General features: G+C 49.4%; 6 protein-coding genes across 12 annotated transcripts; 3 read left to right on the top strand and 3 right to left on the bottom strand.

Annotated features, from left to right (window-relative positions):
* Window positions 1–202: 202 nt before the first annotated feature.
* On the bottom strand, window positions 203–4,360 carry LOC120653847 (probable fucosyltransferase 7). Its single transcript, XM_039931532.1, has 2 exons — window positions 3,858–4,360; window positions 203–1,924 (listed from the first exon to the last, which is right to left on the bottom strand). The coding sequence occupies exons 1-2, from the start codon at window positions 4,108–4,110 to the stop codon at window positions 438–440; spliced, it is 1,740 nt and encodes a 579-aa protein (XP_039787466.1). The 5' UTR covers window positions 4,111–4,360; the 3' UTR covers window positions 203–437.
* A 16,850-nt stretch (window positions 4,361–21,210) lies between these two features.
* On the bottom strand, window positions 21,211–22,619 carry LOC120653846 (cell number regulator 1-like). The gene is made up of 4 exons (XM_039931530.1): window positions 22,384–22,619; window positions 22,173–22,244; window positions 21,833–22,045; window positions 21,211–21,621 (listed from the first exon to the last, which is right to left on the bottom strand). The coding sequence occupies exons 1-4, from the start codon at window positions 22,562–22,564 to the stop codon at window positions 21,530–21,532; spliced, it is 558 nt and encodes a 185-aa protein (XP_039787464.1). The 5' UTR covers window positions 22,565–22,619; the 3' UTR covers window positions 21,211–21,529.
* A 10,787-nt stretch (window positions 22,620–33,406) lies between these two features.
* Window positions 33,407–33,970, top strand: LOC120653845 (probable calcium-binding protein CML17). Its single transcript, XM_039931529.1, has one exon. It carries the CDS (start codon window positions 33,499–33,501, stop codon window positions 33,787–33,789), a length of 291 nt encoding a protein of 96 aa, XP_039787463.1. The 5' UTR covers window positions 33,407–33,498; the 3' UTR covers window positions 33,790–33,970.
* Window positions 33,971–35,495: 1,525 nt separating this feature from the next.
* On the top strand, window positions 35,496–52,257 carry LOC120653843 (DNA repair and recombination protein RAD54-like). Of its 6 annotated transcripts, none has more exons than XM_039931525.1 (24): window positions 35,496–35,984; window positions 37,016–37,393; window positions 37,607–37,693; window positions 37,830–38,070; window positions 38,194–38,319; window positions 38,424–38,480; window positions 38,596–38,682; window positions 38,891–38,986; window positions 39,159–39,209; window positions 39,392–39,466; window positions 39,570–39,656; window positions 40,063–40,154; window positions 40,226–40,358; window positions 47,169–47,288; window positions 47,363–47,476; window positions 47,565–47,648; window positions 47,768–47,842; window positions 47,926–47,984; window positions 48,628–48,820; window positions 48,927–49,025; window positions 49,339–49,844; window positions 49,953–50,009; window positions 50,694–50,871; window positions 51,023–52,257. In XM_039931525.1, exons 1-21 carry the CDS (start codon window positions 35,665–35,667, stop codon window positions 49,678–49,680), a joined length of 2,916 nt encoding a protein of 971 aa, XP_039787459.1. In that variant the 5' UTR covers window positions 35,496–35,664; the 3' UTR covers window positions 49,681–49,844; window positions 49,953–50,009; window positions 50,694–50,871; window positions 51,023–52,257. The 6 variants fall into 6 exon arrangements, with proteins under 6 accessions (XP_039787459.1, XP_039787458.1, XP_039787462.1 ...); XM_039931524.1 differs by having other exon boundaries at window positions 50,941–52,257; XM_039931528.1 differs by lacking the exon at window positions 50,694–50,871 and having other exon boundaries at window positions 49,339–49,776; window positions 50,941–52,257.
* A 2,293-nt stretch (window positions 52,258–54,550) lies between these two features.
* On the top strand, window positions 54,551–56,098 carry LOC120653842. Of its 2 annotated transcripts, none has more exons than XM_039931521.1 (2): window positions 54,551–55,332; window positions 55,417–56,098. In XM_039931521.1, exons 1-2 carry the CDS (start codon window positions 54,835–54,837, stop codon window positions 55,426–55,428), a joined length of 510 nt encoding a protein of 169 aa, XP_039787455.1. In that variant the 5' UTR covers window positions 54,551–54,834; the 3' UTR covers window positions 55,429–56,098. The 2 variants fall into 2 exon arrangements, with proteins under 2 accessions (XP_039787455.1, XP_039787456.1); XM_039931522.1 differs by having other exon boundaries at window positions 54,580–55,332; window positions 55,420–55,825.
* A 10,331-nt stretch (window positions 56,099–66,429) lies between these two features.
* Window positions 66,430–68,040, bottom strand: LOC120653841 (cyclin-dependent kinase inhibitor 1-like). Its single transcript, XM_039931520.1, has 4 exons — window positions 67,487–68,040; window positions 67,311–67,378; window positions 67,021–67,215; window positions 66,430–66,845 (listed from the first exon to the last, which is right to left on the bottom strand). Exons 1-4 carry the CDS (start codon window positions 67,910–67,912, stop codon window positions 66,770–66,772), a joined length of 765 nt encoding a protein of 254 aa, XP_039787454.1. The 5' UTR covers window positions 67,913–68,040; the 3' UTR covers window positions 66,430–66,769.
* Between the last annotated feature and the right edge of the window lie 492 nt (window positions 68,041–68,532).

The following is a 68,532-nucleotide window of genomic DNA, read 5'->3' as shown; positions in this document are numbered from 1 at the left end:
CCATGCCGTGGCCGCAGAGGAAATCAGGAAACGGCCTGCCCGGCGACTCACTGATGGAACGCACGAACCAACCTCTACGGCACGGGATTCACCGGATTAAAAAAACACACCGGTACAGGTTATTGTTGTCGTGAACAATTTTCTTTTTTATATTCCTGAGATAAGGAACAATTTTAAATTCCAGATGGTAAACGCACGATAATGAAAGCTAAAATCTCTACCAGGCTCTGTGTGTACATATTAATTTGCAAATTGTTTTATGATGACGAACGAATTTGAATACAGGTCGGTACGGCACCGGAAACGAATACAACGAATTCTCCAAAAGGCCTGCCTAATTACGCGTACTCCACAGACCACAGGGGGGCGGGCGCAGTTCTGATTCTGAAAGAGGAATCGGATTCGGAACAAGCGAAGCGACTGCTCGGCACTCAGAGTTAAGTGTCGAACAGCTTGATGCCGAACCGGACGTCCTCGCAGTGCCGGACGTAGGGCTTGACGGCGGCCACGTCGACGTCCCTCCTGGCCCGGCATCCGAGCTGGGGCGGCGAGTGCAGGCACGGCTCCACGGACGCGGACCGGACGCACGCCACCGCGGAGACCTCCTTGTCCCAGTCCGGCCGGAGCAGGATCCACGGCCTCACGCCGGCGAAGCTGTAGGCGACGTACCCGAAGGTGGACCAGGCGCTCATGGCGATCTTGTCGCAGTAGCTCAGCAGGTAGATCTCCGCCAGCGCCTTCTGGTTGTGCTCGTTCGACGTGTACTGCTGCTGCTCCTCGTGGCTGGGCTGGAACACCGCCACCACCTCCCCGTTCCTGGTGGGGCTCTCGTAGTACATGCCCCGGATCTTCTCGTAGTACCCCGAGTAGAGGGACGCGATCAGGACGGCCTTCACCTTCCCCGCGCCCGCCGTGTGGTTCGCCGGCTCGGCGGCGCCGGCGAGCTCCGGCAGCAGCCGCTGCTCCCTGATGCACCTCATCAGCTGGTCGTACATGTTCTCGAACTTGATCGGCTTCTCCGGGAAGATCCGGATCTGGAACCCGATCTTCTCGTCCACCCTGGCCAGGTACGCCTCGTAGTATCTTGAAATGATGCCCCAGACCCTGTTGGTCGGGTGGAAGAGGTACCGTCCCAGGTGGTGGAACACGGCCTCCTTCTGCGGGAACATCCTCGCGAGCTCCTTCTCGAACATGGGCGTCAGGAACAGCGCCGGCGCGAAGTAGCTGTCGGACTTGAGTAGCATCCAGTTGAACTTGCCGAGCACCACCTGGTCCTCGTCGCAGAAGACGTTGTCGGAGAGCTTCAGCTGGAACTGCTCGACGTGGAGGTACACGTAGGGCGGCAGCGACGCCGCCGCCACGCTACCGGGGTCGTCGTTGCGGACGCCGCCGCCCTTGAGCATGTTGGCGTAGCTCTCCGCCGCGCCGATGTGGAGCTTGTGCGGGTTGTTCTCCGGGAAGTCCCCCGGGAGCACCCACGAGCTGCCCGGGAACGGCTCGCAGAAGAGGCCCTGCTGCTCCGGCGCGACGTGCATGAGGAGCACCCGGTCGGTGAGCAGCGCGTACAGGAAGGTGGAGGCGATGGTGAGCATGCGGTTGCCGAGGCCGTTGCAGGGGAACCACACCACGTACTTGCAGTCGGAGTGGTCGGCGTTGCGCCCGGCCTTGAGCTGCTTGACGGCACGCCGGTAGCGCTTGGTCCCCGGCCCGCACTTCTTGTGGTAGGCCTCGTACTTGCGCAGCTTCTGCGCGAGGTAGGGGGAGAGCCGGAACGGGGATGGCTTCCGGTAGAGGTTCGATCTGTAGCGGCTCTGGCACGAGGATTCGTCGAATGCTGCGGAGAGCAATCCTCCCAGAAGCTTGTCCGGGGACGGAGATGATGTGGTTGGTGCAGAGACGTTCTTCGGAGTTACAGCTTCTGGTTCTGCAGAGAAGATTCTTCACTGGATGAGTTGAAAAAAAAAACAGGACGGGAAACATTTTACCTCATCCTCATCATCGTAATAAGTTCAAAAAATGTCATTCGATGAGATACTTGCAGGTGGGCCCTATGACCCTAACCCTAACATCGACACTCGATGAAGGTTTTTCTTTTTTCCCTTTAAAACTTGGATAGTAGCCAGTATATGGAATCAGCATGCAGTACAAAATGTTAAGCATACAAAGCACCGTGATTCTGAAATTTCACTGATGTTTCGGTGTCTGAATGTATGATTTTTTTCTTAAGCGCAATCATCTACATATATTCTTCACAACCACATACTAAGAATGGCTAACGTCTTTCTTTTTTCTGAAAGCAATTGGCTAGATGCTTCTTACTCTGGCCAGAAACAGGGCCATCGAGCTAGTCAGCAAGAAATTAGACAAGAGAACAAAGCCAAAACCCAAAAATTCTTTTCAAAATATACAAATGGATTATTGCAAGCTTGTTTCAACTCTCGTACTCTCAAACACCATATAAAAGAGGAAATTGTGAAATTGTGACCATTTTCATTAATGGCGTGTCATGTTCCAACCCTGAACTGGATATATCATAGCAAAAATAAGGGCAGATCGCAGATCCTCACTTTAATGGCGTGTCAGCATTATTGCTGGGGATGTGATCACGGGAACTGTACGCTGTGGACAACGTCACTTTTGTAGTTTTGTTTGGACTGGGAGACTATTCTTTTCTAAGGGGCCGTTTAGTTTCCAAAAATTTTCACCCAAAAATTTTTACCTCCCTTTTAAACACATATATGAAGCATTAAATATAATTAAATAACAAAACTAATTACACAGTTTGGATGTACACGACGAGACGAATCTTTTAAGCCTAATTAGTGCATAATTAGCCATAAGTGCTACAGTAACCCACATGTGCTAATGATGCGGTCAAATGCCTCAAAAGATTCGTCTCGTGGTTTCCAAGTGAGTTCTGAAATTAATTTTTTAATTAGTGTCTGAAAAACCTCCCGACATCTAGTCAAACTATTGACGTGACATCCAAAATTTTTTCCGTTTGCAACTAAACGGCCCCTAAGAAAAACCTCCATTTCCCTCAAGGCCCCCCGGCTAGAGGCTACTTTAAGAAGTACAATAAGAACAATAGTATGTCTCCTATAGCCTGGACCACTCGAGCAATGCCTGGGCCAGTGGGCCATCTAGAAGACATTTCGCAGAAGGCAGAAGATACCCCTTTCAAAGAAACAGTGGTGAGGTAGGACAAGATCCGGGCAATGATGCACCGGCGTGGTGCGGTGGTGCCATCAGGACGCCGCCCACACGCTGACACAACAAACAGGGCACCTCTGTCTCCCTCCAGAAGCCCACTGTTCAAGCACGCAGCAAGTCGGATCTGAGTTGTGAGTTCCCGATCCCGGGCCAAAAAAGGATTTGTTCGTGCATGAAGTAGATACCGGTGATCACAGCACAGATTTGGACTCCCAACTTCCCAAGACAAGCCTGATCCGCAGTTCGCACGCAGAATTAAATTCAAGCGATCTGATTTGGACGCGGTGTGCTCCGCCATGGCCAATTTGGCCGTAATGCCAGCGTACACAGAAGCACGACCGGATCAACGGTGACGTCGTCAAGAATCGGAGCCTGAGCTGAGCAGAGCTACCTCCTAAAGAAACGGCAATCTGCTCTGCCCCTCCGCCATGAGGAAGGAAAAAGGAGCAGAATTGCTTACGACACCAGCTGCTTGTTCGCACGCCAACGGCCAACCCCGTCCGAGAAATGGGGCGCGAAACGCGAGAATTTCCCACGCGCACGCCGCCGGTCAACGAGCTTCTTCTCCGGCGTGGGAGGGACGCGACCTCCCGAATTCACAAGCCGAACACAACGGGGTAGTAGCAGAGGACAGGAAAGCTTACTTTTGCTTGGCGGCGTGGCGCCGCGGCCGCCGGCGGCGACGTTGCGGGCGACGACGGGCGTAGACGGGGAGGACGAGGGGAAGGAGCCGCTGCCCCAGCGGCCGCCGAAGACGAGGAAGAGAAGGGGCAGCGTGAGGAGGAAGCCGACCAGCACCATCTCCGGGCGGACGCCGCCGCCGCGCCACCCGGCGCGCTTCTTGTCGTCCTCGCCGTCGGCCGGAGCCCGGGGGCTCCGCGACCGCTTCACGTCCATCCCCTCTTCTCCACACGCCCACACGGCTCCGCTCGATCCCCTCGGCTGCCTCTTCTAAGCTCTCGTTTGATCCGTGTCTTGTCACGGCTTGCTTGTGCCGGCTTCTCTCCTTGTCCTTGGAGGCTCGGAGCCTCGGAGCTGGTCAACCTGGTGGAAGCTGCGGGGGGCTTGAAATGGAAGGAGACGGAGTGACGCCGACGTGTGCCCGATCATACATTGGCTGCACTGTTGGTTTCTTCTTTTTTTTTTCGGGCTTCAGTGTTGGTTTCTGCGACGCGAACTTTATTCTATTCGCATTTGCGAGTACTTAACTGGTGCGTATATTCGCGCGGCAGTTGTTAGCTTTGATGATCGTTGGATTAGTTATTTTGTGGGTCATCGTGATGGCCTGATGGGAACAACGAGCAATTTTCTACTATATGTAGCGTTTTTTTCTATGGAAAGCTCCTGCCCTTTCCGTTGTTCAAGAAAAAGTATTTGCCCTTTCTAGCCAAACTGTAGCTTTTTAGTGTTCTTATTCTCGTCCTCCTAAGTTCATCCTTCTAGCTAGGGATCACCACTGTATTAGGATCGAGCTTAATTCAATGGTGGTAGGTGGGTAGGGTGGCGTACTAGAATATGGCCATATGGGCGTCCGAAGCATTCAACGCCAACAAACTCTGAAAATGACAGCAGGATCGACGTGCGTGTATATACTTGTTGACGAATACTTTAGCATCGTAGAGCACTAGAGCTCATCCGTCGCCACCGGGGAAAACCCCAAGCTCAGGCATCACCGCATCAGGCTACTCACAGTCACAGACTTCTTCCTTGTACGTGGAGGAGGCGGCTGTGCTCCGGCTTTGTTATGTCATTCTTTTTTTTAGAAGTGTTATGCTTATGTCATTTTCAGTCTCTATGTTGAGGTGTCCATCGCACAACCACAAAAGCGCAGCAAGTGGAAACTGTCTCCAGAAGCTCTGTGATTTTTCGCAGGGACAGGCTCGGTTGGTTGATCCATATAGATGTCCGTACTACTAGTGTATGCGTCTTCCAAGGAGGGAACTGCCATGTGTCCACGTGCATGTTGAATTCAGTAATTCAAAACCATGTCCCGTGTTCTTAATTCTCCCTCGCTGTCCCCCTCCGATGCCACAGTTTCCTACACCAACTTGATAGGACATTGATAGGAAACGGAACCCGTCAGTAACCCAGCGCCGCTACACAAACCTACCAGCGAGGCCATCAAGTGAGCCTGTCGCCGGGAAACGAAACATCGCCGAGAAACGAAGCTCGACGCAATCACGCATCAGGCCGTGGTCTCATTCATCATCGCGTCTCGTCGGTGAGCCGGCATAATTGCGAGCGAGCAGGCCGGCATTTGCAGCTCCGCCTGGAGCTATCCTCGCATGCATGCCTCAATACGTGGCCGCGCCGCTCGCGGGCGGAGCCACCAGGTATGGACACCCGCAGCACCGCGTTTACTGTCCGGCTAGGCGGCTACACAGGCAGCACGACGCGGCCGCATCATGTCGCTGCCGCCGGTGGCGAGTGGTGACTGCCTGACCACATGGCTTTGCCGCTTGGCGCCTGTGGTGGCGGATTCACTGTGCCGGGGGCAGGTAGACCAGGCGAGGAAAGGGATGGGTCGCCGTGCGCGTCGGTGCCAATCTTAGTGGGTGACATTAAATTTATTGATGTGGCAGAAGAAATAGAAGAGGGGGTATTATGAGATATGAGAGGAGTGTCACATTATCACCATAACACTCCTACGACTTAGTTACCTAGTTTATAGTCTAGATAACTGTGCGATAATACTCTCCACTGAACCTGATCTTACTGGTTCGAAGAAACTTGGCCAGGACCAGGCGTGCATGGATGGGCGAAGGCGGAGGCCTTGCCGCGCGGCGAGGGAGCCGTGACAGCGCTCGTGGCGGAAACAGCTAGCGCGCGCCGGATGAGGGACGCCAGCGGCTCATGCTTCCGAGCCCGAGCCCAGCTAGAAAGCCTAATACAAACAAGAGATGATGATGAGCTTTTTTTATTTTTTTATTTTTAAAAACGTTTTTTATAGAAATATATTTTTTGTTTCACAATTTACAGTTTTATACCCTACCGCCCGGCAGGGAGCGGCAGGGGGCCGGCCGCCCCCTGCCGGGCGGTAGGGACCTATATGTAATTAAAATTTGAGTGCTATCGTATGGAAGCCCCTATCGAGGGGCGGCAGTCAGGCCGACCGCCCAGCAGAGGGCGGCAGGCTCCCCCCAATATAAAAGCTGAGGTCCCCCCACACCTGCATTTGCAGCAAACAACACCCATAGAGGGAAAAAAGAGAGACGTGGGGTGAGAGAGGGAGTTGCAACAGCGAAGCCCTGTCGGATTCCGCACTTGTGATCTGCAGGTAAGTTACGTATGAATCCATTAATATTGTAAAGCAATTTAATTTAATTAATATTTCACTGTAACTTAAATTGTCCTGCCGGATTCCGCACTTGTGATCTGCACCACCTCAAGCACCAACTTGTGTTAACTGGGATAGCCATTAAATTAAATTGCTTTACAATATTAATGGATTCATACGTAACTTACCTGCAGATCACAAGTGCGGAATCCGGCAGGGTTTCGCTGTTGCAACTCTCTCTCTCACCCCACGTTTCTCCTTTTTTCCATCTATGGATGTTGTTTGCTTCAAATACAGGTGTGGGGGTGACCTCTGCTTTTATATTGGGGGAGCCTGCCACCCCCTGCCGGGCGGTCGGCCTGCCTGCCGCCCCTCCACCGGGCGGTAGGGGCCGCCATGCGATAGCACTCAAATTTTAATTACATATAGGTCCCTACCGCCCGGCAGGGGGCGGCAGGGGGCCGGCTGCCCCGCAGACGGGCGGTAGGCCCCCTGCCGCCCTCCTGCCGGGCGGTAGGGGTATAAAATTGTAAATTATGAAACCAAAAATATATTTTTTTAAAAAATGTTTTTAAAAAAATAGAAAAATAGAAAAAACGCATGATGATGAGAGGGGTTGGTGGGCTGGTGGCCCGTTGCGGTATTGGGCCCCTGTTTCCTAGACTTTTGCATTTTAGACCCAAATTTTTCCCATTTATGCTGGGAAATCTTTAGATGCTGAATCCGAGTCTGCGGTATTTGAATGCTGTTCATGCAGAATTGGTCAGCACACAAGCACTAGAGCGTGCGGATCACAACGATTATAGTACCAGCAAAAACACTAGGCGACCGGTAAGACCGGTCTGCCAACCGATCAAACCGGTCGGACGCAGAGAGCTCCGCGAGACCTAAAACTCTAAGCTCGAAAGGGACCATCGGAGCTTGGAGATCTAGGGTTGTCTTGGAGTCGGCAAGCCACCCAAAACGTCCTTAAACACCGAATAGGCGAGCAAAGAACTACACGAAATTGGAAAAATTAGGTCTTGAGAAAAATAGTAGATTGAATGATTCGACTGGATAGAAGGTCTTCAATCGCCCGTGTATTTATAGGCCGGGGGATGTACCTTTTCAAATCGAGTTAAAAAAATTCTAAATTTCAAATCTACACTGACTCGAATTATACAGACCCAGACCGGTTTTTGCTAATTTTGACCGCCAACAATCGCCCGTTGTCGTCCTCAGCATCTGAGCCATTTAATTGAAGCAAAAATCATGTAAGTTGTAGCACGTGAGTTAGCTGCTCGCCTGCTCTGGCTTTGGGTGTCGGTACAGTGCTTCTCTTTCTGCATGTACCTTGACTTGGTTGTGATTTAGCAGTCGGCTCAGTTTAACGGAAGTTGCTACTCTATTAAAAAAAAAGTCCTCACCGGTACGGTGCGTGTTTGCCATACCATCTTTCTCGGGCTAAAAATAAGAAATGAAGCTCGACCATACGACCTGTGAACCATACGAAGAGTGTACGGGCATGCGTGCGTGCAGCAGCACCGCCCATAACCCGCAAACCTATCATGGCCTTACAGCTTGTGCACACACTCCTCCCTATATATAAGCATCCGCGTCCATGGACACTCAACATTCGAGGTCGCTCATCACCACTGCACAAGCAAATCCACCACCACCTAGATCAACAAGTTTGTAGCTAGCTACGTGCGTGAAAGAAACAATGGCTCAGAGGAGGATCGTCCTGGCGGCTCTGTTCCTTTTTGCTCTTATGGCAGCGGCGCAGGTGGCGACGGCAGCCGAGAAGCCGGAGAAGAAGGCCGAGGAGGCGGAGAAGAAGGCCAAGAAGGAGGTCGAGCAGCTCGAGAAGGACGACAAGAAGGCCGAGAAGGACGAGAAGGCCGACGACAAGTTCGTCAAAGAGTTCAAGAAGAACTGCAAGGGGGTGTGCGCAAAGGTCTGCTCCAAGGAGAAGGACGCCCCCGCCTGCAGCGCAAGTGCTTGAAGGAATGCAAGCAGATGAATGACAAGGAAATCGACACCCTCTTCACCGAGATTCAAAAGCTCGTAAGCGAAGCCGCCGCCGCCGCTGCCAAGGAACAACCAGCTGCCGCCGCTGCCAAAGAACAACCAGCTGCCGCTGCTGGGAAGGTGTAGAAGAAACAACAAGCTACCACCACGCGCACTCCTTAAGCTAGCACACGCCTGCCCATGACACCGTCCTATCAGTTTTTGTCCAAAATAACCTGCGCAGATTGCACAAAGTTTATTATTATTATCCCTGTTTTTATTTCTTGCTTGAGTTGTACCGATTTTTCTATTCCTAGTAGTAGTAAAACAATCCGTGTGTTTGTACAAGTTAGCAGTCTTAAAAGACTTGCTGGTTGCATGTTAAATTGTTAATTGGTATATGGAAATATAAATTTTATTTCTATGTGTAGCCAGACTTTTGCAAATGGATCTTGTTTTGTTAGAGCATCTCCAGCAGTCCCACATTTCCCAATAATCTTTTTGTCGCTGCGGGAAATGGGCGACTACTAAACTACTCGATTGCTCGTTTGTTGTGCGCTTGATCGGATCTGGTCTAGCACGCAAAGACTCGAGGATTTAGACTGGTTCAGGCCGAATGTGCCCTACATCCAGTATGGGGGGTGGTATTCTTGCTCTATTGCTCTCGAGCCCGGGTGCTCAAAGTTCAGAGGAGAGCTTACAAGCTGGTCAAGCTGTCGAACATCTAGGAGTCCAACCCTTTCCTACGTGGGGGGCTTTCCCTTTTATAGTTCAAGGTAGGGCCCCCCATTTACATATATCTAGCGTTGTGTCTTGACACCGTCGGGGTGTCCTTCGTCCTCGTCAGTCGTCGGGGTCCACTCGGTCAATCGGGAGTGGGGCGGCTTGATCCTGGTTGATTTTCTTGGGCAACGGATTGTCCAGGCGTTGTCCCATCTTTGGCCAGTTGGGACGGCCTGGCCACTCGGACGGGCGCTCGGGGATCATCTCCAGTCTTTTCCACCTGTACGTCCCTCATCTGCTGGGCTACCTTGTGTCTCCCTTACGTAGCCCCTGCCCGTAGGACAGCACACCCGGAGAGGGGTGCCTTACTGAGGCCGGACAGGGGGTGTCCGGTCACACCCGCTGGCGTAATGGAGTGGTGCGCAGGGGCAACCATCATTATGGCGCGGGAGGGGACGTTCGTTGACGCCCTCTCCCGTAGTGTCGCGGGGCCCGCGCGGGCGGCATTGTCCCTCCGTCAGGGAGCCCTGTAGCCTATGTCTACGCCGCAAGATAAGGAGAGCTGGCGTCGTGGAGCCTGCACGGGGGCCTGTCTTGGCCGGCACGCCTGTCAGGGAGAGCGGTATTCTTGATGCGCACGTCCCGGGTCGTCCGGCATGGCTCTGACTCGGGGCGCTAGGTCGGGGAGCCGCCACGTGTCCTGGGGGGGTCGGGCTCCCGGCTATGTTGGCTTAGGAACGAAGACAACTGCCCAGGCAGGCTAGCAGGCCGCGTCACGCCCGGTCCAGGGAGCTTGTTGGGCTTATCTTCATGCGAGTCAGGCCCGTCAGGGGCCCCGGGTTTACACCCCCGTCACTTCTACTATTGGAAGAAAGATGTGCTATAGCAGTTCCTCAATACATCTTTCTTTCTCCAATAACTATTAGGATGTCCCAATATTTCACCCCATCTCCCCTCAAATAAAGGGGGGAGTTCATGGTCTCTCAATATGTTGTTGTATTGAGATAAGAGTATTGGGAGACTGCAAAAGCCCCCCAATAATCGTCAAACTAGTATTGGGACATCTCCAATATCAATTATTGGGAAAGGATTATTGAGAAATTGCTGGAGATGCTCACCTTTCTATTAACAATAATTGTGTATAACAATATATAGATGGTATAATCGCACCCATTCTATCAATATTTTTCCTAATTTTTCATTATAGGGGTGAAATCTAATTCCCACATCCCATCCGGTCCTAATCTGAACTTTGAGGGTATGAGGAAGGAATCCAGATATGCTTTAAATGAGGTAGAGGGAATATAGGTCAGTAGTAAAGGTTGCTGTATTTTTTTTCGAAAGATAACAGAGGTTATTCTTCATGCCTGTAGAGTCTGCTGACCTTCATATCCGGTATCTGAACCTCCGCTTGATCTCTTGTCAAATTCATACCACTTAGGAGGTGCGTTCAAAAGGGAGAGTATGCTTGCGTTATAAGTATCTTAATTGTGAATATCTGAACTATACCGTGTAATCTAAAAAAACCATACCACCTAGTGTTAGGCAACTAGGTAATTTTTGGTATATTTTAATTCCAAATATTACTAGCAATTTTATGGCATAAAAGAGTGATAATGTGTGAACAAAGAATATGTTTATGTTCATGTTATTCTCACTAATAAGCATGAACAAAATATTAAACTAGAATAGGTTTAGAGTGTACCCTAAGGCGGGACCAGTGCCGGAGGCACCGGTTGCGCCGTTACCAGCTGGAATAGACATTCTATTCGACTGGCCTTGCCTGAAATAGCCGAACGACGTCGATGCAGAAAGAGGTCCGCAGTGCAGTCCCACGAACGATCACCAGGAAGTAGATGAAGTAGTCGTTCGTTCACGCCGGGATGTAGACGAAGTAGTCATTCGTTCACGCCGGGATGTAGACGAAGTAGTCGTTCGTTCACGCCGGGATGTAAACGAAGTAGTCGTTCAGGGAGCGAGCAGTCGCGTCAAGACGCTCCCTAAAAACCTGATTGCTCGCGTTCCGTGCAGGACCTTCAGCGAGCAGAGGCTCCGGAGGTCTGCTCTCGCTAGAGCTGTGCGCGCAGCGCTAGCGATGGAAATGCAGAAAGCAGCAGAGGGAGAAGGGAGAGAGCAGGGGCGGAGCCAGGAATTTATTTTTTTTTCATTATTAGGGGGGGCAAACCATGCTAATTTATATAAAAATTTAATCAAAATTCAAATTTTCAATGTAAATTTGGGAGCCATAGGGGGGCCAGGCCCCTGCCCGCCCCCTTGTCTATGCCCTGGGAGAGAGGGAGAGGTCTCCTAAGCAGGAGTACCTGTGTTGTGAGTATGAGTGGATGAGGGCCTGGTTTATATAGGTATGGAGGTGCCTTCGATTCAACGAACCTGGATGTCATAATGGGCTTTGATGAGCAGCAATTACTGGTGCAATTGAGTCACAGGAATCTCATTAACCGCAAAGATTTTATTCTGTGTCATCATTCATCTGTTAATGCCAATGTTTTATTGTCTCTATTTTAATGCTTTCAACAGCAAAATGTTCTCTCATCTCAGCACATCACGTCGCACCGCACCTGCACGTCACGTCCAGCCGCGCTATGCCCTCGGCCCCGGCCCTGCCCTGCGAGGCAAGCGAGCGCGCGCGCGTGTGGTTGACCGACCTCCTCTTACCGGTTTCACAAGTGTTGTATACGAGGTCCACCCTTTAAGTCGGTTGAGATCCTCCTCAAATCCCGGTACGGAATTAAGCAATTGATTCCCTAGCATTTAATAGTGGGGTTTAAATTCTTTTATTGCATTAATTAGAATAAATGGACCAGGCCCATAATTCCAACAATCCCCACTAAGAAATTCAAGCCACACTAGAAATGCTCGCATTCCCTCATTGATATACTAGTATTTGACAAAGACTGTTAAGTTGAACTTCCATCTAGGATAAAGGATACACTTATTCACAACTGTACAATGGACTATGCCTTGAATTGCTAGTCTTGTGCAAACAAGTTTGAACAGAGCCCTACACTGGTACTAGGCTGCATAAGCATCCCCGTGGTTTGAAGCTTATAAGTCATACTCCAGACTCTTCATGAGTTTCTAGAGAATACCCTGTCCTCATAGACCATGAGCAGTAGTCAGACTCATATATGTATGTTCCTTTCAGATATTCTGTAGGACAACATCGTTGTTTCAAGAAAACAACTCATTTGTTTTAAAGAAACCACCTGGAACACATTAAGGTATAGACCAACCTGCGATACAGATTAGAAGAGAAATTCACCTTATACACGGAATGGGCCCTTTTCATAAAGATTCTCTTCTCTCAGTCAGACTTTAGTTTGTTTCACCATCCTACTTCACGAGATCTCTGATCACATAGCCCAATTTCATAGATGCATTGTCTATCATATTCCGTGAAAGACCCTTTGTAAACTGATCTGCCCGATTTTTAGCCGTCCGAACATAGTCCAAGGCTATAAATCCGGAGTTTCTCATTTTCTGACAGATTTCAACTGCCTTTTAACATGTCTTGATGACTTCATGTTATCCTTTGAACTGTTCACCTTGACAATCACCGTTTGATTGTCACAATTCATTAGAATTGTCGGTATCGATTTTTTAACTATCGGCAAGTCCATAAGGAGCTCACGAAGCCACTCAGCCTCAACAGTGGCGGTATCTAATGCGGTGAGTTCTGCTTACATAGTTGACCTCGTTAAGATGGTTTGCTTGCAAGACTTCCAGGAAACAGCTCCACCACCAAGTGTAAACACATATCCACTTGTGGCCTTTATCTCATCAGCATCAGAAATCCAGTTTGAGTCACTATACCCTTCTAGTAACCTAGGGTACCCGGTGTAGTGAATTTCATAGTTCATTGTGCCCTTTAGATAGCGCATTACTCTTTCAAGACCCTTTCAATGATCATCTCCCGGATTTGAAACAAACCGGCTCAGTTTGCTTACAGCAAACGAGATGTCAGGTCTTGTTGCACTAGCTAAATACATCAATGACCCAATGATCTAAGAATATCTCAGCTGATCTCGCATTATCCTTTTGTTTTTCCTTAGAATTAAATTGGCATCAGATGGTGTTGAGATAGGTTTATAGTCGCTATAACCAAAATGACTTAACACATTCTCCACATAGTGAGACTGTGTAAGAATCACCCCACCATTGCTCTCTTTTACCAGCTTTATATTAAGTATAACATCAGCTTCTCCCAGATCCTTCATCTCAAAACTTTGAGATAAAAAGTCTTTGACTTCCTTAATCACATTAAGGCTAGTGACAAAGATCAGTATGTCATCCACATACAAGCACAAAATCACTCCTTCAGCCTCACCATAACGATAGTACACACGTTTGTCAGCTTCGTTCACAACAAAGCCAGCAGACGTCAAAGTTCTGTCGAACTTTTCATGCCACTGCTTAGGCGCTTACTTGAGACCATATAAAGATTTCAACAACTTACGAATCATTCCTTCTTGACCCTAAGATACAAATCCATCTAGCTGATCCATATAGATCTCCTCTTCGAACTCTCCATTGAGGAAAGCCGTCTTAACGTCCATCTGATGAACGAAAAGACCATAAGAGGCTGCCAGGAAAAGTAACACTCGAATTGTGGTCAATCGGGCAACTGGTGAATAAGTGTCAAAGAAATCTTCTCCTTCTTTTTGGGTATAACTCTTGGCTACAAGTCTAGCCTTGTACTTTTTAATAGTACCATCTGGCCTATGTTTTTTCTTGAACACCTACTTGCATCTGACCGGTTTGCACCCATAAGGGCGTTCAACGACCTCCCAAGTTCCATTAGACATAATAGAATCCATCTCACTCCTCACTGCTTCATTCCAATAGTCAGCATCAGGAGATGAATATGTCTCTTCAATGGTTCTGGGTGTATCATCCATGAGGTATACAATGAAATCATCACCAAAAGACATTACAGCCCTTTGTCTCTTGCTCTTTCTCGGAGCATCATTGTTATCCTCCTCAGAATTTTCCACAAGTGTAGGTTCATTGTGTTCTATCGGCTCAGCAGAGCTATCATCCTCGATGAACACTTGCCTAGATGAACTTGTTCCATCTCTCATGGGGAAAATGTTTTCAAAAAATGTAGCATCTCTAGACTCTATTATAGTACCAACATGTATGTCAGGTACTCTAAATTTCACTATTAAAAATATATACCCAACGCTGTGAATAGCATAACCTAGAAAGACACAATCCACAGTTTTATGTCCAAACTTATGTTTCTTGGTTATTGGCATACTCATTTTTGCCAAACAACCCCATGTAGGTAAGTATGAAAGTGTTGGACTTTTCTTCTCCCATTCCTCGAATGGTGTTATCTCTTTATTCTTTGTAAGAACACGGTTTAGGACATGACATGTAGTCAATATAGCCTCACCCCACCATTCCTTAGAAAGTCCCGCTGTATCTAACATGGCGTTAACCAAATTTGTTAGAGTGCGGTTCTTTCTTTCGGCAACCCCATTTGACTGAGGTGAATAGGGAGGCGTCCTCTCATGAATAATATCATGTTCCTCGCAGAATAAAGTAATTAAATTTGAGAGGTACTCACCACCACCATCTGACCTAACTCTTTTGATCTTTCATTCAAGTTGGTTTTCTACTTCAGCTTTATAGATTTTAATGTAGTGTAAAGCTTCATCTTTCGACTTCAACAAATAGATGTAACAAAATCTAGTGCAGTCATCGATCAAAGTCATGAAATATCTTTTATCACCTTTTGTCAACACTCCATTCATTTCGCACAAATCGGAATGAATTAATTCTAAGGGTGTCAATGTAGCAGCACCGTCCAAATTAAACCGGCTTAAATGCACTAACCATCATCTTAATACTAAATCAAGTTACTGTGCACTTAAAATGGTGTAATATGACAGGCTGTCGGGTAAAATCCCGATTAAAATACTGTACTCCAGGATCACAATTGCACTTAGACCCGTACGAAGACGAGCACAGGTGTTACCAGCATACAAAAATCTTCAAATTAATTTACAACACAGGTTTTACATAAAAGGTTTAAATACAAACAACAGAGTTCAAACGCACAGCGGAAGTTTAAAACTGAGTTCAAAATACAATACGATAACCACGACGACGATACAAGGTGAGCTACACATCCTGCCCACCGATGTGATGCCAACCTGCCCAATCTTCACGGGGAAGACGGGGCCCACTCGACGGTCCAACCTGGAGGAAGCGGCTGTCCAATCCAGGACGCACAGATCTCCTCGAAGTCCGCAGGGACACAACCTGCTCAGAGGGGTTACAACAACAACCCTGAGTATACTAATACCCAGCAAGGCTTACCCGACTCTGGGTATACTTAGCCCATTACCTAGACATGCAAAGCTTTTTGGCTCTGGAGTTCTTTTGCTGAAAAGCTGCTAGAAGTGAATCCTTACTTTCAATATTTTAGCTCCATTTAGTATACCAAGTATTACTAAGTTCGCCTATTCATCTAAAACACACATGGTGGAACAGATTATCTTTTAGTAACTTCCAAACCAGTCTTTTCCATCCCGTTTTCAATTCAACTTCTTACTACGATGTGACAAAGTGACAAGGTTCTCTTAACCGAGAGAGACGGCGAATCGATCTGATTTAACCTTGCAAGGTGGACCTAACTCACACGACACGCGTAAACCCCGTCGGGCCACACACGTCAACTGTTCCCATCATCACCCCGACGTCTGAATCACGCCTGCCAAAACCCGGGTGAAGGGTCCCTCACAGCGAACTCCCAGAGAACTAGGAGGCGACATACACTCCAACACCCGCCATCATTCCACTCCCAGAGTAGCAGATCGCGATTCAAAGTATCGTTGCAAATCAGGTAATTAGCTTACCGGTTTCGACTACCTCCTACTTCCGGCATGTGGTTAGTACTGTTCAAACTCAGTCATCACTGCCAACAACGGAACGGTCCTCAATCGACACAGGCGGAGATTTCTTTTCATCCATTCTATACCATTAATCCAACTCATTTCCGCCCGGTCTCCAATTCTCTTTACTCAACAAAACATTTCAAAGCCAAGGCTAAGGGATCAAGATCCTAAACTCGTGAGTGACAGTAATCACTCGACTTCTACCGAAATCCTATTTAGCAGAGCATTTCTACCGACACCTGCATACTAGTATAGGCCCACGGTACCTAGGGAAAACATGCATACTATGGTTCCATTCAACTCCTAGAACATAAATGCACAATACTTAATTAAACAATGCATAATTTAAATTATGGTTATGCTCCGGGGCTTGCCTTGCAGGTCAGCGGGGTTAACTAGGTCTCCGGGGGCGTGCTCAATGACGTCCTCCTGCTGCGCTCCTGCTCGTGGTTCCTGGACCGGCTCAGCAACTAGCTCGGGGACAGCGTCGGTCGTGGCGTCTACACGAATAAAATATGTCATGCAACAGATAGGACACAGAGCAATGCATGAGCACATAATGCGATGAAACGATTAACTCAAATTAGCCTGAAGTGTTTCCTTTCAAAAACAACTACTACTAACTTGCTTAGAGCAGTAAGAATTAAAACCGGAGTTTGCTTTGCTGAGGTACACATACATGAAAATAACAACTAACAACACTTATATAAAGAAAAGAGTAAGGCTAGGGCACAATCTAAGCAAAACCCTAAATTGCGCATAAGCTCTAGTAACAAAAATTTTGCTAGCTTAACTTGAAAGCAGTAAGCATGCCACCCAAATTTTTCTATCATTTATTGATATAGAAACACATTTCTTTTAGCCCTAGAAAAGGAAAACAAACACTAACAGATGCACAACCAAGCACATAGGCTATGCATCTGCAACTTTTACAGTGGACTGCACATACAAGAACTAAGGCACTGCAAATTTTTCAAAATTTTTAGAGTTATAGAACAAGTGGTACAAAATAGACTAGGTTAAACACAATCTGAATTTTCCCTAGAGCAAAAGTGATAAAATGCATGCTTATGTATTTTTCCTCTGAAGATCATAATTTTATAAACCTAACAAAATTTGTTTGGCATTTTTCGCATTTTTCTGTGATTTTCTACGCAATTACAAACTTTCAGCGAAAATAGAATAATTAAACAAATTGAAAAACATAAAAGAGGGGGGCTGACAGCCGGGGCCCACCCGTCAGCGAGCCCGGCCCACCCCCTTCCTCTGCTCCCCGCGCTCCAGGCCGTGGCCGGCGGGGCGGCCAGACACCGTGGCGGCGGCGGCGGCCTGGCCCGCTTGCGGCTCGCCAGCGGCGCGGCCTGGCCCGACCGCGGCCCAGGCAGCCTGGCGGAGCTGGCGCCCGCGGCGGCGCGGCAGGGCACGCGCTCAACGCGGCCCGCGGCGGTGCGGAGGCAGGGCACGGCGGCGCGTGGCCGTTCCGGCCCGGCCGGCGGCGGAGGCGGCGTCCAGGCGGCGGGGTAGCGACCTGTGGGGGCCGGCGGCTGGGGGGCGCGCGGGAGGCGGGACGCGCGCGGGGCAGAGCGCAGGGCGCGCGTGGGGAAACAGGGCGGCGGCGCACACGGAGCAGGGCGGCGGCACGCGTCGGCGGCGGCGTTCCGCCGGCGGCGGCGCAGGGCGGTCACGGGGTGGGGCGGCGCGAGGTCCAGGGAGGCCAAGCGGCCTAGGGGCACGCGGTAGGGGGCCGCGGGCTGGAGCAGGGAGCTCCGGCGGCGCGCGCGGGCGGCGCTCAGCGCGTCCGCGGCGGCGCGGCGGAGGCGGGGGCGTGGGATTCGGCCGAGGAAAGGGTCAGGAAGGGAGAGGAGAGCGCGGTGGAGCTCACCAGGGGCTCGATTTGGGCGGAGAAGACCTCGGAGAGGGAGCTCGACGGCGCGGGGTGGAGTTCGGGGCGACGGCAATGGCGGACGGAGTTCTGCAGCTCGATTTCGGCCGGGGAACGACTCGAGCAGGCACGGGATGGAACGGAGTGGGGTCGGGGCGAGGTTGCGCAGCTCGGGGTGCGACGAATCGAGGTGGGGCGGCGAGCCGTGGCCGGCGCGACGAACGGCGGCGACTCGAGCTCGTGCTCTGCGCAGCAGCTCGGGAAAGGGATAGGGATGGACTGAACGGAAGCTTCCAGGCCAGTGCAAGGTGAAGAGCGGCGTCGGGGCGCGATTGCCGACGCGTGGCGTCGCTCGCCGGCGACCAGACGCCGGTATGGCGTCGGGGCGGCACAGTGTCGAGCACAGGAGATGCACTGTTTCTTCGTTTAAATGATTTTTGCTCGAGTTTGACCAGTTGAAACTCAAATTTTCATATAGAAACTTGAAATTTGGCCAAAATAAAAGTTGTAGAGAAAAAGAAGATCTACAACTTTCGTTTTGGGCGGAAGTTGATTTGGAGCTCGGATCAAGGACAAAAACGAGATCGAACACAGCTAAGTAGATGTTTACTAAGCGAACGCGATTAGCGTTAACGACGAATTTGAGTCCACGATTAGCGAGTTAACTCAAGATTAACGAGACGATTAACACAGGGGTGTTACAGTCAAGCTCCTCGCCTCAGCGGCCTTATGAGGCTTGCGAGTTTGTTTTGATTCAACACATACATGGCACTTAGAATTTTTGACAAAAGTAAACTTTGAAATTAAACTCAAATTAGCTAAATCTATCATACAACCAAAATTAAGATAGCCTCGAATGTCAAACATTTATTTCATTAACGTTAATAATATTGTAAGCAATTTTATTACAAACATCTGTCAAAGAAAGACGGAACAAGCCTCCGCTTTCATAACTTTTTCCAACAAAAGTACCAAACTTAGACAAAATTCATTTATTGGACTCAAAGACTAATTTAAAACCATCTCTACACAGTAGAGAGCCGCTGACTAGATTCTTCTTGACGGTGGGGACATGCTGCACGTTCTTCAGCTGCACGGTCTTCCCCGAATTAAACTTCAGATTTACCATACCAACACCAAAAACACACGCATGCGATCCGTTCCCCATCAGCAAGGAGGCAGTCCCGCTGTCCTGGTAAGAAAAAAACAAAGAAGCATCAGCACAAATATAAATATTAGCACCAGTGTCAACCCACCACTCGTGTGAAAAAAACTGAAAGAACTGTAGGTAATAAATTACCGTACCCCGATGTTCCTCCAAGCTCGCTAATTACCATATTGGCGGAGTCATTGCCTTTGCGGTTCGGACACTTTGCAGCAAAGTGTTCTGTACTAGCACACACATAGCAAGCTCCCTCCTCCTCCTTCTTCTTCTTGTTGTTGAAGGTGGTTATCTGCTTAGTTTTTGGTTGGCTCTACAGTGGCTTTTTCTTATTCTTGTGGTAGTTGTTCTTCTGAACAAGATTGGCGCTAGAAGCACCAACAACTCATTTCCCACGTATGTCCTTTGCTCTCGCCTTCTCCTCAACATCAAGAGTCCCAATGAGTCCATCTATGGTGAACTCTTGTCTTTTGTGTTTTAGTGAAGTAGCAAAGTCCCTCCAAGAAGGTGGCAGCTTAGAGATAATACCTCCGGCCACAAACTTATCGGGTAACACACATAGTGACTCTTTGCTGCAATTTTTGAGATCTTTTGCCAGAGTATGTATTTCATGAGCCTGTTCCACTACAGAACGGTGCTCGACAATCCTATAGTCAAGAAACTGCTCCATCACATACAACTCACTGCCGGCATCAGACACTCCATATTGAGCCTCAAGAGTATCCCACAATTCTTTGCCAGTTGGCAGTAGGACATAAGAATCCACCAGGTTTTCAGCGAGAACACTAATTACGCAGCCTCGAAAGAGGGTATCAGTCTCATCGAACGCACTCCCTTCCTCTGGAGTGAACTGTTCAGGCTTACCCTCTTTTACATGCATCACTCTCAGCACTGTTAACCATAGTATAAGCCGTTCTTGCCAACGTTTGCAATTGAAACCATCAAAAGGAGGTGATTTGATTGTTGCAGCAAAGCTAGATACCGAAAGGCTATTAACATGATCAGGTTTTTGGATTGTTAGAAAACTAGGCAATTTTCGGTATATTTTAATTCTAAATATTACAAGCAATTTCATGGCATAAAAAAGTGATAATGTGTGAACAAAGAATGTGCTTGTGTTTATTTTATTCTCACTAATAAGTATGAACAAAATGTTAAACCAAAATAGGTTTAGAGTGTACCCCAAGGCGGGACAGTGCCGAAGGCACCGGTTGCGCCGTTATCAGTTGGAATAGACATTCTATTCGACTCGCCTTGACTAAAGTAGCCGAACGACGTTGATGCAGGAAGAGGTTCGCAGTCCAATCCCACGAACGGTCACCAGGAAGTAGACGGAGTAGTCATTCGTTCACGCCGGGATGTAGACGAAGTAGTCGTTCGTTCAAGCCGAGATATAGACGAAGTAGTCGTTCGTTCACGCCGGGATGTAAACGAAGTAGTCGTTCAGGGAGCGAGCAGTCGCGTCAAGACGCTCCCAAAAACCTGATATGTCCGCGTCCCGTGCAGGACCTTCAGCGAGCAGAGATTCCGGAGGCCTGCTCTCGCTAGAGCTGTGCGCGCAGTGCTAGCGATGTGGGAGAGAGGGAGAGGTCTCCTAAGCAGGAGTACCTGTGTTGTGAGGATGAGTGGAGGAGGGTTTGGTTTATATAGGCGTGGAGGTGCCTTAGATTCAACGAACCTGGATGTCATAATGGGCTTTGATGAGTAGCAATTACTGGTGCAATTGAGTCACATGAATCTCATTAACTGCAAAGATTTTATTCTGTGTCATCATTCACCTGTTAATGCCAATGTTTTATTGTCTCTGTTTTAAATACCGCACCTGCACGTCACGTCCGGCCGCGCCACGCACCGCCCATCCAGCCGGGCCGCGCCTCGCCATGCCCCGCCCTCGGCCCGGCGAGGCGAGCGTGTGGTTCACCGACCTCCTCTTACCGGCTTCACAAATGGTGTACACGAAGTCCACTCTTTAAGTCGGTTGAGATCCTTCTGAAATCCCGGTATGAAATTAAACAATTGATTCCCTAACATTTAATAGTGGAGTTTAAATTCTTTTATTACATTGATTAGAATAAATGAACCAAGTCCATAATTCCAACAGCTAGTACCCCTCGTACGAGCGGATTACGAATTACAACAAACACAAAGGGAACTTTAGGTACACAGCCAAAGGTCCGGACATTGTCCACACTTCAGATTACCGTACAGATACTACCAAGTAGCAATACACAACCAGCTTAAAATCTTAAATACATGCGTTCTGATCTCCACTCGCAAGACGAGAAAAAAAATATTAACAGCATAGCAACACGAAGGACCACGGGAGCAAAGCATCGCCATTTCACAACCATCATCGCCTATCTAATCATGCCCAGCGGCGTGGCCGGCGCCCCCATTACCGTGCCGCTGGCAACGCCTCGCCTCTGCCGGTCCATGTTGGCATCCCAACCTTCTCACGAATAGACACACGACACGTCAGTATCCAGCAGTGCGTACGGGTCGGGTATGAGCACACCCACCCGAAAAAAGTCGCTAGCTTTTTATTTCCAAAAGGAAAAAAAATGGTTGCGTTGAAGCAAGCTGCTACTACCCAACACCGCAAGAAGGCCACCACGGCACCGCCTGAGGTAACTCGAGACTGAAGCAAAGCAAGCGCTTACCGATCCCCAGGTCGTAGCCGCGGTTCTTGAGCTCGCGGTACTCCTGGCAGAGCGCCAGGTGCTCGCAGCAGCAGTGGACCAGGAAGTCGGGGCATTCCCCTTCTTGCAGGTCGTACTCGGCCCTCAGCCTGGACCGGTAGAGGCACGAGTAGAGGCAACCCATCCCCGTCGAGGCGCAGATGAGCCCATAGATCAGTCCACTCGCAATACAAGCTGCGAAATAAATCAAGGTTTGATTTGGCAGCGGTACGATGAATTAATTCCCCGGCAAGATCTTGGGGTGGTTTGCATAGCACGCAGTTAGGAAGCTGGAAGGAGGGGGGAGAAATAACAAACTCACAGCAGGTGCCTTTGTCCACGATGTCAGCGATCTGCCCGAACGTGATGCAGGGGCACAGGCAAGTGATGAGACCTGATCTCCACGAAAGAAACGGATGTGATGAGGCAGCGAGTATCTAGAGCTCCGGTGGCCATGGCATGGCAGCCTAGCGCGCCGTTGCTCTGAACTCTGAAGAGGAAGCAGCAGCAGAGAAGGGACGACGGCTACTTACAGTTCCCCGGGTCGTCCATGCAGTGGAAGAGGCCGGTGGACCATGTCCGCAGCGCGGCGCCGGGGCGTGAGGGGTTCATGTTCACGGCCCCGTGCTGCTGGTACGCTGCCGGCGGCGCCGCCGTTGGCGGAGCTCCGGCGCTGAACTTGTTATAAGCGTCCGGAGGGGGCGAGGAATACATTGCTTGGGAGTGGCGACGCGCAAGGCAGGACCTGGTTCCGCTCCGCTTTTAATGATTCTCTATCTTTTTTGAAACTAAATAATTAATGATTCTCTATCTCTACGGCGCCAGGCAGCCGGGTCCCAGACTCCCAGGCGGCGACTCGACTGGAGAGTCTCCGGCAAGTCACGCTCGCGCAGTTGCACCAAGCGTGTGTTTAGTTGGTGAAAAAATTTAGATTTTGGTATTGTAGTATATTTTGTTGTTATTTGACAAATAATATTTAATTATAGACTAATTAGGTTTAAAAGATTCATCTCGTGGTAATCAGTTAGACTGTATAATTAATTACTTTTTTCAATTGTATTTAATGTCTCATGCATGTGTCCGAAAATTTAATGTGACGGTACTGTAGAAATTTTTTTGGAAACTAAACACCCCCGAAATAATGCACCACGGTTGAAGCTTCCTCCTCTTGGATTCTTGTGGTGGTTGCTATGCCAACATGTAGCAATGCACGTTTCGTTCAGAAATTAAGTTAGCAATTGTTGTGCTCCTTTTGGACGGAAATGGGATGCAGGTACAGGTCCTTCATCGCAATGAAGAAAGGAGTTGGTTAATGGTTATTGAAGCACTGAGCATCATTAGCTTTAGCATATCGGCATATATGCACATTCAGATGCACCATCACAACATATTTTATTCCTCTATGAGATGATAAAAAGAAGGATGATACTTGACACTAGTACATGGATGTTTCAAAAGGCTAAAAACATAACGACAGCTACGAGGTGGGGTGAGAAGTGGATGTCTTGTACTCCAAACGCAATGAGTCGTTGCAAACTGTCGGTGTCCCGACCCGGGGGCCCGGATCCCAACTAGTAAATGCTGCGTGTTTTCTCGTCCCAAATGATGATGCAAGAGGCAACACAGTAACACACGGTTTATTCTAGTTCCGGCCGCGGGGTCGTACGTCCAGCAAGGGGGTGTGCGAGGGCACTGTATTATCTTGCACCCGGAGTGCTTGCAGTAGAGGATACAAGCGAAGTGAGAGAGGGAGGGAAGCTCCCAAGTCTCTGCTAGAAGTGGAGTCGGTTGAGATGAGTGATTAGTAGCCCTTGAACGTCCTCTTGGAAGAGAGAAGCTAGAGAGACCAGCCCCCGCTAAGGGGAGCCCGCCTCCTCCTTTTATAGTCACAAGGAGAGGCGGCGTACATTAGTGGGGCATGGAAGTCGCCGTCCTCCCCTGAATCGCGGGGGTATAGTGGTCGGACACTGTAGGAAGTACACTGTGGGAAGACGGCGCGTGTCCCAGTGATCCTGGATATCGTCCTCGGTCCTGCGAAGATCGCGCCGATCGTCCTGCAGTGTCCCTGCAGGTGGCGTGGTTGTCGCTGGTGCATGGTCGTCTATATACGGAGCGGTGGTGTTCAGTGGGCCCTGCGGTCTAGGGTCCTGCATGCACCAGCGGCAGTAGTGGCGCGCGACGGCCCCGGACCCCCTGGTCGGAGTGCGGGCGTGCACACTAGAAGGTCCGGGGGACACGTGGAGATCCCGGGCTCCTCAAGGGGGGAGGTCCGGGGCTCCGCCCGTGTGCGCTGAGCGCTCCTCCCGGAAGGACACGTGACCTCGCCGGACCCCTTCCCCAGCGGGAGGCGAGTCCGGATGGTCGGTGTCGGCAGAACAGTAACGGGAGCAGTGCCGAGCCCGTTTTGTCTCGCGTCGCATGTCCCACAGTGCCGCTACAGCCTTCGGGATGGCGGAGCGGTGACCGAAGTCAGCGGATGGGACCCCGGTTACATCCACTGTGGGAGTGGCGGCCTGACGCCGTCTGTCCTGGGCGCCGTGGCGGAGTGGCTGGCCTTTAATGCCTTCGTACGGCGAGTGATTGGGCGGTGGGGCTGGTTGTCCCTTGTGCCAAGGGGTGGCCTCGAGCGAGACGGAGATGGCTTACCCGCTCGAGGGTAGATTCGCTACCCTCGAGCGAGGCGGAGATGAGTCACCCGCTCGAGGATAGATCCGCTACCCTCGAGCGAGGCGGAGATTGTCCAGCGGGCCCGAGAGGGACCCTCGAGCGAGGCGGAGATCGTCTCGCGGGTTCGAGGGTGATGTGAACGGGCCGCACGCTGGGCTCCGTTGAGTCTTTTCCTTTCTTCCAGATTGGAAGGAGGCCGTGGGCCTTTGTGGGCCCAGTTGTCTTAATATGTGTTTGCGTTTTAAAGTGATCTTAGTACCCCGATTAGGGTGTCCCTAATCGTGGTACCCGACAGTAGCCCCCGAGGCTTTGGTTGAGTCAGGGGATTCGGCCAAAGGGTGATTCGGTGATTTTCCCCTTTGACGTGATCAGTCAATGACGCGCATCTGCCAGATGCGCCTGTGTGCCAACTCAGCGGATGTGACAACACGCCGGTCGGGGTGGTACACCCGTGGGTGGAGTACTTCGAGGCGCGCGCCTCTTTGTTTGTTTGTTTAAAGGACAAGACGTGTCCGCGTGCTGAGGGGGCCAGGGCGACGGTGGCGCCCGCTGCTTGGCAGCTGGTGCTTTCATCGCGCTATCCCGCACGTAGGGCCTTGGCCCCGGCGTTCCTGGTCGCTTTGCGGCGCACCGTTCGAGGGCAGCCGGCAAGAGCCGACGTTGCACCGCTTAGCGTCCAGGGGCTCAGCTCCGCTTTATTTCGTTTGGTCGTGTCTCGTGGAGTGCCGCGTCGTCACGGGTGCTACAAGCCTCCGCTCTTCGCCAAGCTTGAAGCTTTGTGCCCGGCGCAGCTATAAATAGGGGTCGTGGGGTTCCCTTTCCTCTCCAACCTTCCAACTCTTTCTTCCAGCCTCGCCGAAATCTTGTAATGTTTCCTTTGCCTTTTTGTGACCGGCCCCCAGATGGGGTGGCCTGGCTTTTTTAGGCTTTTGGTGCTAGAAGAATGCTTGCGAGCAGTAGGGGAAGACCGGAGTGGGCGTGCGCTCCATCCCTCAGGTTCAGTGGGATCAGCAGAAGAGCATTGGGCCCGTGGGGTCCTGCTTCTGCGATGTCCCCTGGCCTGAAGGGGGATGGAGACGCCTGACCATGGCATTAGTGCCAGGTCGGGGGGCTGTTCTTTGCATCGTCCCCCCAGGCGATGAGGTTGCCCTCGGGGAGACAATGCGGAGGGCGCTGTCCGCCAGCTCGACCCCCCGCATGGTCTTCGGTGGAGGAGACGCTAGAAGAAGGCTTGCGAGGAAAGAATCCCGCTGGACCCGTGTGGTCTGGGGGCTGCTCTTCGCATCACTAGCAGCCTCGCTGTTGCGTCAGCTAGGGGCTCGGTGCCTTTTTTCGTGGCTCGCTTCTCCCCAAGACAGGGAAAATTGCCACGTAGGTGGCAACATGTTTGTATCTTTCGATGGCTTCACGCCGGTAACCGTTTGTAATCTTTATTTGCATTTGAGCAATAAAGTCCCATTTCTCCTCTACGGGGAGGATTACCGAGGGTATAGGGGTGTACATAGAGTTACGACCCTCGAATATGTGTGAAGTCACCTTTGCGGGGGCGCGTCAGCGCACCCGCGGGTGTAGCCCCCGAGGCCTTGGAGGAGAGTTTGTGCTCGTCCAAGTGCTATAAACGTCGTCCCACTGGGTAGCTTTACTGGGGCGGCTGCCCAGCATCTTTTTCAGCCGGCATCGGCACTCTTTCAACCGGCCTCGGCACTTTTAGTGCTGGTACAGCGGCCCGGCGTTCCGCGTAACCATCAGGAGAGCGCACGTCAATAGCGGAGGGTTCGGTTAGACACGTGGAGCTTCACAATTGACGGTCGTCGACTTATTCGAGGGTGCGGCTTGAATCGTGGTGTGCGAGGAGCCCCCGAGCCCAGGCCCGTGTGAAGGCGTTCAGGGGAACCCTCGACTTCGATTACGACCCTCGTCGTCCTTCCGCAGGGAGGAGGGGTGAAGCGCACCAGGCTACCCATGCCCGGGCCGCGAGCTATGGCTGCTTCAGTGAGCTATTAGCGGGTTGTTCAAGCGGACGTCTGTGCCCCGTTCGATAGGGGTCGGCTCGTGGTCCATAGACACGTCTCATAAAGCGCTCGCGAGGGTTCGCTAGGTTTGGTTGCTCTTGGTATGCCGAAGGGTGTGATAAAAGAAGTCGCGAGCTGGTCGGACTCTTTCATCTTGATTTGGTGGTAACTGGAATAAGCATCAAGAAAGGATAGGAGTTCACATCTCGCAGTAGTATCTACAATCTGATCAATTCATGGCAAAGGAAAGGGAACCTTCGGACATATCTTATTTAAACTAGTGTAATCTACACACATCCTCCAGTTTCCACTCTTTTTCTTCACTAATACTGGATTAGCTAGCCACTCGGGATGGAATACCTCTTTGATGAATCTGGCCGCCAGAAGTTTCTGCAACTCCTCGCCGATCGACCGGCGCTTGAGCTCGTCGAAGCGTCGTAGGCGCTGCTTCACCGGCTTGGAGTTGGGTCGGACATCAAGGGAGTGCTCGGCGACCTCCCTCGGTATGCCAGGCATGTCCGAGGGGCTCCACGTAAAGATATCTGCGTTGGCGCGGAGGAAATCGACGAGCACCACTTCCTATTTGTCGTCGAGTGTGGCGCTGATCTGCAACGCCTTGTCGTCGGAGTGGCTCGGATCGAGGGGCACCTTCTTGATACCCTCGGCGGGTTCGAAGCTCCCGGCATGTCGGTGCGTGGAGTCCAAGGCCTCGCTTGCCATTTTGTCGAGGGTGGCTGCGAGGGCCTCGTCCTCCGCTTGAGCTTCCGCGCGCTCAACGCACTCAACGTCGCACTCGTAGGCGTGCTCGAACGAAGAGCCGATGGTGATGACGCCCTTTGGACCCGACATTTTGAGCTTGAGGTAGGTGTAGTTGGGGACGGCCATGAACTTGGTGTAGCAAGGACGACCAAGGATGGCATGGTAGGATCCTCGAAACCCCACCACCTCAAAAGTGAGTACCTCCTTGCGGAAGTTAGCTGCCGTGCCGAAGCAGACAGGTAGATCGATCTGGCCGAGGGGTTGGACTCGCTTCCCCGGCGCAACGCCATGGAATGGCGACTTGCTGGGGCGGAGCTTGTCCAGTCCGACCCCCATAAGCTCCAAGGTGTGGGCGTACATGATGTTGAGGCTGCTGCCTCCGTCCATGAGCACCTTGGAGAAGCGGGTGTTGCCGATGATGGGGTCGACAACGAGCGAGTACTGTCCCGGATGCGGGACGTAGTCGGGGTGGTCCTCGCGGCCAAAGGAGATGGTATCCTTCGACCAGTCGAGGTAGGATGGCGTGGCCTTGGTGACGGAGAAAACTTCCCGGCGCTCGCGCTTGCGTTGTCGAGAAGTCAAGTTCGTCGTTGCTCCTCCAAAGATGAAGAAGGCGTTCTCCACTGGGGGGAACTCGTCATCTACACCTTTGTCGCCCGCATCCTTCTTCTTGTCTTCGTCGCGATGCGCGATGCGGTTGTAATACTTCTTGAGCATTTCGCATTGCTCGAGGGTATGATTGACCGGGCCCTTTTGGTAAGGGCACGGCTTCTTAGCATGTCGTCGAATTGGCCACCACCACCTCGAGGGGGGCCTCGAGGCCCTTTGCGGTCTGGGGCGGCAGCGAAGGCCTCCTCGGAGTCCTCTGCCTGCCCCGACACGCTCTAGGTCGGTGGCACCGGCTTCTTTCCCTTCCTCCCCCGCTTCAGTTTCTTGGCGGGGGTATTAGACTTGATGTGGCTGCCCTCTGCGGGCGCATCGACCTTGCGCTTGCTCGATTTGTCGTCGAAGATGGCACCAATAGCCTCCTCGCCGGCGGCGTAGTTGGTGGCAGCGTCGAACAACTCATTGGTGCTGACGGGTCGGCTTCTCGCGAGCTCATGTACCAGGTTTCTGCACGTCGTACCCTCGAGGAAAGCGTTAATGACCTCGACGTGGGTGACGCTGGGGAGCTCGGTGCATTGCTTGGAGAAGCGTCGCACGTAGTCGCGCAGGGACTCGCGGGGCTTCTGGCGACACCCTTTGAGGTCCCAGGAGTTCCCAGGGCGCACGTACGTGCCCTGGAAATTGCCCACGAAGATATGGACCAAGTCGGCCCAGTCGTGGATCTGATCCGCAGGCAGGTGCTCGAGCCACATTCGTGTGGCGTCAGCGAGATGGAGAGGAAGGTTGCGGATGATGACCGCGTCCTCCGTCGCACCGCCTAGCTAGCACGCTAGGCGGTAGTCGTTGAGCCATACTGCAGGGTCAGTCTCGCCCGAGTACTTGACGAGGGTGTTGGGTTGTCGAAAGCGCGGGGGAAAATATGCTGTCCGAATCTCCCGGCTGAACACCCGGGTGCCCGGAGGCTCCGGCGACTCACCCCTGTCGTGCTCAGGGTCGAAGCGTCCACCCCGTCGAGGGGTGTACTCCAGCCGTCGATGACGTTGTGGGCGTCGCCGTCGCCAGCGTGCCCGCGAGTGTCACAGATTAGCTCCCTTACGGGAACTCTTCCGATGCGCTCGTGCACCGAGGGTGCCCTCGCACCGGGTGTTACGGCTGCCTTGCCCTTTCGTGCTGGTGGTGTGTGCACAGAAACCTCGCGGTCCTGGTGTGCAGTCCCGCCAGGCTGCTCCGGGGCCTTCGAGCGCATACGAGACGCAGAACTCACGGCCTGCTGCACGGCAGCTTGCTCGATGAGCTCCTGTGCCTCGCGGCGCAGGTTGCGGCCCGAGGGCGTCGATGGCTTAGGCATAGCTTGAAGTAGATAGGCCGCAGCGACGAGTTTTTCGCCGGCCGTTTGCAGTTCCGGAGATTTGTCGACGTTGTCGTTGGCCAGGATGCGCTCCCGGGCAACACGTCCCGCCGCCTGGGCATGTGCACCACGCGCGGTACGCTGCTGCTCGAGAGCGGCGCGTAGCTCCTGGGTTTGTTGACGCAGCTCGTCGTGCTTGGCATGAAGCTCTTTGAGCTGCGCCAGCTGAGCTTGTCGCGCCGCCGAGCTTGACGAGGAAGGGGCTGCAGGCGGGACCACCGGTTGCTTTGCCCGCGCGTCCGCCCCGCCGTCCCCGTCGTTGCTTGGGGCGTTGTCGTCCTGCTCGTCCGCAAGGTCCACCATGAAGCACTCCCGGGAAAGATCGAATTCCCCCTCGCTGGAGTCTTCGGAGCAGGGGAGGCAGTAAGCCGTCGCCAGCTCGGCCTCCTCGGCCGTGAAGTTATTCATGAAGATGTTGACGTCGTCGGCGATCGAGCTCGCCGTCTCGGGGTAGGATTCGTCAGGAGACGACGCGATGAGGCTGTGGATCGACAGAAGATGATGACCCGGCAGATCCTCATGCTCGATGAAGTTAACGCTGGTTGACGAGGCGTGGGCGGCAGCGTTGCGCATCCCGAAGGGGAAGGGCGATGCCAAGGTCGAGCCCTCCCTGGGAGGCACTAGTGCCGCAGCAGGTGACGATGCCGGCGCAGATGACGCCGAGGCACGTGATGACGACACGGTGGCTCCGTGGCGCCGGGCTGGTGAAGTCGGAATGACGGGGTTGCGTCCGGGCGAGAGGAGCTGCATGAGGTAACCGTTGCCGGTTGCTCTAAACTCGAGACTCCCGAACCGGATCATATGTCCCGCTGGGAGCGGATCCGAGACACCCATAGGGTATGGGTTGGACCTGCTCGCCATCCCTGGAGATCAAATGTGAAAAAGAGAGAAAAATGTCACGCAACGCCCCCTATCTGGCGCGCCAACTGTCGGTGTCCCGACCCGGGGGCCCCGGATCCCAACTAGTAAATGATGTGTGTTTCCTCGTCCCAGATGATGATGCAAGAGGCAACACAGTAACACACGGCTTATCCTGGTTCAGGCCGCGGGGCTGTACGTCCAGCAAGGGGGGTGTGCGAGGGCACTGTATTATCTTGCACCCGGAGTGCTTGCAGTAGAGGATACAAGCGAGGTGAGAGAGGGAGGGAAGCTCCCAAGTCTCTGCTAGAAGTGGAGTCGGTTGAGATGAGTGCTTAGTAGCCCTTGAACGTCCTCTTGGAAGAGAGAAGCCAGAGAGACCAGTCCCCGCTAAGGGGAGCTCGCCTCCTCCTTTTATAGTCACAAGGAGGGGCGGCGTACATTAGTGGGGCATGGAAGTCGCCGTCCTCCCCTGAATCGCGGGGGTACAGTGGTCAGACACTGTAGGAAGTACATTGTGGGAAGGTGGCGCGCGTCCCAGTGATCCTGGATATCGTCCTCGGTCCTGCGAAGATCGCGCCGATCGTCCTGCAGTGTCCCTGCAGGTGGCGTGGTTGTCGCTGGTGCATGGTCGTCTATATACGCCGCGGTGGTGTTCAGTGGGCCCTGCGGTCTAGGGTCCTGCATGCACCAGCGGCAGTAGTGGCGCGCGACGGCCCCGGACCACCTAGTCGGAGTGCGGGCGTGCACACTATAAGGTCCGGGGGACACGTGGAGGTCCCGGGCTCCTCAAGGGGGGAGGTCCGGGGCTCCGCCTGTGTGCGCTGAGCGCTCCTCCCGGAAGGACAGGTGACCTCGCCGGACCCCTTCCCCAGTGGGAGGCGAGTCCGTATGGTCGGTGTCGGCAGAACAGTAACGGGAGCAGTGCCGAGCCTGTTTTGTCTCGCGTCGCATGTCCCACAGTGCCGCTACAGCCTCCGGGATGGCGGAGCGGTGACCGAAGTCAGCGGATGGGACCCCGGTTACATCCATTGTGGGAGTGGCGGCCTGACGCCGTCTGTCCTGGGCGCCGTGGCGGAGTGGCTGGCCTTTAATGCCTTTCGTACGGCGAGTGGTTGGGCGGCGGGGCTGTCTGTCCCTTGTGCCGAGGGGTGGCCTCGAGCGAGGCGGAGATGAGTCACCCGCTCGAGGATAGATCCGCTACCGTCGAGCGAGGCGGAGATTGTCCAGCGGGCCCGAGAGGGACCCTCGAGCGAGGCGGAGATCGTCCCGCGGGTTCGAGGGTGATGTGAATGGGCCGCACGCTGGGCTCCGTTGAGTCCTTTCCTTTCTTCCAGATTGGAAGGAGGCCGTGGGCCTTTGTGGGCCCAGTTGTCTTAATATGTGTTTGCGTTTTAAAGCGATCTTAGTACTCCGATTAGGGTGTCCCTAATCGTGGTACCCGACACAAAGTGTTAACCGCATGATTCAGAATCTGACTAGGGAACTGGAAAGTGCGGGAAAATTATCCTCTGATTTAGCAGTTAAGCAGCTCATTTTGCTAATGAACAATGCAGTCCTAGTGGGGGGAAGGTGTTATCTGGAGGTAAGTTTGCCACCAGTTTGGTAGGCTGTGTTTGGTGAAGTCAGTTTGGTAGGCTGTGATTGGTTAAGGCTGAAAAAAATTTCGCGAAATTTTTTTGGCCTTTTGACCACTAATTTAGTGTATTAAATGTAGTCTAATTACAAAACCACCTCCACACCCCGTGTAAATCGCGAGACGAATATAATGAGCCCTTTGACCGCGTGATTAGAGGACGGTTACTGTAGCATCACTGTAGCAAATCATCAATTAATGACCGTCATTAGATTCATCTCAAAAAGTTACATCCATCCCTGAAAAGATTTTGCAAATAGACTATCTTTAGTATGCGGAAGTTTGTATTTTTGTGAAATCTTAGATGCGACAAGAAACCAAACGCTGCCAGAGATTCAATTTTATTGAAGTCTACTACAGGTGTCGGAGACATAAAAAGGGTAGTACGTATTCAGACTTGAGTCGATGGACACAGTGGCATTGGTTTGCTCGTCCTTGAAGACTGCTCCTCACATGGGAGAGCTTTGGAAGTTCAATACTCAATGGCAGACTAATTTCTTCTTATCCTGGCTATTGCCTAAAACTACCAGCTGTGAGACCGATTACTTCTGCTATAAGGCAGAATCAACTTAGGATTTACTGAAATTCTTGATCATCGCTTACCCAATGGCTAAGCCAATGCGTCATTGCTCCTCAGAAGCAACCTGCTAGTCGTTACGAATCTGTGAGCAACGTCGCGTCTCGACCATCTTCTAGAAACTAGAGCATGGTTACTTGGTTACGACTGACAGCATGGCCGTATACTGGCAACATGTATCAATAATACTTGCTCTCATTAGCAAATTTATTTGTTGCCAGATAGACAGACGAGACCACCAACAACCGAGCAGAAGCAGGCAACAGGACCACTCATGAACAATGCAGGCGCAGCAAAGGGAGAAAGCATCCGATTCTTCAATTGATCCATGCTCGATCTCATCCCATCCACAAATTCTGATGCCGGGCCTTCCCGTTTCAAGCAACGAATCTTAACCATCTGTCAAAATGCCAAGCCGTCTCCGGGGATCAGCTCGTTGATTCTCCTCCGCCTAACAACGCACACGAATTCCACGCTCCCGTGTCGTCCTCGTCCACGACCGGCGCCGCGCTCGCACCAAGCGTGCGGCAACCGAACTGCGCAAATCTCCGGCGCCTTCTTCCGGGTTCCGGCCGGCCTAACTGCGCAGACCGGGAGACAGTATAAATAACGGCCTTGTTATCTATAATAGCCTTTAGGTTAGACCTGGGCAAACGTCGGGTCGGGTCGGGTTCGGGTCGGGTCAAGGTCGGGTCACGGGTCGCATAGGACGGCCCGCGCCCGACCCGTACCTATCACCGGGTCGGGTCGGGTTGGCCCGTGCACCCTGCGCGGGCGTGTCGGGTCGGGTTTTTTTCGGGTTGGGTCGGGTTTTTTGGCCTTTGGGTCGGGTTTTTCGGGTTGGGTCGGGTTTTGAGTCAAAAATCACGGCCCGTGCCCGGCCCGTTGATTGTTGCGGGTCAAAAAATACGGCCCGCGCCCACCCGCCACATAGCTCGGGTCGGGTCGGGTCAGGTTTTTTTCGGGCGGGTTGGGTCGGGTTGTTCGGGTCGGGTGACCCATGCCCAGGTCTACTTTAGGTCACGGTCTCGAGGATACTGGATAGCCATCGATCGACCATCACTGTATCAGAGGCAAACAAGGGAGGAGTCATCAACGTTCTGAGAGGAGAAGAGTAGGGTAACAATGGCGTTCATGCGGTACTACCGCGGGCTGCCGCATGGGGAGACGACGTTGGAGGAGTTCAGGGCGTGGCTGAGCCAGTTCGACGCGGACGGCGACGGCCGGATCAGCCGGGAGGAGCTGGAGGAGGCGCTGCGCAGCCTCAACCTGTGGTTCGCGTGGTGGAAGGCGCGGGAGGCGATGCGCGCGGTCGACGCCAACCGCAACGGCGCGGTGGACGGCGACGAGATGGGCAGGCTCTACGCCTTCGCGCACAAGCACCTACACCTCAAGATGAGCCAGCTGGAGGAGTAAATTGCAGTGAAAATCATTTGTATAGTCGTGTGCTGCAAAAGTTTGGTATGAGTTCGTGAGTTCATTCTGCCCTGTTTGCTGGATGCAACTTTCATGATCTTGGGCTAGGAAACTACCTAAGTCCAAGAAGAAGAAATTGTACTTTTCTGTACATAAATGTTAGTATGTTACGCAACAAACACTTTTACGGATTGTACATTATAATTTCTCAACATATTTATTTTGAAGAGTCAACCGGCAAGAATTTACCGGACATGTATAAGAGGAGATAATTTTTCAACATATTGATGCATCCGTGGATGCAACTTCAAGTTATGACCAAATTAACACAATTTTCAATACATGCGAACTTTCTACGCCAAGGAGACCTGAATTATGGAGGCTATTCGCCTATTCCTAGTCGCGGGCGTAGAAACCTCTCTGGCGTCCCCATCTTCTTTCTCCCACTTCCTCTGCCCCCATGCCACAGGCAGGCCAGCGGCTGCTGCTGCTACGCCACCCGCCCACCCATTGCCGCGCCGTCAGCCTTCCATCCCGGTCTTCTTCTTGCCCCCGCTGCCGGCCACTGCCTCCGGGGTCCTGCTCTGCCCACCCGACAGCTCTCCCGCACCGCCTCACGTTCGCCGCCGGTCAAACCACCACCACTGCCAGGCCGCCGGCCATTGGAAACCCGGCAACCCGAAACCCTAACCCCACCACCTTGACCACCACCTCGCCGACGGCGCTCTCCCCACCTCCCACCCCTGGCGGCCGCTCCACCCCTTCCCCTAGGGCTGGGCATTCTATTAGAACCGAACCGATTCAGTTGCTCGGTTCCTTCAGAAATTTGGTTCTTAGAAAATAGGAATTGATCGGTTCTTTCCAAAAGTAGGAAACAACGAATTTCGGTTTCGGTTCTAATCGAGAGAATAGAAAATTTCTATGATACAAAAAATAGCCCATTCAACAGCAAATTTCACCAGCATTTCAACTGATTTTTCATGCAATCAATAGAGACAATTCAAACATCAATGTAGCATAAACAACAGTAACACATATATGTTACTATCCTCTCAAATTCAAAGGAAAACAAGCCACAATTACCAACAGTAGGCACTAGAGAGGTTTAAAACAAGCAACAACCAACAATCTCGGTTCTCCTCGATTGACCAATAATTGAAGCCGAAGAGGCGACTAATTCCGGTTCCTAAAAATGGAAACCGAACAACCGAATTCTTCAATTCCGATTCTCGGTTAAATTTTTTCACTCATACCCCGTTCCTACCTTGGCGGCGCGACGAGTGGCAGCGGTGGTGGTGGACTGGTGGGCCGTTGACGGGTCTTGTGCAATCCGTCGACTCCCACCTGACCCCTTGCATTTCAGTGAATTATGGATGAAACCATTAATCACAAATTTTCAGGCATCGGGTCTTGCGATTCAACTTTTGGGCGGGCCCTGATAAAAAAAATTAGGTGGGCCTACGCCAAGTTGGATCGCGATTTTGTTTCGAGAGGAGTTAGATCGTGATTACTATCCAGGTGGGCTAGTTAGGGCTATCTCCTCCGCTGTTCTGTCGCCGCCTACGGCCTACCCACTAAAATTTAGATGGGCCAAGTTCAGTCGCGATCCTAGGCCTTAATTAGCTTGGCCCAGTTAACAGCTCCTTTCTCTTTCCCGCATCTTTCCCTGCACGCTTCCCCTTTCCTACCGCCAAAAATTTCGCAGCGCCTCCACCCCAATTCGTCCAGTACTCCAGTTCCAGACTTCCAGTCCCCAACTCCAATCCACCCCGCCGCCTCTCCAATTTCTAATCCCCCAAGGCGAAGCAGCAATCGAAACATCCAGAGGCCTCCATCCTCACCCATTTCCGCTGATTCACTTTGGGAGGCGAGGCGATGCCCTCGAGGAGCAAGCGCAACCGACTCGGCCTCGACGGCGAGGACGAGGAGGAAGAGGAGATCGCCGCTACCTCATCTGACCCCGACGACTCGGAGTCGGAGGCGGAGCGCGGGGCCGAGGCGGATGACGGCGACGACGAATACGTGGGGGAAAGGAGTGACGCGGGCGGCGGCGACGAAGCGGAGGAACGAGGCAGCAGCGACAGCGGCGATGGGGGCGGCCCCGGCGACGGCGGGAAGCCACTTCGGAGCGGGAGGCGTGGGGTGATGGCTCCCGATAGGGAGAGGAAATCACAGAATGTCGATGCTCTGGTCAGGTACGCTCTGATGCCGTCATTTCTGGCGCTGGATTAGCGGATTTCGTCTTCGATATATGTGCCTGTGAGTTTTTTTTTTGATCGTATGTGCCTGTGAGCTGGTGTTGTACTAATTGACGCAATATCGCCAGTTACTACGGTCTGAATACGCACGGATCTAGATTTAGGGGAGGGGTGTCCGATGAATACCTTGAATGATAGCCTTGTGAGTTTCTATCGCGAGTTCAGCATTCGTTCACTTCAGGCAATTCACATATGGGCGCTTTTAGTCCTTTTCGCAAGTTTAGCTTAATAGCTCCATCACACAAACCAAAGACAAAACTCCATACACTGCCTTGTTCGGGCAATGATACAATAGGGTTTAAATCCCCACTCTCATGTGGAGCTAAGCCAGTGGAATTGGACACCTAAAAACGTGACAGGGTTTGATCCAATTGAGGATTGGTTGTTTCATCAAGTATTTGATGGTTTAATTCCTGAAAGTATATGTTCTAGTCTTATAGAATATCCAATGGCTGGACCCTTGAATGTCTATCGCTTGGTTTAAGCCCTCTGTCTAACTCAACATGTGTTGGTGTACTAACTCATGCATGATGAGATAGCAGTCTCTCAAACAAGTTTGACAAGTAAAGTAGCATTTCTGAAATATTATGAAAAAAAAATCTCAATTGAACTACCTGATAGCATGGAGTGCTAGGAGTTTTAACAGTTTTCTGAGACAAGGGACAATGCGCATACAACATGGTATAACATGCTAAACTTAAATAGCTGATAATATTGCATGTTTGTGCTATATCATATGCCATGCATTGCTTTTGTTATTAGATTGATTGGCGGGTGAACTTCCCAATACATGCATGGGCCCCACTGAGAAGTGTGTGGCTTATTCAGTTGTCCAATATGCCTACAAAATAGATAATTGATTGCTAATCTCACAGAGCAATGGTTCTTCCCTGATAAACTAAAACTAACAAGCATGTTGAAATTATCTTGTTTGACTACATTTTCCTTTTTTCTCTGATTTTTGTCAGGGGTAACCTGGTTGTAAGGAGGCAGCCACTCATTCCACGTATCCTTTCAGTTTCTGATGCGGCAGCAATAGCTCGAAAGCCATTCAAACCTCCATGCCAAAATGGATATAGTAAGAATAATGAGCATCTTGCTCGTCGCCTTTCAGCTCGTAAAAGATTTGTCCCGTGGGGTTCGACACAGGCATTTGCAGTTACACATAATCTTCCACAACCACATGCTGTTACTAGTGTTAGTTCATCAGAAAAGGAGGAACCTCTTCCACCTGGCATAGAGCCATTGGTTTTGTGGCAACGTGAGGAATGTGACAAGGAAAACTGCAATGCTTCTGTGATCGAAGTTGATCACTTGCTTGTACGTTACCTCCGACCGCATCAAAGGTATTATGCTCTTCTGTTATTTTCCCCACATTCTTACACACTTGATCTTGATTTTTTGGTGATACATACATGATGTATTGTAGTTATATCCGCCACTCAGGGCTAAACCATGTTTTTAGGAAATCTGTTTTGTTCTTTGTAGTAGAATCAGTTATATGATAGTTATGATTTAGTTCAGCATGCATCTTTTGAAATGTTTATGTTTTAATGCAGGGAAGGAGTTCAGTTTATGTTTGATTGTGTCTCTGGGTCGTTGAGTGATGATGGTATTTCTGGTTGCATTTTAGCTGATGATATGGGGTAATAAGACAATCCTCTCCTCTCTTTTCCATTGTTAAACTTTCATGCAATATGCAATAGTACATGTTTTTTGCAACCGTTCATTTAATCACTATGATAAAAAGCTAGTTCTAACCTTTACTTTATACTTGTCCAGATTGGGGAAGACTCTACAGTCAATAACTTTACTATATACCCTTCTTTATCAAGGCTTTGATGATAAGCCAATGGTTAAAAGGGCTGTGATTGTAACCCCCACAAGCTTAGTTAGCAATTGGGAATCTGAGATAATTAAGTGGTTAAAAGGCAGAGTGCAGCTGCTTGCCCTCTGTGAAAGCACACGTGCTGATGTTCTTTCCGGCATAGAAAGTTTCTTAAAACCCTTGAGCCGTCTTCAGGTTTTCTTTTGCTTACCCATCATCTTCTTTATATATGCTATAAGCCTAAACTAAATGGAAATATAACTGCAAGTTGATCACAATGTCTTCTCAAAGTATATTTTGGGTATGAATCTTCTTCAGGTACTTATCATATCTTATGAGACGTTCCGCATGCATTCTTCAAAATTTGAAAGACCGGGCAGCTGTGACCTTCTGATATGCGATGAGGCCCACAGGCTGAAAAATGATCAGACACTGACAAATAAGGTTCATCAGTTTGTGATGTTCATTTTATACACACAATTCATTTGTTCTCTGGGTTCCACTCCAGCTTTGTCTCTGCTGAAAGCACTAAAATCTATAATGTGCAGGCATTGGCTTCCCTTCCTTGTACACGGCGCATCCTCTTGTCAGGTACCCCAATGCAGGTATTTTTTTGGTATCCTCCACCCCCACCCCACCTAGCAAAAGGAGAAGGAAAAACACCTATGCTGGAACAATATATTTGAAATTTGATTTATTCAATATTTTTTGGTGCTGCAGAATGATTTGGAAGAATTCTTTTCAATGGTGAATTTCACAAATCCAGGGGTTTTGGGGGACGCTTCATATTTTCGTCGATATTACGAAGTAAGTATGGAGCTTGAATGAATCAGGCTATACTGCCAAATTACAAGTTACAGCTGTTCACTCACAGATAATCAGTGTTTTCATGTATGCTAAGGGGAACACATGATTGGAACTATCCTTCAGTATTTTTATTTACTTTTATGCCTATAATCACATACCTATGCCTTTCCTCTCTGTTTACCTCTATATCATCCACCGCTAAATGAAGGCACCGATCATATGTGGAAGAGAACCCAACGCAAGTGCAGAAGAAAAGAAGTTGGGATCTGAGAGATCTGCAGAGCTTAGTGCAAAAGTAAATCAGGCAAGTCCTTACTGCTGAAGAAGTTCATTCATAATACAGAGTATTCCACTGTGTTTATGATGTGCATGCTATGCTTTTTAACACCATTAAAGCTATTTTGATGCATTCACTTGTGCTGTTTTATGCTAGAAGGAGACTAATTGAATTGTGTTGTTTTCTTTACGATATCCAGTTTATACTGAGACGAACAAATGCCCTGTTATCCAATCACTTGCCTCCAAAGGTATGCTTTTCTGTCTGCTTAGACATTTTTCATTGTTCTGTATTGTACAAGTTCAACAGATAAGCTAACCGTGTTTTTTATTGAATCTATTTTGTTATAAGGAGTTGCCTTGTAGTTTCTGAAGTAGATTTTGCCCTTTTTTAAATGCTTTATCTGCCCTGCTTGACATCACTATTTTATAGATTGTTGAAGTTGTGTGCTGCAAGCTGACTCCTTTGCAGACAACACTGTACAACCACTTCATCCATTCCAAAAATGTGAGGACCTAATTTTGCATTGCTTTGTGTCTCAAACGATTTTTATTAGGTAAATGTTATACAGTCAGGGTTATGTTTGCAAGATTGTTATTGATCCTTTCAGGTTAAACGCCTGATATCCGAAGAAACAAAGCAATCCAAAATTCTGGCATATATTACTGCACTTAAGAAATTATGCAACCATCCAAAGGTAAATAATTTTAGTGTTTCTCTCAAGATTCATTTATCTTAGAGCTTCAAGTTTCAACTAAAATATCTTAAACAGTATGCTTTCTGCAGAACAATTTGTTATGTCCACTACTACTTTTTTAAACAGTAGGATTAAGCAAGAACAATGTAAATTTGTCCTTTGATCGTTAACACGTACTATTCTTTATTTTATTCTGAAATTCTCAGAGTTCTAGCCTCTTGAATTTTTCCATGAAAATGCACACTCTACTGGTCGATAGTGATATAGCACCATAAAACAAGCTATGACGAAATTCTTGGCAAATAGCATGTATTAGCTTTCTAGGCATCGTGAATTTGTAATTCATATTTTTGGTTATAAGAAAAATCCATTGTAGATTTGACGGTCGGTTGTCTTCATATCACAGCTGATCTACGACACCATAAAAAGTAACAATTCAAGTGGCTCTGGTTTTGAAGATTGTCTGCGCTTTTTTCCACCGGAACTGTTTTCAGGAAGGTATTTCACACGATTCTCTGTATCTTTTCATTTTTGCTGAGCCAACTTAATACTAATTATTTTATGAAAAGATCTGGATCATGGACTGGTGGAGGAGGAATGTGGGTAGAACTATCTGGAAAAATGCATGTATTGGCAAGATTACTGGGCCACCTGCGTCACAAAACTGATGATCGTATTGTCCTTGTATCAAATTATACTCAGGTCAGGTATTTATAGTACAATACTTTGATATCATGCCAGTAGGTATAGTTGATGTACATAACTTTATTTTTTAAAGACCTTGGATAAACACACATCTTTTTTGACAGGAAACTGTGAGGGAAGTCCCCACAGCAACATTTTTCTTCTTAGATGAACACAGTTCTGTACATTAGATGAAACATCGAAGTATAAAACTAACTGGTGACTAGATTTTTTCTTTCAGAAATATTGAAATACTGAATGCATGTCAATATAGTTGCTACCTAGAAATTTTTCTATGCTTTCCTTAGCTCTTACTAGCTTCTAAAACAAAAAGAGCAAATGAGATTCTTGATATTGAAGTATTAATTACTTCTGCAAGACAATGAGAAAGTGGCAAGTCACCACTAATCCTAAATTCTGCATTGGCTTTACTTTCTTGTTTATGATCATACCAGATCCTTACTGCATGGACAATCAGAAAAGCTTGAAATGATACTCCCTCCTTCCACTTTTATAAGCACACATATCAAGATTCAAACTTTGCAATCTTTGACCAATAATTTGACTATTATTATTTTTATTTTCATGATGCAAACTTTATATGATTGGATTCGTAATCAAATATAATTTACCATGATTATAAGTTTATAACCATAAATGATATAACATATGATAAATGAATGGTCAAAGTGTTATTTGGAAGACCATGTGATATTATACTATGCCTTATAAAGTTGAAGGAGGGAGTATGTGTTTAACCAGCAGTCCCATAATTGGCTGCTCTATCCCAATCCTAGATCACAAAATGTTTGTTGGTTGGCTCAACAAGATACAGATTGGGCATGCCTACTTAAGACCTGAACACTTTACTGCGCGTTGTAGGATAACCAATACAATATATTTGCCTCACAGTCTCAACCTCTATTTTGGGACATATCTTTGGTTAACCTCTATAACTGTAAAAAATGATAAATCCAATATGCTTGTTTGTACACACGTCTTCATTTCTGCACATCTTTAGAAAATCTGCCTGCCTATGTTATCCATGCCTGTCATCAAATGATAACATGCGGTGCTTTAAAGGTGCACATCTAACTTTATTTTGTTGAGGGATGATGTTAGAGTGACGTTCACATGGACCAAGTCGAAGAAAAATAATCAGTAAACTGGTTCATGTGGACCATATAAAATTGTTTATATTTAGATGTGTAGTGAAGAGTGTTACCTTTAGGGAATGGACTCGTAGATTATATCGTGGACCGGCCTGTAACTCATCAATATCATCAGAAACAATATGTGTCATCAATATTAGCATATGAGGTAGTCAATATGGGCTGGGCCAGTCTCTATATGGGCCATACTTAACACCCCCCTTCAAACTCAAGGCGGAGGATTAGAAGCATTGAGTTTGAGTAAATGAAGTCGATGTTGCTCTCGAGTTTGTGTTTTGGTGAAGAAATCAGCTACTTGCAACTCTGATGGCACATACTGAAGAGCAATTGTCTGTTGATGACAATGAGACCGAGTAAAAGAGGCATCAACACCAATATGTTTCGTGAGTTCATGCTTGACAGGATTATTAGCAATCTGTATGGCTCCTGTATTATCACAAAGGAGAGGTGTGGGGGTATCGCAGGAAATACCAAAATCAGCTAGCAACCATCGAAGCCATACAATCTCGGAAGTGGTAGTGGCAAGTGCTCGAAGTTCTGCCTCTGTACTTGATCGAGATACAGTGGATTGCTTCTTGGACTTCCAAACAAGAGGAGAAGAACCAAGAAGGATACAATAACCAGTGACTGAACGACGGTCTGTGGGATCACTCGCCCAAGTGGAGTCCGAGTAAGCATGAAGAAGGAGTGGACTATCATGAGCATAGAGCAAACACTGAGATGATGTGCCCCTTAAGTACCGTAGAACACGAAGCAAGTGTCCAAAGTGAACCGATGTAGGAGCACTCACAAATTGGCTCAAGATATGCACAGCATGAGCAATGTCAGGTCGAGTAACAGTGAGATAAACAAGGCTCCCAACAATATGCCTATACCGAGAGGGATCCTCCAAGGGAGCACCATCAGTAGGACGAAGCTGTAAGTGAAGATCCATAGGTGTTGCAGCTGTCCGACTATCAGTAATGCCAGAGCGAGCAAGAAGATCATGTATATATTTGGACTGATAAAGATAATAGCCCTTAGGAGAATGCAAGACCTCAATGCCTAAGAAATAACTGAGAGGACCTAGATCAGACATCTGAAATTGCTCCCCAAGTTGCTTCTTCACATGACAAATGTGTTCTATATCATCTCCCGTGATTAACATATCATCAACACATAGGAGAAGCAAAGTACGTCCATGGGGAGAACGATGAATAAAGAGGGCTGGATCATGCTCACTTGGTGAAAAACCTGCAGCCCGGATCACAGAAACAAAGCGCTCAAACCAAGCACGAGGAGCCTGTTTGAGACCATATAAGGCACGACGAAGACGACAAACATAGCCTGAAGGTGCATGAACACCTGGTGGGGGCTGCATATAGACTTCCTCATGTAAATCACCATGGAGAAAAGCATTCTTAACATCCATCTGAGAGATAGGCCAAGAGCAAGAAGCAGCCACTGCAATTAAAGTGCGAACAGTGGTCATGTGAGCAACAGGAGCAAATGTCTCGTCATAATCAAGACCTTGAGTTTGCTGAAAACCTCTGGCAACCAAACGAGCTTTATATCTTTCAATAGAACCATCTGACTTGGTTTTAATTTTGAAGACCCATTTGCATGTTATAGGTATAGCATGTGGCGGCAGTGGAACAAGATCCCACGTTCCTGTATGATCAAGGGCAGCAAGCTCCTCAGACATAGCAAGCTGCCACTCTAGAATACTAGCAGCTTCCTGATATGTGACTGGCTCAGAAACAACAGCATTCATGCTGGGAAAACCATACTTGTCTTCAGGATGAATAGTACTACGATCTCATAGATTATATCGTGGACCGGCCTGTAACTCATCAATATCATCAGAAATAATATGTGTCTCATCAATATTAGCATTAGAGGTATCAATAGCGGGCTCATCAATATGTGTTTCATCAATATTAGCAGTAGAGGTATCAACAGCGGGCTCATCAGGACTGGCCGAGGTGGTAGAGCTATAAGAAAGGTCAGTGGGGATTTTGGGACGGCGCTTGAAGAAACGGGTTATTGGTGGTTTCGAAAACTGCTGAGGTGGAGGTGGAGGTGGAGGCGGTGGTGTAGGTGTCTCATAGAGAGGAGGCGTGGTGGAAATAGCAGGAGCAGGAATAGATGCGGAAGGTGAAGTGACATCGCCCGTGGATGAAATAGGAGGAAGACACATAAAAGATGTGGACTCTGTGGAAGAATATGAGGGATGTGTAGAGGGGTTATAAAAGAAAGGACGGTCCGCAACAAATGTCACATCACGAGAGATACGCATGCGACGAGAAGAAGGATCATAGCAGCGATAACCTTTATGTTCAGGACTATACCCCAGAAAAACACACTCAACTGATTGAGCAGTCAATTTAGTGTGCTCACGAGGGGCAAGCAGAACATAGCAGACACATCCAAAAACTCGAAGGTGATCATAGTTGGGAGGCTTACCAAAGAGGACTTCCCCAGGGCACTTGCCGGACAATTTGGATGATGGTTGTCTATTGATGAGATATACAGATGTGGAGACAGCTCCCCCCCAAAAATGAGAAGGAACAAAAGAAGCAATCAGAAGGGTGCGAGCGGTCTCTATAATATGGCGATGTTTACGCTCAGCAATACCATTCTGAGCATGAGCACCAGGACATGAGAGCTGGGCAAGAGTACCTTCAGAGGTCAAAAATTTGCGAAAAGTGTCAGATAAATACTCTCCACCAGAATCAGAACGAAAAATGCGAATAGAGGTAGAAAACTGAGTATGAACCATGCGAGTGAAAGACTGGTAGATGGAGCACAATTCAGATCGATGTTTCATAAAGTAAATCCAAGTGTATCGAGAATGATCATCAACAAAGATAACATAGTATTTATGACCACCCTTAGTAGCAAAAGGTGCAAGACCCCATACATCAGAATGAACAAGATCAAAAGGCCTAGCAGAATGTGACACACTAGAGGAATATGGTAGTTGGATCTGTTTTCCAAGTTTACATCCCTTACAATGAAAACTAGGCTCTATTGATGTATGGCCTAAGCAACCACTATTGATTAATATAGACAAGCGAGAACCACATAGATGACCAAGTCGATGATGCCACTTCGCAAAGGACGATGTCGAAGACAAGGCAACGGATGACACACGAGCGGTAGAGGCAGTGGATGAAGGAAGGCGCAGGGTGTCCAAAATATAGAGACTAGGAGAACCTCTACGGCGATGGCCAGTCCCAATCACAGCCCCGCTTCGACGATCCTGAATAAAACATGATGTGTCATCAAATCCAACAAAACAATTATGGTCGGTGACTTGACCAACTGAAAGGAGGTTCATAGATAACTGAGGTACAAAGGAGACATTGGCTACAGAAAATTTTGAACTAGAAAGAGAACCCTGATGAGTGATATGACAAGATGTACCATCAGCTGTTTGAATAGAGGCATCATCGTTGACTAGCTTGCAAGCAACCAATTGAGACCGATCAGATGTCACATGAAAGGAGGCCCCTGAATCAAGAACCCATGACGAGTGAGCAGCACCAATATGAGAGGCAGCAGCAACAGATACGGAGCCTTTGGTAGTGGAAGTAGTACCCCGACCACGAGTAGCACGAGAAGTACCACGACCACGAGCAGCATGATACTCAGCTAGCTTCTCTGGATAGTGAGAAAAACAATTCTCTGAAATATGGGTTTTCTTGCCACAATGCTTACAAGGCTCAAAAGAGGTAGCTTTTGGCACATGAAACCGCTGAGAAGCTGCCAACACGCTATGAGGCAATGGCACTGAAGAAGACATTGACTGGAGACGAGTTTCTTCAGCAAGTAAAGCAGACAATGCTTGTGCCATAGTCAAATCAGAGTCACCATGAAGCAGCTGCCTACGAAGGGAATCAAATTCTTCCCGTACTCCCATGACAAAGCGATATGTAAGAAATCTGTCAAGAAACTTGTGTGCTGGACAATCACTAGCAGTGCATTCAGCCACCATAGAGGTCAAAGACCCAACCAGACGATCAAAGGCAGCATAATAGTCATGAATGGACATGTCATTCTGCTCAATTACATGAACTTGCTGCATGAGATTGTGCAAACGAGCACCACTGTCCTGAACATAGCGCTGCTTAAGAGAAGACCATATAGCCTTGGCTGTTTTGAATTTGGACAGACTCATAATCATGGACTGCTTAACACTATTGACCATAGCAGCCATCACTTTCCCATCATTAATCTGCCATGTATTGATCTCAGTAGCATTCTTGCCATCAGATGCAAGCACAGGTGGATCATTAGTTAAATGAAAATAGAGACCATGACCCCTCAATGCAGTCTCTACACAAAAGGCCCATTCAAGGTAATTCTGACCATCAAGAGTGATATTGATTACTATTGTATTGATCTGTGCCATGATGAAAGCTGCTAGAACTCGTGACCCAAACAACAGAGGGCAGGAAGGAATCTGTTACCACAGCGGAACACCCCTTTTCCTTTCTGCAGAACACAAGCAGAGCAGAGCAGAGGCACCAGCAACAGAGCAGAGCAGAGGCGCAACAGCACCAGCAGCAGAGCAGAGCAGCACCAACACAGCAGCAGCACAGAAACAGGCGGTGGTTGCTCCCTCTGGCGCGATTGAACAGAGGACGGGCGGAGGCCTGCAGCCAGCCTCGGCGCAACGGGCGCACGAGCGGCTGCAGACGAGGGAGGGGCGGCGACGACCGCAGACGGGCGGAGGCGCGCGTGGAGGGAAGCGCGCAGACGGCGGCCGGCGGAGGCGCGGATGGGGGGCGGTGCGGACGGGCGCCGGACGAGAGCAGGGGCCGGCGCGGACCGGCGCCGGACAGGGGCGGGGGATGGCGCGGACGAGCACCGGACGGGGGCGCCGCGACAGGCGGCAGAGCTCCTGGACGGGGATGAAAACAGGGCGACGACGGCCGCTCCCGCACGCGAGCCGCGACGGGCGGCTGCAAAACGGGCTGTTGGCGGCCCGTAACACGCGGATCCGTCGCCGGACGGCCTGCGGCGGCCGGCGGCGGCAGTGGATCTTGGGTGGGATGAGTATCCCTAACCCTACCTGCTTTGTACCATGTTACCTTTAGGGAATGGAATGAACAAGAGAGAGAGAGCAGACGGCAGCAGCTCTAGCATATGAGGTAGTCAATATGGGCTGGGCCAGTCTCTATATGGGCCATACTTAACAAAGAGCTCTTCAAAAAAGATGTGTAGTGAAGTGGTGCACCACCATCATTTCGTTCCTAAGCTTCGCCCCTGTCTCAACTTTGAGGGTGGCGAAGTAGAGTAATGGCAACTTGTCTGGACAATGTTTCCATGCTATGGTGTTTTCTTATGTTGGATCATATATGATTGTAGTACACCAAAGTATTAAAGATCAAGTTATTCTTCCCCCAAACCTGGCTTGTAGTTGTGGAGTGGGTTTTGATTGGACGGTTTTGGAGTTTGGACAGCTGAGTTATAAATAATCCCTTTGTCTCACAAAATATATACTCGTATTCGTTTACCTTGGAAATGGCTCTGATAATATTTCACAATAATGTGTCTGTCAGTGCTCACTCGCAGTTTCTCCATGAAGAATATTACTTATTGTCATTAATTGCTTTTGGATACCCTCAAAGCTTGGAATGACTAATTGTTGCCATTTTTTTTGTATCAGACATTAGATCTATTTGTTCAATTATGTCGGGAAAGAAGGTACCCATATGTTAGACTTGATGGAGCAACATCCATCAGTAAAAGGCAAAAGCTGGTGAACCAATTCAATGATCTATCTAGGGTACATAAAATCAGCCCTGTATCTTGAATAACGTTTACAATATACCAGTATATCTGAAATTATTGATATGGTAGGATGAGTTTGTCTTTCTACTTAGTAGCAAGGCAGGTGGTTGTGGGCTTAATTTGGTAGGAGGAAATCGCTTGGTTCTCTTTGACCCTGATTGGAACCCTGCCAATGATAAGCAGGTTAATATCTATGCATCTCTTGTTTCATCACCTTCTGAAGGTTCTTTTGCTGTGATCTCACCTATGTGATCTATTGCCATCTGTAAAGGCTGCTGCTCGAGTATGGAGGGATGGACAAAAAAAGAGAGTCTACATTTATAGGTTCTTAAGCACAGGAACCATTGAAGAGAAGGTTACCAACGTTGAAACTTGTATTTTCACTTATCTTTTCTCATTCCTTTTCATTATCTAGTGAAGGGATGATGATTCCTTTCTTGTGCTGCTAATTTGGTATGCTTCATCGTTCTATAGGTATATCAACGTCAAATGTCAAAGGAAGGCCTACAAAAAGTTATTCAGCAGGAGCAAACAGACAACAAAATGCAGGTTTAAGTACTTGGAGTGACTTTTACTTTCCTTTTAATACTTTTAAGTGCCAAATATATTGATTTCCCATCTTATTTTTACAGGGAAGTTCTCTTTCAACAGAAGACCTGCGTGATCTTTTTACTTTTCATGAACAAGTCAGGTTAGATCTGTTCCTCTGAATATACAGCTTATCTTTTCTTCTTTGATTATCTTGTTACCAGTAGGAAAAGGCATCTACAAATGAGTTCCAAAAAAACAACAGGAACCAACTGACAATTAAAAAACATAGCCATCTATTTTTGGTTAATCGTTATCATCAAATTGTGCTGAGCCTTTATGTAGTCAACGTAATTTTTCATCCAATTGACATAAGAATGCTGCATCAGTTTTCATTCAATTAAATTGGTGTAATTTCCTATTGCTTTCACATTCAAATTCAGTTGTGAGGAACTGAGGATTAAGAAGGCTGCATGTTCTTGTCTTGTGTAAAACACATGTCATTGTTAACTGATAAATTGTTTGGCAAATAAAATCATTATCGTGTGCTGTAGGTGGACAGTATAATATCAAACCATTAAGGACAATGATAAAATCTTCAAGAACAGCAGCAGTTTCTAGCTTGCAATTTTAGACTAATCAGACTTCCAATCAATTCTTATGGTTGGTCTTAATATCCTTTCATTACAATTTTTCAATATCTGCAATTTGCAATCTGTGTCCACTATTTTTTTTATCAATATCAAAATGCAGCACCTTAGTTATATCTTGAATCATATAGTTGCTTACCTACGTTTGGTGCACAGGTCTGAAATACATGAAAATTTGAAGTGTAGCCGCTGTAACAAGGATGGAAATTCGCTTTTGGGTGGTAATGATTTTGATTTAGCAGCCACTGAGCATAAGCCTTCAATGCCAGGAGTGCAAGATTATATTGATATTGGTGGGTTTGGAGAGATATCTGGATGTTTGCAGATAATGGATAGCTCACATCATCAGGTGAGTTTTGTTGAAATCCTATTTGTTTGCTATCTAACTCTACACTACGGTAGCAGTTTCAAAGCTCAATAGCTTTCATTTTCTGTTTTATTCCCACACTTATCAGATTGGAAGACCGTCTGAAGAAGATTTAGGAAGTTGGGGACATCACTGTGATCCATCAACTGTACCTGATACTATACTGCAGTGTTCTGCTGGTAGTGAGGTGATGACCTAAGCCATCAGTGCAATTTCTATGTCTGAACTACTCAACCCCACGAGATAACAGTTTCTACATTTCCAGTGAAACTGGATCCACTTGTTCATGGTTTGCTTCATTGGATTTAGATAGTTTTTTTCAAAAAAAAAAAAGGTTGATCGAGAAGCTGGCCGCGACAGTTAATACCTTAAATGTGTCCTTGAGGAGAAAAAAAAACCTTTGAACTACAAAGAATATGTATAGTTTGCTGCAGAGTTTAGTATAACTTGGTTTCCAGGCAACAACTACAAGAGTTACAAATCACATGTGCATCTTGCAGGTTTCTTTCGTTTTCACCAATCAGGTTGATGGAAAACTTGTTCCGGTTGAATCAGTGGCACGATCAGCACCTCATCAACTAAATGGAATAGCAGCTCATGGAGACAAGGAAGTGGGGAAAACCAATTCTCCTAGTAAACCCAGAAAACAATCCTTACTTGGCAAGAATTTGAAGATGATGGGATTTAATTTAAAGAATTCATCTTTGAAATGTCCAACTAGGTCCAGAACTGCATCACCAAATTGCTTGCAACAGTTGAAGAAAACCAGCCCCACTTTAGAACAGCCTCAAGCTAAAAAGCTTCATGTTGCTTCTGATATGTCTGATGATGACTTTGTTTGAATCAGAACTCAAATCTCCGTATATAACGTCATATGTTGATCTGCTGTGTTGTTTTTAAAAGCTGTCATCTGCTTTGTAAATACTACATGCAAGCTGGTGAGATAACTAGTCATTTGAAGGAATTTTCTCATGTGCTCTCATCACTTTGCAGTATTTCTTAAAATGTAAGTGAAGTATAATTTTTTAGGTGCTAATCACCTCTTCTAATTGGTAAAACATGGAAAACACTTAACAAAATACTATCTGCTGACATGGCTGTTGATTACTTGCAGTTCATTTCAAGCGGAAGGGCCAGAAGCCCAATCCTTGTACCATATTTCCGTAAAAAGGTCTGGTTTTCTTATCTGCTGCAGTGTTAAATGCTTTTGGCTATTTGATAAATATTTTCTCTTAGTCTACATCGATGATTTCCCATAATAAAAGTTAATTTATTTATAGCATGCATTATGAGTGTAGTTTTGATAAGTTTGTCTAATGATTATACTACTAAATTACTACATTCTCCACATGGCCTTGGGGATTGTACCCCTCCTGTCCAAAGTTAGTCGGCGTGTAGCAGGTTCCCAAATAAAGGTTCAGAAAAGAGTGAGATCTGCCCCAAGGACAGGAGACCAACTAGTAGATTTAAGCTTGCCATTCCGACAAACAACTACACTAGCCACTTGGATGATATGCTTTCACCTCCAGCTGTCCTTTATTGGGGCTTTTCCATGTGGGTGACAGCCACACTTTTGAGTTGTTCTAAAAGTTCGACGTTTGCACTCCACTCTCTCCCTTGCATAGTCAAGTGAAATAGACCTGACAATTACGGTTCTGTTAATTCTTAGCATACGCTGCAGGGATGAGTGTTCCTTAATTACCGTGAAAGTATAATTTTGTTGCAGTATATGGGGATTACTTTTGGGGTCACGCTTTATTTTTCTGTTTATGACTTTGTACCCTCTACATAGTTTGAGATCTGTACTCATGGAGGGAAAACTGTTGGTGTCTTTTTTTTTCGCTGAGATCTGTAGGATTAAAGGTAGGAGTCAGGATCACAATGAGGCCGGTCTTCATTCCCATCCCTCACATGTGCAGTCACAATGGTTAAATACATACTGGAAGAAAAGAATTGGTGTTGTTCATGTGCTCACATGGGTTCTCTAGATCTTAAGAGCTTTGCCTAAGCTCTGTCGGTTTGACCATTATGAGGTATTTCCAGGTCTTCATGCAAGCTAACTCGTGAGAGTCCCTTGATAGACTATTCTCTACTTGCTGCAGGGTTTAATTTCACTTGAGATGATCCAGGACTTCTGAGAGAAGAATGCTCTTTTTTCCCCTTTTTTTTTTGGCCTTCTTGTAGGGACTGGGTGCAGAATCTCATTCCAGATTATGCTGAAAAATATGGACATGTGTTCTCCCCATTCCACTATTACCTCGTGATTTGGGGTTAGACACTAAGGGGTATAGTTTTATTAAGCTTTGCACATGTTCTGTTCCAAAATTACTGCATCAGAACAGTACTAATGTCCTAGCTCCTAATGGAAATTGAATTTGTTATGAGGGAATGGAAGCAAGTGCTAAATTTGAAAAGTTTCTCAAGGTACATCTGATCATTATATTGGCACTAAAAGGAAGAGATGGTAGAGTTGGGGTATGTCAACCTTATGATCTATTGCCATATGGTACATTGCGAATAAGGGTGCTTAACATATGATCCTTCAGACTGGTGGACAAATTAAATTACGTATGCTTTTTATGACTAGAAGGGTAGTGCCACCACTTTGTAACACTGCATAACTGAATCTTGAGCTCCGGTTTAAAAAATAACAAGAACCCTACTTGAGTTGGAACTCTGTTTTTCTGACTTTTATTGGAGCAACCTAATTCTCTTGTTCAGCATAATAATCATGTTTCCTGCAGTATATTTTTGCGAAATATGTTTCATGTCACATGATACTATCATACTAGTGTAAATTTATGAACAACAATGTTAATCTCTTTGTCCTGCTGCCAGTCAATTTGCCATTCAGACAGTACAGCACTTCAGCATTTACCATGTGTGCAATTTTTTCTGAACCAGAAAAGAATTATCTACTTTAAGTTACCATAAGTTCTGATGTGAAGTATAACCATGAAATCACAGTGGTGTTTAAAATGGTCCTATTTCCAATAGGGGTGCTGTCGTGATTTATTACAAATAGGACCCAACATTACAATGGAACAAGATCTCTTTGACTGGTCCGTTGTCACCTGGTGGCACAAGACCAAGGACTTGTGTTATCATTGCCTGGTCATAGAGGTGGAACCAAAATGGGGAGGATTCTTGGGGATCACATGGTCCTATTCCGAGAGGTCGATGTCGCCAGCTCACCATGGCTAATAACAAACCGGTCTAGTGTCAGTCTAATGATTTTGTCACCAACCTCCCCTTTGCTTGTGCTCAGCTCATTGCCTGATTATACCTCCGGACATTGTTAAGCTAGATTTTTTCCCCATAATTGTGCTCGTATTCATTTTACTATAGCCGTGATTTCTTCCTGATCTCCGATGATTCAAATCGTGGACACTGCAGAATTGCAGTTTCCATTTATTTTAGTTTCTGGCTTTGAAAAAATCAAGTGAATTCTACCAACACTGGCATGATCTGGCTTCTCTTAATTCTTTGCATGTGTTGGCATGTTGCTTCACGAATCTATATTTCTGTAGCTATTTCGAGTCATACGAAGTTTACCACCCCTTTGACGTTAGAACCGTCACATTTTTCTGATTCTACGCTCGGCACTCGTGTACTCCAATTTGCTTAGATCGCAGGTTACCTACATTTAAAGCTATTAATTAATCTCGGAGTCGCTTTCTCCCTGAACAGCATATTTGTTCACTTCTAATGAGGGTCGCTTTCTGGGCTCATCTTGTGTGCTCTTCATCTCAGGTTCTCAGCAGTAGCAGCTGGTCCCTAATCCGCGCCAAGAAAGCTACCTCCGGCCTACACCACTGCACCGTCGGCGGTTGGACCGTACGGGTTTCTTGTTCCTTGGTATTCGGTTCATGAACAAAGCTACGTCCTGCATGCTTTCGAACAGTCCCCCGGTGTGATTCTGTGTCGCATGGTGGATCACCAAGTGATCAATGAGGAAAGCGACTGCTGTCCACGCCTCGGAACATCGCTAATCTCCCCCTTCCCCCGCAATTATGGACTGATGCTTGTACTCCACCTCTGGGAATGCAGGAAAGGTTAGCTGCTCGGTTTATATAGACCACTAAATTATCAGATGTTGCTCCACAATTATTACATGTCCGATCAATATTAATAATAGTATAGTACTAGTACCAAACAAAATCTAGACACGATGATAATATCGACTTCGACGCCCGGCCCTCAACATTATGAACCGTACTGGATACTGATTATTCGTGGCGAGCTGGGCCCAGTAAGCAGTAGTGTATACAAGAGACGAGGGGCGTTTTTCTTTACGATTGTCAGGTCAGACCTTATAATCGGCATTTGCTTGTCATCGTTTCTTTATACATTATATATTGATCACTTGACGTTTCAGAAATGCCAATATAAAAATATTTGGATTTGACTCGTGAAATGGTATTAGTAGGCACGTTGTTAGATTTATTTTTCGTACCGTTATGGCTTTACTACAATTTTCATTGACGTATCACGTATGTTTACAAAGCAAATGGTCCAAATGGGAGCATTTGATGAGAGAGTAAGTTGAGTTGGAAAGGAGTGATTAGGGAATATAACTTAGGATGTGACCAGAACATGCAATCTGGATATAAAGGTTGAGGTTTATAATCTCAGGCATTTTGGTGAGGCATTACTTGTCTCGTCGCCAAGACGCCAACTTTTATTTCTACCCTGCAGTACGTGCCTTTTGGCTTTGTCAGAGTAGAAGAATGCAACGGCGTTAGATGGAAGGTAATGCATCGTCCTCAAGTACTGTAGTACAACAGACTCAGGACGAACACCAGTTCGAGAAAAGGAGAAAATACAGCTCATGGTGCCCAGATCCACGTGCGCAACTACTGAGAGGAGTACCAGAATTCAATCTATCCAACCACCAAGTTGGTTTTTATAAACTGCATGTACCTTCGCAGTATCACCAAAGGACATGCATGCAGGCCTGGACAAAATATACTTTGACCATAGTCAAACCAGGCACCAGCAGCATTTGACACCTATGCAAGCAACTCCACCCTTTATAGAGAGAAGAGAGAATCTATTTTTCTGACGCCGACGCTCTCGATTCTTCCCCCCACGTACGTCCGTCCATGCGTCGTCGGATCCGTGTGGAGACGTGCGATCCATCATCCAACCCCTCGAGAATTCGAGATCGCATACCATACCAGCGACCCAGCCTTCTTATCTCAAAGTTGACAGAAAAGAAAAGTCAGAGCAGGTTTGGGAATCATCTCATTTTCCTCCACATGCCTTGCCCGGGGGGGAAGCTTAAGAACTCTGGGACTGTAAAACAAAATTCTGGCGCGGACAGATCGCTCTGTCCTCTTCAAGCAATGCCTGTATTCAATATGCAGTTTGAGTTGGAGAGTTTACTCTCGTTATTGGAAAAAGATAACTGATAGTCAGAGAAACGTCATAGCCAAAGTGTGTATGGAAGCTAATTGAAGAGATGAAGGTGGTGTATGTAATAGTCAATGACACAGGTTTACATCATGCCAACGTCAACTGATATTGCCCAAGTCCTACCAAAGAGAGCATAAAGTAACTAGTAATAACCAGGGAAAAGGATGATTACTACTCCCATCCTGGCCTCTGCACACCTCAATCATCGCCATTTACTCTAGGCGGTGCTAAACAATTGCATCGCCCATCCACCGGAGACCTCCACGCCACGCATTTCGCCAAGCTCCCTCCCTTATATAAACCATCCAAACTAACCTGCCAGCGCCCAAACAGTGACTAGACCGCCCACTCGGTACACCGTTTCTCTTCCGCCCTCACAGTCACACACCACCGCTACCACCACCTTTTAAAAGCCCCCACCACATCCTGCGCTGCACGGGAAGCTCAGCTCAGCTCATCAGCTCACGGTGGAAGAGGAGGAGGAGGAGGAGGAGGAGGCAGCGCGCGAGAGGGAGCGGAAGCGCGCGAGGAGGTCAGGGTCAGGCGACGCGCACCATCAGCACAGCCACGACCGCGCGATGGCGTGCATCAACATGTACAACCCGGACGGCGCCGCGGGGTTCGGCGGCGGGCCGCAGCCGCCGGCGGCGCTGGGCCCGCGCATCTCCTTCTCCAGCGACTTCGCCGTCGAGCCGCCGCCGCCGGTGCAGAACCGGGCGATGAGCCTGCGGTGCCAGGAGGAGGACCTCAACTTCGAGTTCTCGGTGGGCAGCCACCCCATGATGGCCGCGGACCAGCTCTTCTCCAAGGGCAGGATCCTGCCACTCAAGGACAACGGCGCCTTCGCCGGCCGGCCGCCCACCACGCTCCGCGACGAGCTCCGCGGCGGCGGCGCCAGCGACGATGACGAGAGGGCCTCCGCCAGCAAGGGATCCAGCCGGTGGAAGGAGATGCTCGGCCTGCGGAAGGCGCTCTGCGTCGGCGGCGGCAACGGCCCGGCCAAGAAGGTTAGCAGCAGCGACAAGGGCATCGCCGATGCCGACATGCCCACCGCCGACATGGCCGCGTCCAATCAGGTCGGTATCTCCTGCATGCGTCCACAGCTACGCTTAATTTCGGTCGACACCTTGTCTCATCACAGATTTGTTTGCTTCACCCAGCAGGAGCTATGATGAGGTGACCGACGGGGAAGACGAGACAGGCATGGGGCACAAGGACACGCGCTCCACATGAAGCTTTTGTCCTCCCTCCTCCCTGATGCTGTTGATCAACCTCTTGAATTGTGCTTGTCGCCATCCAGGGGCTAGGTTTTTGTAGATTGTTGTGAGTTTGCTTGTGTGCTAGATGGCCCGTTGAAAAGAGCAAAAAAAATTGTGTATTTTTCTTGCATAAGTGCTGTCATCTCCCTCTAGCAAGCTGTCCCCTCACTCGATCCATCCATGGTCAGTCTTCGCTTCTCCTTCTTTCACTTGTTCTTGGCTTTCTCCACCCTGTACAAAGCTAAGTGGCTGTGTGGATGGGAAATTTATGGTGCAATGATTAGATTTGCCAGGTGGCCAGATCTGTGAAGTGAGGAGGCTGTAGTTACCAGTGATGGAGCCTTTCTGGCCGCCCCTCTGGGGATCAACAGTGCTCTCCTTTGTCTCGTTGCTCCGCTGGACGAGTATATAGAGAGGGACAAGAGCCTCAGAGCGAGCATGTGTGAGGCGACAGCGAGAGCTAGTGGAGGAAGGAAGGCTCTCCCCTGCCCCTGGCCTGCATAATGATCATTTTTGTTTTGTTTTGTTCCTGGCAAAATGATCACCATCTTTTTCAATTGAAAAACCTAGTGGACTTGATGAAGTGATCGATCTTCCCTCTGGCCTCCCGACATGTCCTCTGCAGCCTGTCATGGATGCACAGCTGCCTCTATGCTTGCAATGCCTTCAGATCCATCGAATCCTCCTCGCGCCCAATCAAGTAAAATAAATCCATGGGCACTCAGTTTTATTTTTATTTTTTTAAAAAAAAAAGAGAACTAGAGGATATACAATTCAGGCGCGGCACTATTGTATTGTATTGGCGCGAGCATGGCAATGGTGATGTTCAACTTTCCCATCTTTACAGGCAAATAGGACTGTCAACAAACGCTGATGTCCCTTTACCGGATTTCATGGCCGCCTTGTCTCCATTTTATCGGCCGTCGCACGGTACGGGCGTCTAGGCATAGTGGATAGTATATAACAGGATAAGCATGGCACCACGAGATCTAAAAAAATGATAGATATATACAGATGTTGCTCGAGGCCACTTTGCGTACAGTTAGATAGGCTTTAGATTCAGAGCATGCATGCTTTAAGAGTGGTGGAGTGTAATGCAAACAAGCTCAATGCATGCTTTAAGATGGAAAGAGAGTCCCATGATCCCAAGTTTGGAAGGTTTGAGTGATAAGGAGCCTTGCTTGGTCCAACAGTCTTAGGTGTTGTCCCAGGAAGAAGAAATAGGGCGGGCTCAAGATCAAGATCTTTCGCAGCAGAAGCTTATGGTTCATAATGCAGAAGGGGTGTACTTCATGGATAAGGATAAATGGCCAAAGTTAGTGATTGCTGATGACGATATCAACTGTACTCAAGATAGCTCTTTGGAAGGTCAACTGACAGATGAAGGAGGTGACCAGGGATGGGAGAAACCTCCTTCCAGAAAGAAAAAACTCAAGCCGACCAAGCCAAAGGTGACTGTTGCTACCAGGGCTAGTTCCAGGATCCCAAGAGATGGCATACCCGTTGCTGAGAAGGCCATGAAGAGGGCACAGGAGAGGGATGAGCTGACAGGTAATCCTTTCACCATTCTAAATAATGCTTCTAATGATGACCTTAGAAAAATTGCTCTAGATTTAGACATTAATGCTGATTTCCTATATGAAAACCTTAATGCTATGAAAGCAGAAGAATTAGTTAGGGCTGATCTGGCCCAAGCAAACTATAAAACTTACTTATCCAAACTTAAACATAAAGAAATCTCTCCAGGGGAGGAGGATCTGCAATATTTAGGTTTGGATATTATAGATAATGGTACTCGTGATATGGGAGGACCTAATGCCTCTGCCTCTTATGAGGCCCCCTCTAATTTCTCATAATGAGAGTCCTTTCTTGGAATGTGAGGGGTCTGGGGAATGCTGCTAGAAAGGGGCAGGTCAGGAACTAAATCCTGAAAGAACGCATTGATATTGTTGGGTTGCAAGAAACTGTAAAGCAAGATTTCTCTGACCATGAACTGAATGAGCTAGCAGGGGGGCTTAACTTCATTTGGTTCTGGCTGGCAGCAAGAGGAAGGTCTGGGGGTATTTTACTGTGTGTTAAGTCGGATGTCCTGGAAGTGGAGAATCATGAGATCAAAGAGTTTTGTATTTGTGCTACTATCAGAGGCAGGGTGTCTAACTTTAGATGGAACTTGATCTTTGTCTATGGCCCTGCACATCATGATCTTTCTCATAGTTTTTTGGAAGAATTAGATGTCTATTGTTCTGCTGCTACTTTGCCTTTGCTCTTAGGAGGAGACTTTAACTTAATCAGGGCCTGTGAGGAGAAAAGCTCTGACAATTACAACCTCACCTTGATGAGGGAGTTCTCTCACTTCATTGGTAAGCACCAGCTTAGGGAAGTGACCAGAAGTGGGAGCAAATTCACTTGGACTAATAAACAGCTTTCCCCAATCATGGTCAATCTGGATAGGTTTCTTATGTCTGATGGTTGGGAAAATAAGTTTCCTCTTGTTCATGCTTGGAGTCTTACTAAAGTTGGCTCTGACCACTCTCCCATTGTTTTGGACTCCGGGGAGCAGGGAGCTCCTAAGCTAAAATATTTCTTCTTTGACAGCAAATGGCTTCTTACCCCTGATTTTGAACCCATGGTGAGAGACAACTGGATTCAGGCTTCCTCTAGGCGTCCTCCGAGGGTGGAGGCTATCAACGCCTGGCATGGAAGCCTCTGTTTTCTTAGAAAACGTTTGAAAGGGTGGCATATCAAACATTCGGGAGAGCAGGCTAAAGAGAAAGAAACTTTATATGACAAATTGAGGGAGCTTGACAATTTAGCTAATTCTAACCCTTTGAGCCCAAGTGAGTGGGCTTTGAGATATGAATTAGAAGACAAATTAGAACTGATTCTGCAAATGGAGGAGCTCCACTGGCAACATCGAAGTTCTGAAAATTGGGTCCTTAGGGGTGATTCTAATACTGATTTTTTTCATAAATTTGCTAATGGGAGAAGGAGAAAAAACCTCATCAGCTGTTTGGAAGGGGATCAGGGGGTGCTAACTGATCAGGCTGAAATTGAGCAGCACATCACTACCTTCTATAAAAGCCTTTTTGGAGCTGGCCCCCCTAGAAATTTGAGGCTTTCCTCATCCTTTTGGTCTGGCCGTCATATCCTATCTAGGGAAGAAGGGGCTTCCCTGATTAGAGATTTTTAAGAAGAAGAGGTGAAGTCAGCCATGTGCAGCATGAAGAATAATTCAGCTCCTGGTCCTAATGGTTTTGGGGTGCAATTTTTCAAGAGCTTCTGGCAACTCATTGGTAACGATTATCTGGCTCTTTTTCAAGATTTACACAAGGGTGTGTTGGACATAAGAAGGTTAAATTATGGAGTTATCACCTTGGTTCCTAAGGCCCAGGATGCTAACAACATTAAACAATATAGACCAAATTGTCTTCTGAATATGGATTATAAAGGGATTACCAAGGTACTAACCAACAGGTTCTCTGTCCTGGCCCAAACAGTAATAGGTAGTAATCAGACTGGGTTTGTGAAGGGGAGAAATATCCTGGAAGGGGTGGTAGTTTTGCACGAAGTGATTCATGAGCTAAAACGAACAAAGAGAAAAGGCATTATTCTAAAAATTGACTTTGAGAAAGCCTATGACAAGGTGAGATGGGACTTCCTCGAAGAGGTTTTGGTAGGAAAAGGGTTCCCTGCTAAGTGGATCAATTGGGTCATGCAGTCTGTCCAAGGAGGGCGTGTCTGTGTGAATATTAATGGACAAAGGGGACCATACTTCAGAACTTTTGGGGGACTAAGACAATGGGATCCTTTATCTCCCATTCTTTTCAACTTGGTGGCTGATGCCCTAAGCAATATGCTAGATAAAGCAGTGGCAAAGGGTCATTTGGTTGGCACTTTAGATTGGCTGATTCCAGGGGGGGTTTCTCATATTCAGTATGTGGATGACACAGTAATCATGATTGATGGGTCAGAAAAATCAATACTGAGTCTTAAATTGATCTTGTACTGCTTTGAGTGGCTCTCTGGACTGAAGATTAATTTCCATAAAAGTGATGTTTATGTGTTTGGTGAAGATCAAGAACGTAAAGAGGTTTTAGCCAACATGCTGAATTGCCGACTTGGGGAGTGGCCGATGAAATATCTGGGCCTTCCAATCGCTGAACATCGGGTTGGGAGTCGTGCTTTTATGGGCTTGGTGGATAAAATGAGAAAAAGGCTTGATCCTTGGAAGGGTAGAAACCTGTCGTTGGGAGATAGATTAGTTCTCACAAACTCTTATCTTTCTAGCTTACCTATGTATACCATGGGATTTTACTTACTCCCAAAATCTGTTCATATGGAGATGGATCAGATTAGGAGCAACTTCTTCTGGCAGGGAGCTAAGGAGGAATTCAGGTATCACATGGCCAAAATGGACACGATCTGTAGACCCAAAAACCAGGGAGGTTTGGGGATGATCAACACTAGCACGATGAATGAATGTCTTTTGGTCAAGTGGATTTGGAGAATTGCCAAAGGTTCGAATGAAACCTGGTTTAAGATCCTTCAGGCTAAATATATGCAAAATGGGTCATTTTTCTCATCTTCCCCCAGGGGTGCCTCCCAGTTTTGGCAAAGCCTTCATAAGGTGAAACATCTATTTAAATGGGGGGGGGCCATTTTTCAAGTTAAAGACGGAGCCAATACTATGTTCTGGGAGGATACTTGGAAAGGAGATACGCCAATCAAAATCCAATTTCCGGATCTATATAAAATGTGTGCCAACCCTCGGGCAAGGGTGGCAGACTGTTGGGATGGCGAAAATTGGATTATCCCCTTTCGGAGAAGTCTGACAACGACTGAAAAGGATGACTTGGACAAACTCCTCTTGTGGTTACAGCATTCCTCCCTAAGTGTTGGACTGGATAATATCACTTGGGCTTTGGAGAATTCTAAGGTCTTTTCCACCAAGTCACTCTACTCCTTCATGACCAATAGGGGTGTGATGCTGAAAGATTCGAATAGTTGCCGGAAGGTCCGCACCCCCCTGAAGATTAAGGTCTTCTTGTGGCAGCTGAGTAATGACATATTGCAAATGGCTACAGCCTTGAAACGCAGGGGCTAGAAAGGGAGCCACCTCTGTTGCCTTTGTGGAAAACCAGAGAATGTTGATCACATCTTCTTCAGATGTTCTTTGGCTCGCTTCCTGTGGGCTGGGGTAGGAGAGGCGTTAGGTTTGGCGCAACAACCAGGGTCCTGGGAGGACCTCGTGGCAACTTGGAGTAAGAATTGTAATTTCCCAAAGCGCTTGGGCATGGTTTTGTTTGCTAGTCTAGCATGGGCGCTATGGACTACCCGAAACAAAATGGCTATTGAGCATATTTTTCCTAATAATGCCATTCAAACCTTTCATGTTTTTGTCGGCTTTATGCAGCGATGGAGCCCACTATCGAAAGCTTCTGATAGAGAAAAAGTAAGAGATCTGGTGGAGCTTCTAAAAGCCTAGGCGATGGGTTTCCGACCTTCGATGACATCTGTTTCGGACATTGAGTTCCTTTAGTGTTGCTTGTCTGTTTCCTTTTAAGCCTAGACTGTAAACTGGTAACCCCAGTTTGTGACTTGGTTAAACGCTTTGCGTTGTATCCTTAATTGCTTTCAATATAAAGCAGAGTTATCTCCTTAAAAAAAAGAGATGGTAAATGTCATGTTTTCCTGCTGCTGCTGGTGCTGCTAAAGATGATCACCGATCCTCTTTAGATCAATGAGTTGAATTTAAGAGAGTTAGGGGCACCCATTCGCACCCTACAACCGATGGAGCACGCGACCTGTGTAATGAACACACACCTGTGGCGGCATTGGCAAGGGATGTGTAGGGCACAAGAGTTTAAGGAACCCATAACGAGTCACGGAGGATATGTCGCATCAACAGCGCACCCAAAAGCGTGCTACAAGCCTACAATGCAGTGTCTCCATGAAACAGCAGCGATCCATGACGAGAGCAATAATAACGGAAGCGATGATTGATTGGTGGTGTGGTGCAGAGAGAGAGAGAGAGAGAGAGAGAGAGAGAGAGAGAGAAGCGGCTCTCTAATCGGGTTAGGCATAGCCATTAGGGCCAAGGCAATAATGCACTCCCCTTACCTCTGAAGATGGACTAGGAACTGTTGCCACGGCAGCATCACGTGGAAGCTACGCCCTATCGCCAAATCTTGAGGCAAACTCGTTGCGCCGGAGATCTTGGCCGGCATGCACCCCTGTCCGAAGTATGCAGGAAGTTCAGAACTTCAGATCGTGGTAACATAGTAGCATCACTGATTCACTGTAATCTGATGGCTGATGCTACAACCGAAAAGTACCTGAATTCCTGAAAGGTGAAACAAATTTCGAAGAGAACTTTGGCCAGGGAGCAGGCAGCGGTCACAAATGCAACTTTGTGTTCGAGCAGCTCTTCGCATCGCAGCTAGCTCGCGTTGCCAACAAAATTTTGTTGCTAGTCCATCTCGTTCTGGAGAAGGGATGCATCTGAATCTGTTGTTATCATTGCCAATCAAACGGTGCGCGTGCGTGCGTGACGTCGTCCTCCCAGAGCCACAGGCCCCATAGCTCGCAGCTCGCCCTGTGGACCTTGACCGGGGGCGGGGCACGCCGGCCTGTCCTCGCACACCGGCCGGCCGGTCTTATCGGCGGGCGCAACGCGACGCCGCCACACATGGCTGGCCGACCCGGCGCAATGATGCGGGCGGGCTCCTCGTCCCGGCGAGGCCGTTGGCCCGTGCCCGCACGACCTAATAATAACACGAACGCCGATCCGGTCGCGACCAACCAACAGCAAGTCCCGTCGCGTCGCGTGCCGTAGCGTCAATCTGTTACAGCTGGGAACCACGACGGCACGCGCGAGAGCGAGCTTTGCCGAGCACGCCACGAACGCCGTGCTGCGGGGCGGTGCGGGACGGGACGTGAGGCGGGGCGCGCGATCCGCCGCGGCTGGGGCCTGTGGGCGAGGTCGAGCCGACCCACTGAAAAAAAAACGCGGCGCGATGGGCCGTGGCCTGGTTTTGGGCTTAGGACTATTCACAAAGTTGGGTGGTCCTGTCGACGCAACCACGTGGTGTGCGTGCTCTTCGTTAGATGGGCCTGGGTTGTTTAAACTGGACCCACGTGCGTGTCCCAGTGCCACCGAGCAGGTCTTCGCCCATGGGCCAAGTTTCCGCACCCATTGTCTTGCTCTCTGAACCATACTAATAACATTCAAGATTTAGCCGATCAAAGTTCCCCAAAGGCCAAAGCAATCACCCTCGTCCAAAATGGGTTTGTATTGTGTTGATCTTTCACACATCCATCCATCGGTAAAAAAAAATGCAGCGCCATTCGCCCCGTCGTAAATTCCCGCACCAGATCCAAACAAACCCGTAGCCGATCATCCCGTGACCACATACGGATTTCGCACAAATACCATCCACATCCACCCACCCCGTAATCACAAATCCGCTCTCCCGTGCGTGCGTACCACGCAAGCGGCTGCGACGCCAATGAATGCGCCAAGCAACATCAACAAAAAACAAGCGGCGCCGTACGTACAGCGGAAGTACCCTTGACACAGTGCCGGAAGAACATGCCGTTGGCTTTGGCTCACGAACAACCTCTCGCAGCAGAGCAGCTGCTCGCGCGCAACACCAACCGGCCGTCCTTCGCCCGTACTCCCCGCCCACCGGCTCGGCGTCATTGATTGGTCGATCTGCCTGTCGTCGCTTCACCTGAACCGGATCGAATCGTCATACTAGTTTCTACTCCACCGGAATTTGCAGGCACCTCACTTAACACAGGATCCGTACTCGTAGCAGCAGAAGATCATGCCGATCCGTCGAATTGATGGCCAGCATCTGGGCGTTTAACTGACGCCATCTGCTGTAAACGCTGTCATTCCCTGGCCTCGTTTCTTATAAGCCACTGTCAGACTGTCACGCACAGCAGGATCCCCTTTTCGAATTTATGCCACTGTATCAGGCTCTCTCTCGATTCAGCATACAGCGCCGTCTAAAAAAAGGGTTTTTGTTCTAGAGGGGGGCTGCAGATCTTGGCCACTACCGGACTGTGCACCAGTCTGTGCCACTACCGGATATGGCTGGGCATTCGGGTAACCCAAAAATTTCGGGTCGGGCTTTTCGGGTATTTGAAATTTCGGGTTTTGAAAATCGATACCCGAAATTTGCCCGAAATAACAAAATTCCGACATTTCGGGTACCCGAAAATTCGGGTTCGGGTAATCCCCGAACTACCCGATATCAAGAGGGCCGATAAGGGCGGGGCGTCGGCGGCGTGGCCGAGGTGAAGCGTCGGCAGCGCGGTGGGGGCGGGCCGCGGGGGCGTCGGCGGCGGGGCCGGGGGCCGGGCGTCAGCGGCGCGGTGGGGGCGGGCTGCGGGGGCGTCGACGGGCCGTGGGAGCATCCGTGGCGTGGCGGGGGCGACGGCAACCGGCGGGGCAGGGGCGGCGGACCGTCAAGGGTGGAGGCGCCGCGGGAGACGGGCGGGGCGGAGGCGTCAGCGGGCGGCCGGCGGGGGCGGGGGCGGGGCGGGACCAGGCCGTCGAGCTCCGGCGGCCAGCGGGGGCGGGGGCGGGGGTGAGGACCGAGGAGGGTCGGGCGGCGGCCGGGGTCAGATCGATTGGGGCTGGGGGTGGACGGGACGGGGAGGAGGGGCCTCGGCGCCTCGCTGCGAAGCATTGGGGGGAGGCTGGGAGGGGGCCTGCACCCTGCAGACGGGCGGCGTGAGCCGGTGACGTGTTGACGGCGGTCGGCACGCGAGGGGCGGACGGGACGGGCGACTCGCGACTCGCGAGGGGCGCTGTGGCTTGTGGCGGCGGGACTGGGGTGGAGCGGTGGGGGACTGGCCGACTGGGGGTGCCGGGGTGGGGTTAGGGTTAAGAGGATTCATGGGCTGGGCTGATTTCATACAATGAGTAAACACATCTATGGGCTGGGCTGATTTCGGGTAATTCGGGTACCGTAGCCCAATACCCGAACTACCCGTAATAATTTCGGGTACCGTGGGTTAGAACCCGAATTGGGGTTCGGGTTTTTCAGGTTCGGATTTTTCGAGTTCGGGCTCGGGTTTTTCGGGTTCGGGCTTCGGGTATTTTTCCCAGCCATACTACCGGACTCCAAAGCTGACACAAAGTGGAGTACCAAAAAAAGAACCAGAGTTTCAGTGCCACCAAAAAAAGAACCAGAGTTTCAGTGCCACCACTGGATGGTTTTCGCGGAATGTCTCACCGGCCTGGGGATCCTCACCTTCCTCGGCGCAGACTCCAAGGCCCGCCACGCTTCCCCCGAAGCGTACTTGCCCACTGAGTAATTTTCATTTGCTTGCCCAACCCGGTGATGGTGGGATGATGCGCTTGCCGCCCGGCTTCCCAACCCAAGATCTCCCCCACCATCCACGGATCTCGGCTCGACGCTAAGCCTGCTTGTTTATTCGCCATCAATGTGGTCGAACGTGACGTGCTCTCGACTGGTGGATCACGGCGCCCATCTCTCCCATGCACCCCCAATCATCAACCAGCCTCTTTCCTCCACGTCTGCTGGACACTAACTATTCTACGCTCTCAACTACCACCACGCTAGTCTGATCTCCAAGCGCGCGCTGCGCCATCTTCCATCTTGGCAATGTCATGTCGGCCTCTAATGATAATAATGTTCCTGGCCGCATAATGCTACCTATCTAATGATAATGTATTTTTTTCGTGGATTCTTTTTGACAGGTCTGTAACAAAAAAAAAACACATTCTGACAACGAGAATATATTCAGCTTGGAGTCTTGGACGTCGATATACTAGGTAGGTAGCTGGATAAAAACCCAGTGGAGTGAATTTTCCCGTATTGGGCTAGACCTAGATTAGCAGCCGGCCAGGAAACGGAGAGGAAGAGCCCATGGGCAGCGAGGTAAAGCCACGGGAAACAGTGGTCCAGGATTAAAAAAGCCCTACTCCCTTTCAGTGCAAAGCCAGCAAGCGGCAGTGGGCGACGCAGTGCGGTGGCTTGCTTCCCTGGCCTGGCCTGGCCGCTGGCCCTGGCCTTCCTTGTTTTCACCAACCTACTGAGCAGCCCAGATCCCGATGGCAGTAACATTCCTTGCTCCCACCCCATCCCCGCCCGACCCACTTGCCACCCTGCCCATGTGCTCACATGATCCAAAGCCATCTCTCTCACCTCATCATCTCCCAGTAACATGTATCCCGACACTTGTTTAATTATGCCAGAGCCTAGCTAATCATGGTTCCCTGCTTACTTTAATCGCGCTTTACTGCTTAACCGCGGTTTTTAACTGCCAGGCTGAGCTGATGATGGTGGTGGCAGGCAGGCAGGCAGGAGGTGACTTGCTTCCACTAGCAGCGCGCGATCCGCCTCGGCGAGAGGGGAGCTAAGCGAGGGCCGCGGGCCCCCATCTTCGCCGTAACCTTCTTTCCACGGCACGCCAGCCATAGAAGCCTCCACTGCAGTTTGCCGCCTGTCCTGGGATACAGCAGTAGATGCATGGGGATTATATATGCGGCGTACCACTGCGTCCTGTCAGATGCAGGTGAGGGGATAAAATTAATCTCGCCGAGATCGCTCGTGTGCGCTCTACGTCACCATGGCTGCTTCTTCTTCTGCTAGCTGCTGCCGCCTCTCATCAACACTACTATTGGGGTAAATATAGCCCGGTAAAACTAACTTTGAAAGATTTCTTACGAATTATTTGCAGGTCTGACGTGTTGGTATGTACATAGAAACGTATGGTAATTTTTTCACCTTGGGGTACTTCGATGTTAATACGAAACGAAGTAGCACCATCCAGATGGAGATGGATAGATGGAACTAACATAGCGTGATGCGGAAGGATGGTCGATCTGGATTCAGGACCAGCAGCAAAGAGGGAAGAAAAATACCCAAACAGCGGTGGTTAACTGATGAGACAATCAGATTTGCAAGGCAGCTAGCTGCTGTACAGTGAATTAAATTCCATCCAAAATACAGGAGAGCAATTACAGTGAGCGGATGATTCTATAGGGGTCAAGGTAACCTCCCTGAATAAACAGTAAACACTACGGATGCGACTCTTCTACAAGCTACTTCAGGAAAATTAAAGTAAGGCATGGGCGACGATAAACAGTTGAATGGTGGTTAGGCTATGATGCTTCTTCTTTGGTTTCTCCTTTCCCGTTATTTTTTTGGGGCATCTCTTTCTCCTCCTCTTTCTAGCTTCCGTTGATCCCTTTAATTTGTACTGCACGCTCGCTTCAGATGCCGACCACCGGGGTCCACTCGAACCGGCCGCCGTCGAGGGGCACGCCGCGGACGACGTCGAAGTTGTACCTGCCAAGGGGAGAGCGCAGCCACGCACGTCAGATTCTAGCACACCGAGTCACGGCACGCGCCACGAAGACGGGAGGAGAGAAATTCGCTTGCGGTAAGCCAGTAACGTTACGTTGCATGCTACTAGCACGCGGTAATTTTTTCGGGCCACTGGTAGCTCGACGAGGTTACTTACTTGGCAGCGAAGCGTTCGGCCTGCTCCTTCTCGGCCGCCGCGAAGAAGGCCTTGATCTCGTCCGCCGGTGGCGTGATCAGCTGGGGACCCGACGTTGTCGCCGGCGACGACTGGCCGTTGTTCTTCTGGCCCGCCAGATCCGACTCCAGATCGCTGACCTCGCCGTGCGCCCGGCTCGATGGCGTCGTCTCTCTCCTGAATTTCCAAAAACCACGAGGGGAACGACGTCAGGAGCACGCCGGAAGGCATAATTCGACAGGATTTGGGAGAAACAAGGAAAATTCTCCTACCTTATCTCGCGCTCCAGGCCGCTCTCCGAGTTGCTCCCCGAGACCTCCAGGTTGTGATCCCCGCCAGCCTGTGGAGCCACAAAACAGGAGGAAAAAGAAACGGAATTCAGCAACGGGAGGCGCTGGAGATCTCGAACCATTTTTGAATTCGAATTCTAGGGTTTCCCCTCTCTCACCTCCGCGGCGCCGGAGCGGCAGGCAAGGTTCCTGTCCTGACACCCCACGTCCACAGACGACGCCGTGCTGGAGCAACGCGACAGCCCGGCCACGAGCGCCGCACCCTGGCCGGCGCCAGCAGCCTCCGCCGGCACCGGAACCCTCGGCGCCGCCGAAGGCTGCTGAGGCGGCGCCATGAACAGCGTCCGGCTCCGCAGCTTGATGTAGCAGCTTCCGCCGTCACCGCCAGCGCCAGGCTCCCCCGCCGCCACGCTCGGCGGCGCCAGCGCCTTCTTCCTCCTCGGGGCGACCTTCGCGACCCCGCCGGCCGGCACCGGCGCCGCCGCGGTCCGCGACCTCGTCCGGACGCCGACGACCTGCGTGACCTCGACGCCGGCGACCTCCTCGCCCGCGGCCCCCCTGCACTTGCGCATGTACTTCCCCATCTGACGCACGCCGCCGCCCCGGCCTCCCCCTCGCTTCCCCTTGGCCGCTTCCTCCTTTTCTCCCCCCTCCCTCTCACGCCTGCGCGGCGCTGCCTGCGGCTGCCGCTTGCGCTTTGGATTCTCACGACCCCTCCGTCGGGCGCTCGCGTGCGCGTACAAATATAAGATGCCGCGGCGCGGGGATGGGATTCCCGATCCGACGGCCAGGATCGCTCCCGTCTGACGGCGCCGTTAGCCGGATCTGGCCGTTGGGCGGCGGACCGGATGCGCCGCGCGGTGCCGGGGTCGCGTGCGGCCGGCCCCACCCGCCGCGGCCGGTACGCGACCACGCGCCCGCGGGGGCGACGGGGTGCAGCCGGTGAGAACGGCGTGCAGGCCCCCGAACGGGGTAAACGGAAGGAAGCTTCGGCGCCTGGCACGCGTGCTCTCCAGATAGGCCCCTCCGCCAGCTGGCCTGCGGGGCTGACACGTGTAGCGCGGCGGATCCGACGGTTGGCGTGCCGTTGGGGGCTTGGGGTTTCAAATTCGAAACCATAACGGCGAGGAGCGGCGGCGTTTAATCGGGCCGCACCGTACCGTGCGGTTCTAGCGGAGAGGGACGTTGCGGGGGTCGCGTTACA

This window comes from Panicum virgatum, chromosome 1N (assembly GCF_016808335.1).
Source record: "Panicum virgatum strain AP13 chromosome 1N, P.virgatum_v5, whole genome shotgun sequence".
Classification (NCBI taxonomy): domain Eukaryota; kingdom Viridiplantae; phylum Streptophyta; class Magnoliopsida; order Poales; family Poaceae; genus Panicum; species Panicum virgatum.
This window is presented reverse-complemented; position numbering and strand designations above follow the sequence as displayed.

Excerpts from the sequence above, each read along its gene's own strand:
- LOC120653847 (XM_039931532.1), bottom strand. The coding sequence starts at position 4,110 with ATGGACGTGAAGCGGTCGCGGAGCCCCCGGGCTCCGGCCGACGGCGAG. Across the intron at positions 1,925-3,857 it reads CGCCACGCCGCCAAGCAAAA|AACCAGAAGCTGTAACTCCG; the intron begins GTAAGCTTTCCT and ends TCTTCTCTGCAG.
- LOC120653846 (XM_039931530.1), bottom strand. The coding sequence starts at position 22,564 with ATGTATTCCTCGCCCCCTCCGGACGCTTATAACAAGTTCAGCGCCGGA. Across the intron at positions 22,245-22,383 it reads CATGGACGACCCGGGGAACT|GTCTCATCACTTGCCTGTGC; the intron begins GTAAGTAGCCGT and ends CGTGGAGATCAG. Across the intron at positions 21,622-21,832 it reads CGGCTACGACCTGGGGATCG|GTTGGGATGCCAACATGGAC; the intron begins GTAAGCGCTTGC and ends ATTCGTGAGAAG.
- LOC120653845 (XM_039931529.1), top strand. The coding sequence starts at position 33,499 with ATGGCGTTCATGCGGTACTACCGCGGGCTGCCGCATGGGGAGACGACG.
- LOC120653843 (XM_039931528.1), top strand. The coding sequence starts at position 35,665 with ATGCCCTCGAGGAGCAAGCGCAACCGACTCGGCCTCGACGGCGAGGAC. Across the intron at positions 37,394-37,606 it reads TACCTCCGACCGCATCAAAG|GGAAGGAGTTCAGTTTATGT; the intron begins GTATTATGCTCT and ends GTTTTAATGCAG. Across the intron at positions 39,657-40,062 it reads AATTATGCAACCATCCAAAG|CTGATCTACGACACCATAAA; the intron begins GTAAATAATTTT and ends TTCATATCACAG.
- LOC120653842 (XM_039931521.1), top strand. The coding sequence starts at position 54,835 with ATGGCGTGCATCAACATGTACAACCCGGACGGCGCCGCGGGGTTCGGC.
- LOC120653841 (XM_039931520.1), bottom strand. The coding sequence starts at position 67,912 with ATGGGGAAGTACATGCGCAAGTGCAGGGGGGCCGCGGGCGAGGAGGTC. Across the intron at positions 67,379-67,486 it reads GCCGCTCCGGCGCCGCGGAG|GCTGGCGGGGATCACAACCT; the intron begins GTGAGAGAGGGG and ends GTGGCTCCACAG. Across the intron at positions 67,216-67,310 it reads GGCCTGGAGCGCGAGATAAG|GAGAGAGACGACGCCATCGA; the intron begins GTAGGAGAATTT and ends TTGGAAATTCAG.